The 67,991-nt window shown below is 67.6% G+C and overlaps 3 protein-coding genes across 3 annotated transcripts; 2 read left to right on the top strand and 1 right to left on the bottom strand.

Annotated features, from left to right (window-relative positions):
• Positions 1-8,015: 8,015 nt before the first annotated feature.
• Positions 8,016-11,974, top strand: Tekt4 (tektin 4). The gene is made up of 6 exons (XM_070019702.1): positions 8,016-8,662; positions 9,031-9,101; positions 9,341-9,484; positions 9,604-9,826; positions 10,951-11,105; positions 11,732-11,974. Exons 1-6 carry the CDS (start codon positions 8,129-8,131, stop codon positions 11,946-11,948), a joined length of 1,344 nt encoding a protein of 447 aa, XP_069875803.1. The 5' UTR covers positions 8,016-8,128; the 3' UTR covers positions 11,949-11,974.
• Positions 11,975-20,351: 8,377 nt separating this feature from the next.
• On the top strand, positions 20,352-21,322 carry C1qtnf8 (C1q and TNF related 8). The gene is given in 4 exon segments (XM_070019701.1): positions 20,352-20,566; positions 20,827-20,985; positions 20,987-21,105; positions 21,108-21,322. Coding segments are annotated over 4 exon segments (708 nt in total).
• A 5,499-nt stretch (positions 21,323-26,821) lies between these two features.
• On the bottom strand, positions 26,822-27,916 carry Sstr5 (somatostatin receptor 5). The gene has a single exon (XM_070019700.1). The coding sequence runs from the start codon at positions 27,914-27,916 to the stop codon at positions 26,822-26,824; it is 1,095 nt and encodes a 364-aa protein (XP_069875801.1).
• Between the last annotated feature and the right edge of the window lie 40,075 nt (positions 27,917-67,991).

Below are 67,991 nucleotides of genomic sequence, written 5' to 3'. Positions count from 1 at the left end.
GAGCCAGAGGAGCCCCGGGAGAGCGTTGGGGTTTGTCGGGATGTGGCGGGGGCTCCGGAGCCCTCCCCCCTCCTGTTAGAAACACCAGGGCGCAGGGGTGCAGCGCACTGGCTCCGGGGAGGGGTCTGAGGGCGGGGGTGGGCACAGGCCGGCCTGGGCTCACATCTATTTAGAGCTACCCCGGGGGCCACCCTGCTGCCTCCCCCTCTACTCCAGTCCTGCCCGCCCCCTCTCCTGCCAGCGGAGGCCGCGTCTATATTTAGCTCCTCTCTGCCGAGAGGGCTCTAATTCCCAGGAACTTTTCTGCCCTTCTGGGGTCCCGCAGGGTGGGCCTCGGTCAGGCCCGCGGCCTGCGTGCGGCGCACGGTGTGAAAGGCACCACGGAGCAGGCGGTGTGGTCTTCAGGAGCCTAGGGCTCAGGACGGGCAGCGGGGAACTCCGGGTGCTGGCTGGAAAGCCATGGTGTCACGGCGGGGGGCACCCCCTCCATCCCGGCCCGGAACCCCTGGGGCTCTGGGTCGGTGCCTGCCCTGCCTGGTCTCTGGGCCTGGCTCTCCTCGCAGCCTGGCAGTACCCTGCCTCCTTCCTGGCCTGGGCAGGACAGAGCAGAGACCACAGGGCTGTGGATGAGGCCAGGCCCCGGTCTGGGCATGGGCGGCGGCTGGGCCGCCATCATTCCCTTCCCGGCCTCCTCTCAGCTCGGGCCTCCCTGGCCTTGTGTGTCCCTGCTGCCCGGCCCACGCTGGGCCCCTCAGACCTCTGAGACTCTGGGCCCAGTCCTCGCAGAGGACGGTGGGAGGGGGCCTGGCCCGCCAGCCGGGGCTCACGGCCGCCCAGTGCTCCCCGGTCTCTGCGCGCCCCCACGGCGGTCTGGGTGCATGCCTGGTCCCGGCCCAGCCGCTGCTGCCCTGAGGTCTGTCTCCGGAAGGAGCAGCCTGGCGCGCCCCGGTCGGTTACGGGGGGTCATCTCTCCTCCCAGCCGGAAAGCTGCCCTTTCTACCTGGGGGGGGACAGCTGGGGGCTCTGTGCCATCGTGGGACAATCCTGGTGTGAGAACATTCTGACCCGTCCTATGAAGAAGAGGAACAACGTCGTGCACGTGGCTGTTTCTGGAAGGAGGACCGTGTGCTTGGCCCTCTGGTAGACACCAGCTCTCCCGCAGGCTTCGCTCAGTCCAGACCCCGGGGTGCACGTTGGCCCCGGGCGCCCTGTGCTAGCTGCAGCGGGGCTGGGAAGCTGGCTGCAGGGCAGAGCTGGCCAAGAGCGAGATGCTGGGGGGACACCAGGGCCCCCTGTGGCCCCCAACTCCCCACTCTGTCCCCTTCAGCTCTGGCCAGTGGTGAGGGGGCCCTGGGCTGGCTCTGCGGCCCCCAGCTGCAACTCCACAGGGCTGAGGGAGCAGCTGGGGGGGGCAGGAGGAGGCCGTGGCTGGAGGCCGGGGCAGGGTCCGGGAGGAGGCCGTGGCTGAGGAGGCCGTGGCTGGAGGCTGGGGCTGGGTGTGTGGGCTGCGTGCCGTGTGGGAGGGCGCAGGGTGGTGGGGGGAGGGCAGGCCGGGGCGCCGGGGCGGCGGGCACGGTGCCCGCGCTGGAGCTGGCGTGGAGAGGCAGTGACCCGTGGCTCTTCCCGCAGGGCCAGCGGGCCGCGCTCCCGCCCGGCGGAGTCTGAGTGCCCCTGGCTCCATCCGCTAAGTGGTCCGGACCTCCTGGGGCCTGGCGCCTGCGTCCGGATGACTTTCTCCACGTCTATTTTCAGGGGCTCTTTAGGCTGAGTGCCGGGCGGAGCCAGGACCTCGCAGCGATTTCCGTGCTCGGGCTGGGGGGCGCCCGGCTTGCCCGCGGGCCTCATACCCCCAGATGCACTTGGGACGGCCTTGGTGGCACGCGACTCCTCCCCACGAGGCCGACTCCAGCGGCCCGTGTCCTTCGCAGGCCGCTGCCCTGGGGGCGGGGGGGTGCGCGTGGACGGCTCTAACAGCCCCGTGGCTCTTATCTCACTCCAGCACACCCCTAATCGGCTCTGCGGAGGATGCGCCCGATTCTCAACCCTCCCCCTCCCTGCCTCCGGGCGGCCCAAGGTCACGGGCGACTGCACGGTGGCCACCCCGGGGCGGCCAGAAGGGGGAAGACTGGGTGGGAGAGGCCGGTGCTGTAGGCTGAGTGGTCAGTGTGGTCTGGGGGGGATGTCAGCCCTGAGCCCCCCCCCGGCCCCCATCCCACATCCCCATCTTGGCTGAGGGCTGAGCCCTGGCTTCTGTCTGTGCGTGGAGGGCAGGCAGCACATGCCCACCCCTCCTGGAAGTGTCTGGAATTCCAGGGTGCTTGCCAGACCCCAGCCTCGGTTAAGATGATGTCTTGGCCTCTCTGGGCCTCAGTGTCCCTGTGTGGGCACTTGAGGTGGAGGGGGGAGGGAGGCACCGGCCCAGGGCTGGTGACCTTGGTGGCTGGCCGGCCTGGATGGAGGTGGGTCAGTGTGGGACTCCTGGCTGCTGGCCATCAAGTGTCCAGGCCTGGGCAGGGTCAGGCCAGGCCCTCGGATCCGCTGCTGCCATCCAGTCAGCCTGCCCTGGGCCTGCACAAAATGGTTGCTAAATCCTCTATTTAATTTTCTCCTCTGGGAAATTGTAGGAGGTTTTGGAGATAAAGCTGAGCTGATAAAGCGGGGATTTAGCTGTCCTTGCAGGCAGGAGGCGGGGGGAGGCAGGGAGGGGAGAGGCAGGGAGGGCCGGGGGAGAGGCAGGGAGGGGAGAGGCAGGGAGGGCGGGGGGAGGCAGGGAGGGGAGAGGCAGGGAGGGCCGGGGGAGAGGCAGGGAGGGCGGGGGGAGGCAGGGAGGGGTAGAGAGGGGGCCTGGCAGTCAGCTGTGTCAGCAGGGACTCGGGCTCCCCGGGGGACGGGGGTGTCTGGCGCGGGGGACGGGGGCAGGTGGGGGGAGAGTCCAGCCCTCTTGGGAAGTGGGGCATTCCCACCTCCCCTGAGGGGCCACAGGCGTCCAGGGCCAGCCTGGGACGGGCTCTGTCCCCAGGAGTGAGTCCCCACCAGCTCCAGAGGCCCCGAAGACCCTCTGACAGAGACCGGGCAGGGCCTCGGGCGCAGCCTCCACCCGTGGACGGGCCCAGGGCCTTTTCCTGTTTCCCAGCCATTGGTTGAGATGGAGTCTTTTTGCCCAGGCTGGTCTTGAACTGGGCGCCTCCCAATCTACATCTCCCGCGTAGTTTAGCGTCACAGGTGTGAGCCGCTTTGCCCGGCTTCCTGGTGACGTCTTACACCTTCCTGCAGCTCTTGTTTCTGGGCTTCTGGGCTCAGAGGCCCTGCGTTTGTGTCATCTACGTGGCAGGGGGGCCGGGCGGGGCAGCACTGGCATGGGGGGGCTGCTGAGCGCGGGCGGTGGGAGGCTGGCCCGGACTCGCCCACCCCGTCCTGCCCGCCGCGCTCCCTGCGCAGACGCGCCTTTGCACCCCGTCCTGCCCGCTGCCCTCCCTGCCCCGCCGGCCTTTGCACCCAGTCCTGCCCGCCGCGCTCCCTGCGCAGACGCGCCTTTGCACCCCGTCCTGCCCGCTGCCCTCCCTGCCCCGCCGGCCTTTGCACCCAGTCCTGCCCGCCGCGCTCCCTGCGCAGACGCGCCTTTGCACCCCGTCCTGCCCGCTGCCCTCCCTGCCCCGCCGGCCTTTGCACGCCATCTCTGCCCCGCCGGCACACGCCTGCCTCTCCTCCCCGCTCCTCCCTTTGCTTCAAGCCTCAGAGATCTCCTGCCTGCTGCGGGGATCTCTGAACGATCCCCTTCCTTTGACTCTGGGGCTCCGTGGCTTCTCTGAAAAACCGTTTCACCCGGGTGTGTGGTGAGCGGGCGGGGGCAGCGTCTGGTCGCCTCTGACGCCTGGAGCTTCTTTGGGTGGAGGGGGTCTGGAGGGAGCCCAGCAGGGCCCCCCCAGGCTCCGCACAGCCAGGCTTCCACCCGGCTGGCCAGGACTCTGCCAGGCTTGCCGGGTGCGCTGTCCGCCTCATCCTTGGTGACCCGCAGAAGAGGGGGGCCTCTCACCATCTCACAGATAAGGACACTGAGGCACGGGCTCCAGGCCAGGCCACGTTGGGAGCAGAGGTTGAGGTGATGCCCATACAGGCAAACCAGGCCCCTGGGTGGGGGTGGGGGGACAAACCCGGGCGCTGGGTCACGTGCTGAGGGCTGCCAAGGGTCCTGGCGGTAGACAGGGCTGCCTGGACAGCCAGCGCCCCCCCAGGCAGGGACCCAGGACCCTCCAGTCCTCACCAGCCCCCCCCCAGGCAGGGACCCAGGACCCTCCAGTCCTCACCAGCCCCCCCCCGCCCCCAGGCAGGGACCCAGGACCCTCCAGTCCTCACCAGCCCCCCCCCGCCCCCAGGCAGGGACCCAGGACCCTCCAGTCCTCACCAGCCCCCCCCCGCCCCCAGGCAGGGACCCAGGACCCTCCAGTCCTCACCAGCCCCCCCCCCAGGCAGGGACCCAGGACCCTCCAGTCCTCACCAGCCCCCCCCCCCAGGCAGGGACCCAGAACCCTCCAGTCCTCACCAGCCCCCCCCCCCAGGCAGGGACCCAGGACCCTCCAGTCCTCACCAGCCCCCCCCCCCAGGCAGGGACCCAGAACCCTCCAGTCCTCACCAGCCCCCCTCCCCCCGTAGCACCGACTCTGTACTGCAGGGCCGGCTCTGGGCGTTTCCAGCCGATGCGCCCTCCCCACCAGAGCCGTGGGGTGTGACATGGACGCTCGTGGGGTCTACTCCACTCCAGTCAAGTGATTCCAGGAGGGCCGGGGGCGGGGCAGGGCAGGCCCAGGGGTCCTGGCGGCCAGATGGCCTTGTCCTCCACCAGCTCCATCACCTCTGTGTGACCTTGTCCCGTCTCAGCCTCCCAGGGCTCCCAGGATGCACTTGTCACCAGAGGAGGCTGTGAGGCTGAGCAGAGGTGACATGCTCCCGTCCCCGGCTGGAACCTCCCGGGCTGAGGACAGAGTGGGAGGAGGATCCGCGGCCTTGGAGCCAGCTGGCCGCGCTCAGCAGCCAGGGTCCCCCACACCCAGGCCCGTCCCCGGGGCCGCGTCGGGGGACAGCCCCAGGGGATGGGCAGTGGCTGTGGTCCCAGAGTGACCCACACAGACGAAGGTCAAGGATGGTCACGCTCATTCCGTCGGCATATGCTAACAAATGCTTCTTTGTAAAAAAGAGAAAGAAAAAAAGATGTTCACAGGAAGGTTTGCAGGCCGGGCTGAGGTCGCCGGCCTCGTGCGTTCAGTTCCAGGGCTGGGGACCTCCCTGCCCTGGCACCAAGGTCAGCCTGCTGCCCCCTCCAGGCTGGCCTGAGGCCAGGGGCCAGCAGGCCACTGGGCAAGGAGGGCATCAGGGCCAGGGTCCCTGGAGGCTCCTGGGTGTCCCTGTTGAGGGACCCTGTCACAGGGCATGCGTGGCAGCCACCACCCCAGGGCCAGCAGTGACCCCCCAGGCTGACCCTCACCACCCCAGGGCCAGCAGTGACCCCCAGGCTGACCCTCACCACCCCAGGGCCAGCAGTGACCCCCAGGCTGACCCTCACCACCCCAGGGCCAGCAGTGACCCCCAGGCTGACCCTCACCACCCCAGGGCCAGCAGTGACCCCCAGGCTGACCCTCACCACCCCAGAGCCAGCAGTGACCCCCTGGACTGACCCTCACCACCCCAGGGCCAGCAGTGACCCCCTGGACTGACCCTCACCACCCCAGGGCCAGCAGTGACCCCCTGGACTGACCCTCACCACCCCAGGGCCAGCAGTGACCCCCTGGACTGACCCTCACCACTCCAGGGCCAGCAGTGACCCCCGGGCTGACCCTGTGGCCCCCATCTCTGGAGCGGGGGCTGGTGGGGTGTGCAGGCCCCATGGGCCTCGGGTGGGCAGGGGAGGCCTGGTCTGTGTCCTCTGGGGGTGCCCTGGGAGGGGGATGCCTGTTCCCTGGGACACAGGTCCCCAGGCAGCTAGGGAGGGCGCTCTGCGTTCCTTTCTTCTAGAACCTCGGCACGTCCTGGGACTCCGTTTTTCCATCTCAGAAACAAGTTGAAAACAAATCCAGAAAACCTGAGTGCCACCTGACTCGCTCAGCCCAGCTCTGCCCCTCCCCGGCCCAGCCCGGCTGGGCCCTCTGCCTTCCGTAGCTGTCCAGCATCCAGTGGCCGCAGCCCCTTCCTCCGGGCGGGAATCAGCCTGGCAGGTCTGGCAGGTCAGGAGCTCCCCGCACCCAGCTCACCCAGTGAGCGCATCTCATCTGCTTCGGGGAAGTCCTGTCACCGGGGAGTCTCGGGGAGACTCGACTTTCCTGGCTAGCCTAGGAGTCCCTGGTCACAGAGGCAGAGGGCCGGAGCAAACTCCGCCAGCCATCCGCAGCCCTGGCGTAAGGAAAGACGGCATTAGAAATGCAGGCTCCAGACAGAACACAAGACAGACGTGCTGGCCAATGCCCCCTGAGGAAACCGAGTCACGGCGGATCTGGAGCGTGCCTCGGGCCCCGCCGTGGCCAGCCTCCCGTGCCTGAAGGCCCCGGCCCAGTCTCTGGACTGCTGGCCTCCAAGCCCACATTCATTATTCATTTTTGGTTTGTTAGCGCTGGGAACGGAACTCTGGGCCTTGTGCTCGCCAGTCGGGGGCTCTGCCACTGGGGCAACAGCTCCAGCCCCTTTTGGTACTGGTTATTTTCGAGGGAGGGTCTCACTTTGTGCCTGGGCTGCACTCCCACTGCGTTGCCTGTGTTGCTGGGGGTGAGGGGCGTGCAGTGCCAGACTCAGCCATGGTTGAGATGGAGCCTCTCACACTGCCTGATGCTCGGGCTGGCTTTGAACCTTCATCCCCAATCTCTGCCTCACAAGTGTCTATGTTATGGTGTGAACCGCTGAGCCCTGCTCCAAGGCCATGTTGACTAGGCCCTGTGTTATCTATGAGGTCTCCTGCTGGGAGTTCACATCAGCCAGGCCTGAGGGGCTGGCCACTGGGAGTCCTGATGGGGGAGGGACATGAGGAGGACAAGCCCCCAGGGCTACAAGGAGGCCAGGGCCTGGGGTCGGTGGCTGAGCTGGAAGAGCAATGCTTGGGCCCGGGCAGAGGGACTTGTGTTGGGGTCCCGGGTGTATTTTCTCTTGGGAGGACTGGGTTTGGGGCTGGGTGGAGAGACGTGTTGAGGTAGGGGGCTGTATTTTCTGTTAGGAGGACTGGGTTTGGGGGCATCTCTGGAAAAGTGGAGACCAGAGGAGTTGTGGGGCTCAGGTCAGAGCATCCTGAAGAACAAGTGTCTGGAACATTCTGCGGCCATTGGCGCCCTCTGTTGGGCATGTTGGGTATTGCCCCAGGAAGTGGTCCCTGTCCAGTTGATCTCAGCCAGGCTGCCCAGAACAGGACCTGCCTCTTTCTGGTGAGCTAGGGCTGGTGTCTGACTCCAGACCCCCCTCAGAGGCTGGGGGAGGGGGGCATCTGGCCCCAGGGGCAGATGTAGCCAGGTCCCAGCAGGCACTGCCCGGGGCTGAGGCGGGAGCTGGGCCCTGTCCTCCAGGACTGAGGGAAGGCCTCCGTGCCCGTGGATGGGGTGATGGGGACCTGGGGCTGGGGTGGTGGGGGCGGGATTGAGACCTCTCCACCTGGGCTGTAGGTTCCAAGGCCACAGTCCCAGCTGCTCCACCCCAGCAGGGCCAGACGGCCCAGGTGGACAGCCCTGCGCTCAGGGAAGACCGGGAATAGAAGGACAGGGGGACACACAGGAGGGACGGAGCACCAAGGGCCGCAGGACCCCTTCCTGCCCAGACCCCAAGGACAGGGCCACGGAGGCCTGGGACTGGCTCCCGGGACCCCCCCCCCCCACACACACCATGGGACATGGCCCCCGGGCAGCCACTTGGACCACAGCTGGGGTGGGGATGGAACGCCAGGGCCCCGCCTGGCCCTTTAAGATAACAGTTCTGTCCCTGAATGTCCCTTGTTGTCGCCCAGCAACCACAGGCCCTTAGTGTGTACACTGTCACTGGGGCGACCAGGAGGCCCATAGCCCCCGGACAGTGGCTGGCACTGCCCCCGCTGACCGAGCCTGGCTGACTGCCCGGAGACTTTCCCCCTTGGTCCCCACCCCTGCCCCACCAGGCGGCTGGCACCATGGCCCAGACCGATGTGCTCCTGACGAAGCAGCCGGCCCCGCAGACCATCAGCCCGTGTGAGCTGCCGCCCAAGCTCTACCATGTGGCCTGCAACACGGGCGAGCACTCGTCCTCGGGCCTGGCCACCGCCGGCTTCCGCACGGCCAAGTACCTGATGGACGAGTGGTACCAGAACTCCTATGCCCGCTACCACCAGGCCTTCTTGGACCGCGAGCACTCGGAGCGGCAGCGGCAGGAGAGCCAGCAGCTGGCCGTGGAGACCAGCACGCTGGCCCAGCGCACGCAGCAGGACTCCACCATCAAGGTGGGCGAGCGCCTGGAGGAGATGCACTGCTGGAAGTCCAACCTGCAGCAGGAGGTGGAGGACCTGACCTCCGAGACCAGCCTGCTCCTGGCCCAGAAGCTGCGGCTGGAGCGCGCCCTGGATGCCACCGCCCTGCCCTTCTCCATCGCCATGGACAACCTGCAGTGCCGCGATCGCCGCCAGCACCCGGACCTGGTGCGCGACTACGTGGAAGAGGAGCTGCTCAAGGTGCCCCTGCCCGGCGCCGGGGAGGGCCGTCCCGGGGCGCGGGGAGCGCGGTGGGAGCCTGGGCGGCTCTGCCGGCAACGTGCGCGCCACCTAGGGCCGCAGGGGCTCCAAGGCCTGTGCATCCCAGTGTGGCTGCAGACAGACCCACGGACAGAGGCCGGGAGAGAGCTCATACGTAGAAAACGCAGCTGTCTGGCCGTAGAAAGGAGCCGGGGGGGGGGGGTCAGTGGCCAGGTCGGGCCCCAACCTCAGGTCCTCCTGGTGTGTGCCTGCTGACTGTGGCCCTCGGGCCCCGCTGGGAGGAGGGGCTGGGGCTCTGCTGTTCACGTGGCGCCACCTCCTCATCCCCCCCCCCCCCGCCCTCCCAGGAAGCAGAGCTCATCCGGCATATTCAGGAGCTCCTGAAGAGGACCATCCAGCAAGCGGTGACCCAGATACGGTGGGTCACCGGGACCCCAGGCGGCCTGCGGGGCGACCCGGGCACCCCCCAGCGCCGCCCCGGGGCAGGGGGCCTGGGGTCTGGCCGAGGGGGCAGGGGCGGCGTCCAGGTCACCGCTCGGCGGGCGGGGCCGAGCACCTCCACCTGGGGGGCGGCACTGGACCCAGCAGGCCCAGGCGGGCTGGGGCTCCCTGCCCGGCCACTCCGTCCCGGCCCATGCCGGCCCTGGTCCTCTGCAGGCTGAACCGAGAGCAGAAGGAGGTGTGTGAAATGGGCTTCTCGGACAAGGTGGAGTCCTACAACATCGACCAGGCCTGCTCGCGCTACCACAACGACTGCACGGAAGTGCGGTTCCACCTGCACTCCACCAAGTTCGAGGAGAGGTGAGGCCCCGGGCGGGACGGCCAGGCCCGGCGCCCCCCGGGCCGGGCAGGGCCGCCCTGGACGAGCCGGGGCGCCGCGGGGTCCTCTGCCTGGCCCACGTGACCCCCCCCCCCCGCAGCGCCTCCACACCCGAGTCCTGGGCCAAGTTCAGCCAGGACATGCTGTTCCGCGCCGAGCACGAGCGCCTGGGCTCGGTCCACCTGCGGTCGATCATCGACTCCATCCTGCGGGACACCTCGGAGGACCTGCGGGTGCAGGCGGACGTGGTCAACCAGGCCTTCGAGCGCCGCTGCGAGGAGCTGGAGGACACGCAGAACAAGCTGAAGTTCCACCTGCAGAAGGTGAGGGCGGTGGCGGCGGCGGCGGCGGGGCGCGCCGGACACGCCCACCCGGAGACACGCCCACCGCACGGGGACACGCCCACCCGGAGACACGCCCACCGCACGGGGACACGCCCACCCGGAGACACACCCACCCCTGAGTCCCACCATGCTGGGACATGCCCATCCACTGAGACACGCCCACTGCTCGGGGACACGCCCACCTGGAGACACGCCCACCAAGAGACACACCCACCGCGCGGGGACATGCCCACCATGCGAGGGACACGCCCATCTGAGACATGCCCACCCCTGAGATACGCCCACTGTGCTAGGGACACGCCCATCCACGGGGACACGCCCACCACACGGGGACACGCCCACCTGGAGACGCGCCCATCCACGGAGACACGCCCACTGCACTGGGGACACGCCCACCATGCTGGGGACACGCCCACCGTGCTGGGGACACGCCCATCCACGGAGACACGCCCACTGCACTGGGGACACGCCCACCATGCTGGGGACACGCCCATCTGAGACATGCCCACCCCTGAGATACGCCCACCGTGCTAGGGACACGCCCATCCACGGAGACACGCCCACTGCACTGGGGACACGCCCACCGCGTGGGGACATGCCCATCCACGGAGACACGCCCGCCGCGCTGGGGACACGCCCACCATGCGAGGGACTCGCCCATCCGAGACATGCCCACCCCACATGGGACACACCTTCCAGAGTTCAGGACCCGCCCCAAAGCTCTGGACACGCCCACCATGGACAGATTGAGGGCACAGCCACCCCACCTTGCCCCTCCCTTAGCACTCTCCACTCAGGGCACACCGTCCTCGTTGGCACACCCACTTGCCCCTAGGTGGGCCTAGCTCAGGGCTCTGACCTTGGGTTCCCAGTGGGACCTCTGCTGCCCCTGACCTGGGGCTTCCTGGCTGGGGCTGGGGCCCCTCAGGCCAGAGCTGCAGCTCCGCAGGCTTCCTTCCCGGCCTGACCTGAGTCGGCCGGTGCCCGTGGACAGCGTGACCCCTGAGCGCAGCCAGGACGGGAGGAGCCGGGGCGACCCCCCCCACGCCCTCCCCACTGGCCTGCCCCGGCCCCATCTGGCTCACACTAACGCCCTGATACAGCTGCTTCGGGAGATCACCGACCAGGAGCGCCAGATTTCGAACCTGAAGCAGGCCATCAAAGACAAGGAGGCGCCGCTGCGCGTGGCCCAGACCCGCCTGTACCAGCGCGCCCGCAGGCCCAACGTGGAGCTGTGCCGAGACACGGCCCAGTTCAGGTGCGCGGCCCATCGGCAGCCTCGCCGCCCGAGGCTGGGCGCCCTGAGTCCTAGGGGCTCCCCTGGGTGCAGGCCTGATGCTGGAGGGCAGCTTGTCTGGCCTTTGTGGAGGGGGCCTTGGGTCGGCCCGGCTGGCTCCCGGGGTCCCAGGGCAGAGGGGGCGGCAGGGGCGTCCACCCGCCCTGCGTACCAGGTCCTGTCTTCTGTTTCTCTAACTCGAGTGTCCTGGTGCACTACTGAGCGTGTCTTCTTCCTCTTCCTCTCTGCCCCTCCGTGTCTCCCTCCTTCCCTGCCCCTCCATTTGTTCAAGAAACTGAGGGCCCGAGGGCCGGCCAGCACGGCTCCCTCCTGCAGTCAGCCTGCCGTTGCTGGTCCCGGCCACTGGGTGCTGCTGCAGTGCAGCTCCCGGGCCTGTGGGGGTGCAGGGCGGGGCGAGAGCTTGGAGGCCCCCTCCTGCGCACCCGCTGTGCCGCGCCCCTGGACTCCACACTTGGGATGACGCTTTGTGGTGTCCTGAAATGTCCCAGCCTTGAACTCCTGCCCCCGTTCCACTCAGCTCCAAAGGCCAGGCCGACTAGGACCCTGCCCCCTGCCCCCTGCCCCCTGCCACGGCTCCCCTCCTGCAGGCTGGTGAGTGAGGTGGGGGAGCTGAACATGTCCCTCACGCTGCTGAGGGAGAAGCTGCAGGACGCGGAGCAGGCGCTGCGCAACCTGGAGGACTCCCGCATGGCCCTGGAGAAGGACCTGGCCGTCAAGGCCAACAGCCTCTTCATCGACCGCCAGAAGTGCATGGCCCACCGCCACCACTACCCCACCGTCCTCCAGCTGGCTGGCTACCAGTAACCGCAATAAAGAGCTCCTTAGCTTTCCGCGCGTGTGGGGCCCGGTGGAGTCTCCTGGCCGTCCGCGCGGGCAGGCTCTGCCTGTGGCCTCGGAGCTGAGGACCAGGGCGCGGGGGCCCCAGCCTCCCCCCTCAGCCGGCCCCCCGCGGCCCTGAGTGTGGCCGGCTGCCCCCTGCCCCTGTACTCCCAAGCCCCAGCCTCACCTCCCGTGCCTCGAGCCTGGCTGACCACGCTCAGGCCCAGTCCCACCCAGAGTCCCACCTCGTGTCCACCCACTGCCTAGCCAGGTGTAGAGAGGAAGACTGAGGTCCGGGCCAGCCCCAGGCAAACCAGGAAGCTAAAAAGGTCTGGAGACATGGCTCGAGTAGTAGAGCACCTGGTTAGCAAGCACAGGGCCCTGAGTTCAGACCCCAGGAGACCAGGGGTTGGGGAGGCCGTTAGGCGGGGCCGGGGGCCCACAGGGCTGGCTTGCTCTCTGCAGCGCCCGCTCAGCTCCGGTGCACACTGAGGCCGTGGCTGCACGGGCCACAGGGGCTGCTCTTCCAGAAACCTTGGGTGCGGGGGGGGGGGGCGGTCAGAGCCTGCAAGGCCCCACTGCCCGGAGGAGGGGCGAGAGCGAGAACACCGTCCCGCACAGCCACCACCCATGCTGCTCTACCGCAGTGGTCAGCGCTTTCCTGGAGGGGGAGCCCAGCAGGGATGCGCTGTGCCCAGCACCCACTGCAGAAGCCCCCCTCCTCCCTCCTCCTACTCCCCCTCCTCCCCGCTCCTTCCCCTCCCCCCTCCTCCTCCCTCCTTACCTCCCCCCTCCTCCCCCTCGCTCCTCCTCCCCCTCCTCCCGCCCTCCTCCCCCTCCTCCTCCCTCCCCCTCCCCCTCCTCCTCCCTCCTCCCCCTCCCTCCTCCTCCCCCCTCCCCTCCCCCTCTTCCCTCCTCCTCCCCTCGCTCTCCCCCCTCCTCCCTCCCTCCTCTCCTCTCCTCCCCCCTCCTCCCCCCTCCCCCTCCCCTCCCCCTCCCAGCCCTAGAGGCCACCCTTCCTAGGCCCCTCTCGGGCAGGCAGCCCTGAGGAGACTGGAAAAAGCTGCTCTCTGCGGCTGCCCATAAAACGGGAGGACTTCTCTGGCTGGCGTGGGGGGAGGGCTGGGGGCGGGGGGGAGTGTGGGGGTGTGAGTTCACACTCTGGGGGAGTGTGGGGGTGTGAGTTCACACTGGGGGGAGTGTGGGGGTTGTGAGTTCACACTCTGGGGGGGAGTGTGGGGGTGTGAGTTCACACTCTGGGGGGGAGTGTGGGGGTGTGAGCTCACACTCTGGGGGGAGTGTGGGGGTGTGAGCTCACACTCTGGGGGGGAGTGTGGGGGTGTGAGTTCACACTCTGGGGGAGTGTGGGGGTGTGAGCTCACACTCTGGGGGGAGTGTGGGGGTGTGAGTTCACACTCTCAGGGGGGGGAGTGTGGGGGTGTGAGTTCACACTCTGGGGGAGTGTGGGGGTGTGAGTTCACACTCTCAGGGGGGGGAGTGTGGGGGGGTGTGAGTTCACACTCCCTGGGGGGAGTGTGGGGGTGTGAGTTCACACTCTGGGGGGGAGTGTGGGGGTGTGAGTTCACACTGGGGGGGAGTGTGGGGGTGTGAGCTCACACTCTCTGGGGGAGTGTGGGGGTGTGAGTTCACACTCTCTGGGGGGGAGTGTGGGTGTGAGTTCTCACACTCTGGGGGGAGTGTGGGGGGTGTGAGTTCACACTCCCTGGGGGGGAGTGTGGGTGTGAGTTCACACTCTGGGGGGAGTGTGGGGGTGTGAGTTCACACTCTGGGGGGGAGTGTGGGGGTGTGAGCTCACACTCTCTGGGGGGAGTGTGGGGGTGTGAGTTCACACTCTGGGGGGAGTGTGGGGGTGTGAGTTCACACTCTGGGGGGGGAGTGTGGGGGTGTGAGCTCACACTCTCTGGGGGGAGTGTGGGGGTGTGAGTTCACACTCTGGGGGGGGAGTGTGGGGGTGTGAGTTCACACTCTGGGGGGGGAGTGTGGGGGTGTGAGTTCACACTCTCAGAGGGGGAGTGTGGGGGTGTGAGCTCACACTCTCTGGGGGGGGAGTGTGGGGGTGTGAGTTCACACTCTCAGGGGGGAGTGTGGGGGTGTGAGCTCACACTCCCTGGGGGGAGTGTGGGGGTGTGAGTTCACACTCTCAGGGGGGGAGTGTGGGGGGTGTGAGTTCACACTCTGGGGGGAGTGTGGGGGTGTGAGTTCACACTCTGGGGGGGAGAGTGGGGGTGTGAGCTCACACTCTGGGGGGGAGTGTGGGGGTGTGAGCTCACACTCTGGGGGGGAGTGTGGGGGTGTGAGTTCACACTCTCAGGGGGGGAGTGTGGGGGTGTGAGTTCACACTCTGGGGGGGGAGTGGTGGGGGTGTGAGCTCACACTCTCTGGGGGGGAGTGTGGGGGGTGTGAGTTCCACACTCTCAGGGGGGAGTGGGGGGGGGTGTGAGGCTCACACTCCCTGGGGGAGTGTGGGGGGTGTGAGTTCACACTCTGGGGGAGTGTGGGGGGTGTGAGCTCACACTCTGGGGGGGAGTGTGGGGGTGTGAGTTCGGGAGTGTGGGGGTGTGAGTTCACACTCTGGGGGAGTGTGGGGGTGTGAGTTCACACTCTCAGGGGGGGAGTGTGGGGGTGTGAGTTCACACTCTGGGGGAGTGTGGGGGTGTGAGTTCACACTCTGGGGGGGAGTGTGGGGGTGTGAGTTCACACTCTGGGGGAGTGTGGGGGTGTGAGTTCACACTCTGGGGGGGAGTGTGGGGGTGTGAGTTCACACTCTGGGGGGGAGTGTGGGGGTGTGAGCTCACACTCTCTGGGGGAGTGTGGGGGTGTGAGTTCACACTCTCTGGGGGGGAGTGTGGGTGTGAGTTCACACTCTGGGGGGAGTGTGGGGGGTGTGAGTTCACACTCCCTGGGGGGGAGTGTGGGTGTGAGTTCACACTCTGGGGGGAGTGTGGGGGTGTGAGTTCACACTCTGGGGGGGAGTGTGGGGGTGTGAGCTCACACTCTGGGGGGGAGTGTGGGGGTGTGAGTTCACACTCTGGGGGGGAGTGTGGGGGTGTGAGTTTACACTCTCAGGGGGGAGTGTGGGGGTGTGAGTTCACACTCTGGGGGGGAGTGTGGGGGTGTGAGCTCACACTCTCTGGGGGGGAGTGTGGGGGTGTGAGTTCACACTCTCAGGGGGGAGTGTGGGGGTGTGAGCTCACACTCCCTGGGGGAGTGTGGGGGTGTGAGTTCACACTCTCAGGGGGGGGAGTGTGGGGGTGTGAGTTCACACTCTGGGGGGAGTGTGGGGGTGTGAGTTCACACTCTGGGGGGGAGTGTGGGGGTGTGAGCTCACACTCTGGGGGGGAGTGTGGGGGTGTGAGTTCACACTCTGGGGGGGAGTGTGGGGGTGTGAGTTCACACTCTCAGGGGGGGAGTGTGGGGGTGTGAGTTCACACTCTGGGGGGGAGTGTGGGGGTGTGAGCTCACACTCTCTGGGGGGGAGTGTGGGGGTGTGAGTTCACACTCTCAGGGGGGAGTGTGGGGGTGTGAGCTCACACTCCCTGGGGGAGTGTGGGGGTGTGAGTTCACACTCTCTGGGGGGGAGTGTGGGGGGTGTGAGTTCACACTCTGGGGGGAGTGTGGGGGTGTGAGTTCACACTCCCTGGGGGAGTGTGGGGGTGTGAGTTCACACTCGGGGGGAGTGTGGGGGGTGTGAGCTCACACTCTCTGGGGGAGTGGGGGTGTGAGTTCACACTCTCAGGGGGGGAGTGTGGGGGGTGTGAGTTCACACTCTCAGGGGGGAGTGTGGGGGGTGTGAGCTCACACTCAGGGGGGAGTGTGGGGGTGTGAGCTCACACTCTCAGGGGGGAGTGTGGGGGTGTGAGTTCACACTCTCTGGGGGGAGTGTGGGGGTGTGAGTTCACACTCTCTGGGGGGAGTGTGGAGGGTGTGAGTTCACACTCCCTGGGGGGGAGTGTGGGGGTGTGAGTTCACACTCTGGGGGGAGTGTGTGGGGTGTGAGTTCACACTGGGGGGGAGTGTGGGGGTGTGAGTTCACACTCTGGGGGGAGTGTGGGGGTGTGAGTTCACACTCTGGGGGAGTGTGGGGGTGTGAGTTCACACTCTGGGGGGGAGTGTGGGGGTGTGAGTTCACACTCTGGGGGGAGTGTGGGGGTGTGAGTTCACACTCCCTGGGGGGGAGTGTGGGGGTGTGAGCTCACACTCTCAGGGGGGGAGTGTGGGGGTGTGAGTTCACACTCTGGGGGGAGTGTGGGGGTGTGAGTTCACACTGGGGGGGAGTGTGGGGGTGTGAGTTCACACTCTGGGGGGGAGTGTGGGGGTGTGAGTTCACACTCTGGGGGGGAGTGTGTGGGTGTGAGCTCACACTCTCAGGGGGGGGAGTGTGGGGGTGTGAGCTCACACTCTCAGGGGGGGAGTGTGGGGGGTGTGAGCTCACACTCTCAGGGGGGGAGTGTGGGGGTGTGAGTTCACACTCTGGGGGGGAGTGTGGGGGTGTGAGCTCACACTCTCTGGGGGGAGTGTGGGGGTGTGAGTTCACACTCTGGGGGGGGAGTGTGGGGGTGTGAGCTCACACTCTCTGGGGGGAGTGTGGGGGTGTGAGTTCACACTCTGGGGGGGAGTGTGGGGGTGTGAGTTCACACTCTCTGGGGGGGAGTGTGGGGGTGTGAGTTCACACTCTCTGGGGGGGAGTGTGGAGGTGTGAGTTCACACTCTGGGGGGGAGTGTGGGGGGTGTGAGTTCACACTCTCTGGGGGGGAGTGTGGGGGTGTGAGTTCACACTCTGGGGGGAGTGTGGGGGTGTGAGTTCACACTCTCTGGGGGGGGAGTGTGGGGGTGTGAGTTCACACTCTGGGGGGGGAGTGTGGGGGGTGGTGAGTTCACACTCTCTGGGGGGAGTGTGGGGGGTGTGAGTTCACACTCTGGGGGGGGGAGTGTGGGGGTGTGAGTTCACACTCTCTGGGGGGAGTGTGGGGGTGTGAGTTCACACTCTGGGGGGGAGTGTGGGGGGGTGGTGAGTTCACACTCTCTGGGGGGGAGTGTGGGGGTGTGAGTTCACACTCTGGGGGGGAGTGTGGGGGTGTGAGTTCACACTGGGGGGGAGTGTGGGGGGTGTGAGTTCACACTCTGGGGGGGGAGTGTGGGGGTGTGAGTTCACACTCTGGGGGGGAGTGTGGGGGTGTGAGTTCACACTGGGGGGGAGTGTGGGGGGTGTGAGTTCACACTCTGGGGGGGGAGTGTGGGGGTGTGAGTTCACACTCTGGGGGGAGTGTGGGGGTGTGAGTTCACACTGGGGGGGAGTGTGGGGTGTGAGTTCACACTCTGGGGGGGAGTGTGGGGGTGTGAGTTCACACTCTCTGGGGGGAGTGTGGGGGTGTGAGTTCACACTGGGGGGGAGTGTGGGGTGTGAGTTCACACTCTGGGGGGGGAGTGTGGGGGTGTGAGTTCACACTCTGGGGGGGGAGTGTGGGGGTGTGAGTTCACACTCTGGGGGGGAGTGTGGGGGTGTGAGTTCACACTGGGGGGGAGTGTGGGGTGTGAGTTCACACTCTGGGGGGGAGTGTGGGGGTGTGAGTTCACACTCTCTGGGGGGAGTGTGGGGGTGTGAGTTCACACTCGGGGGGGAGTGTGGGGGGTGGTGAGTTCACACTCTCTGGGGGGAGTGTGGGGGTGTGAGTTCACACTCTGGGGGGGAGTGTGGGGGTGTGAGTTCACACTCTCTGGGGGGAGTGTGGGGGGTGTGAGTTCACACTCTGATGCCCCCAGCTGGATCTGCAGGCACAGTTGAGATGGAGCCGCACATTTTAACGGCTTCAGGCCTCCGGCTGGCCCGTATGGCCGGCGGGCACACTTTACAACGGGGAAAGGGTGTGCGCGGCGGGGAGGCGCCGCTTGGCTGGCCACCGATCCTACCAAGATGTCCACAGGCAGGCCTCTTCGGAGAGCCCCCCCCTCCGGCAGAGACCGGGCCCTGAGCTTTGCTGAGGACCCGAGCGGCCTCTCTCCAGCAGAGGAAGATCTGGAGCTCCGGGAGCGGCCAGGGTGCAGCGGCCGTGCCTGGGCCTGCCCCCAGCTCCCTAGGGAGGAGAGCGTGGCCTGGGGACTGGGGCTGGCGCGGGCGGCCACCGCCGGGCGCCCGGGGCCGGGCGCCTCCGCCTCCACTCCCGTCGCCACGGCGATGCGGGTGGCCTCTTTGAGCCCGGGCTATTTCTGTCCGGAGACTCGCTGTCCTGCCGGCTGAGTCACCCTGTGTACACCCGGCCGCGCGGGGAGCAGGCCCACCCGCCTGCCCCGGCAGGACCCAGGGAGCCCCCACCCCGTGGACTGGAGCCTTCCCCTGTCTCTGGGGGCAGCTTCGCGGGTGTCGGGGTGCCGGGTTGGCGCGGGGGGGGGGGAGGGGAGGCCCCTCCAGTCCCTTCTGAGCTGCAGCGCAGCCTGCTTGACAAGGGGAAACTGAGGCTCGGAGCAGGTGTGCATCTTCCTCTGGGAGCCACCCACCGGAGAAGCCCCCCAGCCCCCAGGCGGCAGGGGCAGGGCCCGCGCCGCGAGGCCGCCCCGCTGCTCGGCTTTCTGGGCTGTCCCCAGGGCCGCTGCCCGCCCTGCCGGGCCTCCCAGGGTGTCCGGGAGTGTGCCGGCGTGCGTGCCTGCGCGTGCGTGCACGTGTGTGTGCAGATACCTGTAGCAGACCATGCACACGCTCCAGACACCACGTCACCAGACGGGTTGGTGGCCAAGCTAGCCTGGTGCCTGGGTCCCCCTCCCCTAGACTTCTCCCCGCCCCAAGCGGGCAGCGGGCTCCAGCCCCTGCGGTGGAGGAGACGCCAGTCCCAGGCACCACTCCAACTGTAGCCAGCCGGGGCCTGGCAAACCCAGAGCCACCCACGGGCAGGGGGCAGGTGGTGCGGGTGGGGGGCAGGGGCGGGGGTGGGGGTGGGGCTGGGGGGCAGGGGGGGGCGGCTGGCAGGAGGACCCTGGAGGCCCAGGCCGGCCGCACCGCCCCAGAGCAGGTGGTGGATGGAGGGAGGGCGCGGAGCACGCTTCCCACTGCTCCACCGCTCCACGCGCTGGCCCTCAGCCTGGCCTGTGGGCCTTGGACAGAGCACAGGAAGCCACCGGCGCCCAGGCCCATGAAAGGCCCCTTTGGCGGGCAGCTGAGCACGGAGCTGGGACAGCAGGACAGCGGCCGCGCTCTAAGGGAGACGGTAACAGGGAGGGAGCCGGGGGTGCGGGTCTTCACGGCACGCGGGGACCCCCTCCTCCACGGGGGACCCCGAGCTGCAGGGGTGAGCGGGGACCCCCTCCTCCACGGGGGACCCCGAGCTGCAGGGGTGAGCGGGGACCCCCCTCCTCCATGGGGGACCCCGAGCTGCAGGGGTGAGCGGGGACCCCCTCCTCCACGGGGGACCCCGAGCTGCAGGGGTGAGCGGGGACCCCCCTCCTCCACAGGGGACCCCCAAGCTGCAGGGGTGAGGGGGACCCCCTCCTCCATGGGGGACCCCGAGCTGCAGGGGTGAGAGGGTCAGGGTGCAGTGTGTCTCCCGTGGGGCTGCTGCCTGGCTCACCTGGAAGGACACGGGCCTGGCTCTCTGGCCCGGCCAGCTGGGTCAGGTCTGGGAGTTCTGGGGGGGCTTGGACATAGCCTCAAGTTTGCAGGCTTCCTGGGGGCGGGGTGGGTCTGCACCCAGCAGAGGCCACAGGGAAGCCCCGGGGGGTTGACCTGGCCTGCTGCCCAGAAAGAGATCCTGCAGCCCCCGATGCTGCTTGTGAAACCAGGCAGGGCCCCTGGCCAGGAAGGAAACGGAGGCCCAGACCGAGGGCCGTGTGGAGCGGGGTCTTGTTCTGGTGGCCTCACTGATCTGTGACCCCGTTCCTGGGGCTCCTCTGGAGGGGAGGCCCAGAGCGGGAGCTACAGACTATTCCCACACACACTCCAGCGTCCTGAGCCTCTTCTGTGTCTGCTAGGATGGGGGCGGCCTGTCCCCTAGGCTGGGCCTCAGAAAAGGTCTCCCCCAGGGCCAGCTCTGAGGGCCTGCCCTTCCTGGAAGAGCCTGAAGAACTTCCTGAGAGAGCCTGTCCCATGGTGGCCACGCCCATCCCATGGTGACCACGCCCACCCCATGGTGGCCACGCCCACCCCATGGTGGCCACGCCCACCCCATGGTGGCCACGCCCACCCCATGGTGGCCACGCCCACCGTGGCTCTGCCTAGCCCATAGGAGCCTGGGAGGTGGGCGGACAGAGCTGCCCTGGCTTCCTGACCGTCCAGCTAAGGGGCCTCTAGTCATCTCCTGATCCAGGGAAGGGCACAGTGGGCACGTGACCCCCCCAGGGCCTCTCCTCCTCCCCTGCCCCTCCCCTGCAGGTCTGACTGTGATGGCAGGCCCGGGCCTCATGGTCCTGGCCCTGGTGCTGCCCGTGGGAGCCTGGACGGGCCTGGGGCTTCTGGGTCAGCCCTGTGTGCCCTGCTGCCACCAGGCCAGGTCCCCGGCTGTGGCCTCCAGGCCGGATGCCCGGGCGAGCGCCGGAGACCCGTGGGCAGGACCTCCCCGCGTGCGCCCCACCATCGACATCACCATCCTCAAAGGTGAGTGGTCATCCGGGGTGCAGATCCCCCTAGGCGGGGCCCAGGGGCTGGTCCACACATGCTCCCTGCTCCCACCGGCCCCATGACCACCACCTAGGCCATAGCGTGTGCAGTGGCATCTCATGGTCTGCCTGAGGGGCAGGGCTAGACCCCCTTACAGAGGAAACCGAGGCCAGGAAGCACTAAGGTGAAGGTCAGCCGTTGACCCGGCCTGGCCCCTGACCTGCAGCTTCCGCCCGCTCCCCTGCAGGAGAGAAGGGCCAGGAAGGCGTCCGCGGCTGCTCAGGACGGAGCGGGTAGGGGGGGTCTTCAGGGACCCTGTGGGCAGTCGGGCCACAAAGGCCAGAAGGGGCAGGCGAGGCCCCCGGGTACCCCCTGCCGGTGCCCCCACACGGCCTTCGCGGTGGGCCGGCGCGAGGGGCTGCAGCGCGGACGGCTTCCGGGCGGTGCCCTTCGACACAGCGCTGGTGAACGTGGACGCTGCCTTCGACCTGGCCGCGGGCCGCTTCCGCTGCACCGTGCCCGGCGTCTACTTCCTGAGCCTGCACTGCACACCTGGAGCTACAAGGAGGCCTACCTGCACATCATGCTGGACCAGCGGCCCGCGGCCATGCTGTACGCGCAGCCCAGCAAGCGCAGCCGCATGCAGGCCCAGAGCCTGCTGCTGCCGCTGGCCGCCGGCAGCGCCGTCTACGGGGAGGCTGGAGACCTGTACGTCACCTTCAGCGGCCACCTGGTGGCCCCCGCCACCCTGCTCTAGAGGCCATACCCCCCAACCCCCCCCCAGACCCAGAGCAGAATAAATGCCCAACTTCCAGCTGTGTGTGGTGGTTGGCTGCCACAGGAGCCGGGTGGATCCATGGCTTACCTCTGTGGGTCGGCCACGCGCCGCCGCGCAGGGCTGGGGGGGGGGCTGGTCCTGGGAGAGCACGGGGTGAGTGACGCTTGCAGGGTCCTCTGTCTGTCAGGAAGTAGGGCCTCCAAGGGCGCCGGCCTGGGGTCGGGCCCATGGGGTCCGCCCCACGCCTGGGCCGCACTGGGCCTGTGTGGCAGCAGGGCCCACGGCGGTGCGGTGACTGGGCCGTGACCCCCTGCAAGGACACCCGTGGCCCTGCTGGGCTCACGTCCTCCGTCCATCACCTTCACACGGAAGCCGTTGAGATGGCCACGCCCCCGGCTGCCCTGATTGCACTCTCACCGACCCTCCTTGGCCCTGCCGGGGGCAGCCCAGCCCCCGAGGCGGCCGTGGGAGCCGCTCACGCTGCACTTTGGCCCTGGGCCCTGGGCTTGGGCCTGGCTGCAATGGCTGGAGCTGCCCCGGCGCCAGGCAACCTGCGGGCATCCACACCCATTGCCTGCACGAATGGGAAGCCCGGGGCAGAGGACCCCGTAGAGACCAAGGCGCCCAAATAGGAAGGGGCGGGGACTCCTGGGCTCCTGTGCCGGCCCTGCCCCCTCCGCCAGGTCTTCATCTCCCTGCTGATTGAGCACCTCCAGCTTTCTCCATGAGAGGGAGCCTCGCTGGCTTTTCTGCTTGGGATGTGCAGGACCTGCCATGCTCCTGATTCCAGCCTCCCGCTCGGCTGGGATGACCGTCATGGTCTGTGCATGCCCAGGTTGGCCTCAGACCTCGAGCCTCTCAATCTGAGCCCCCCAAGGAGGTGTGAGCCATCCCACTCCTGCAAGGATATGATAAGCAAGACGCACACACCGAGAGAGGACGTGTGCTAAAATGACTCCGCGATCACCAAAGCGTTTGCAAAGGAGCGTGCTTTTCCCGAGGGTGGACCCCTGTTTTGGAAGGGGTGTTCCCGAAGGCCCATCCTTCGGGGCGGAAGGTGGCTGGGTGGCAGAGCCCTGGGCCCAGGTTTGATCGAAGAAGAGACTGAAGAAAAGCCACTGGGGCACACCTGCGCCCCAGCTGCTCAGGAGGCGGAGACCGGAGAGAGCGCGGAACAGCCACGGCAGACAAATGCTTAACCCTCACTTCCAAATAAACCAGCAACAGACGGCCGTGGAGACGTGGCTCGAGTGTGGAATGCCCGCCACGGTGACGCTGCCGCCCGCACGCCCGCGCCTGGGCCGCGTCTGCTCCGTCCCGCGTCCTCCCTTTGTGCCTCAGTCTCTCCCAGGTGACTGCGAGGTGGGTGGAGGCCCCCTTCCTCTCCCAGCGGCCCGGGAGCCGCTCCGGCTGCAGCCACAAGAGCAAATGTCACAGGTCCAGCGGGTCCACGGCACCGGCGTGGGCAGACATGGACGGACGGGGAGGGAGGGAGGCTCTTCTTTCTGGAGGCCGCAAGGGACTCAAAATGCAAAAAAAAAAAAAAAAGATCTGGAAGAGGCCAAGCTAGAGTCAGGATGGGGGTTGCTCTGCAGAGACAGACGCCGGAGGGAGGCCGAGCGATAAGGCCGCTGTCCTTGCGAAGAGGAGACAATCAATGCCAACCTTGCCCTGGGCTCCACCAGGCCCCAGCAACCGGGAGATGGGGGGAGCCCCCCCACCGCCCAGCTGTGCATGCTGATTTAATCAGCACCGCGCTCCTGGCCAGGAGAGCACTGGGACCCACACGTGTGCCCGTGCACGGGCCCGCCAGCGTCCAGAGGCCCGAGTGGGCCGGGGGACAGGCCCCCACACTGGAATTCCAATACAAAAATACAACTACATCACCACGCGGAACTCGCACCGCGTGGAGCGCTCCACTGGGGGTGGTCGGTGGGAGCTGTTCAATGCATCCCCAGGCTGCACCCCGCGCTCCAGCCCTGGGGAAGCGGGGGGCTGCGGCAGTCCCGGGGCCCTGCTGCCCCTGAGCTGTCCCGGAGTCCCGGGAGCTAGGGGTCAGCGCCCGACCCCTCCTCGCGCCTCGGGCAGCCGGCATTCGTCCGGGCTGCCCCTTGGCTATCACGGGTAACGCTTGTAGGAGGACGGAGGCAACGTGTTGGGCGCCAGGTGGCGTCTCTACCACGGAGAAGCCTCCCAGCCCCCACCTCCAGCGCGGCCGGGACGCGGGCAGACCCCCCTGCCACCTGTCCCCAACCTTCACGGAGCACAAGCGGCCAGGGGAGGGTCGCTGCCACCGCGGGGTGGGAGTCGGGAAACTGCCAAGCCCACTACACCGGAGGCCACGATGCCCGGTGAAATGCTGTGACCCGCTACCCACCGGGGCCCAAGACCACCCGGCACGCGCTGCGCCCAGCAGGCCCGGCCCCCAGCCCGCCCTCCCCACACCCTCAGCACTGGAGCTCGGGGCACAGGCCCCAGGAAACGGGGTGGGGGTCCCCGGGCTCCCCTGTGATGGGGGTGTTGGTGCCCTCAGCCGGAGCCGGTGGCGGCTACGGCAGCCCCCCCCGCCTGCACCCCACCCCACCCAGCAAACAGACACCTCCATCCCCCATCCTCGGCCCTGCCCTGCAGGCCGGATTTCCTGAGCAAGGTCACTTGAGCGCTGGAGCCTGGCGGCCCATAAAACCCATCGAGGCGGACAGAGACCATAAAGCTGGCCACCCAGGATGTTTGCTCTGTGGCCCTGCACGCCGCAGCCGCAGCCCGGTGCTCCGCGCCACCCTGTGCCCCCGGGCTGGCGTGGAGGCCCGTGTCCCTGCGCAGATCCGCCCGTGGCCTCCCGCCGGACGCCTTAGGGGGTGTCTGGGCCCTGGTTGCTGACTCTGTCCCCTTGGGGCCCTGGGTGCATGTGTCTACACATACCAGGCAGTGTTCCCAGGACATACATTCACCATAGAACCTTCCAGAACACCCCGCAGGCTCCTCGGAACACTCTGGGGTCTCTCTCTCTTCGCGGTGGCCCTGCCAGGGGACCGATTTCACCAAGGACTGTGCTCTTGGGGCCCCATCCCATCCGCCACAGGGCCAGGCGGCCTGTCCACCCCGGTGGCCCAGGTTCAGCACGCTGGCCACCCCGCGGAGGCCGACCCGCACGGAGCCTCCACCGGCAGGCCCGCCCCAGAGGAGCGTGGCGCCCCCGAGGCCGGGGTCCCGACGGGGCTGCGGGCACATGGGCTCGGGCCGGAGACGTGGCAGGATGGGGGAGACCCCAGGCCCCATGAAGAGCGGGTCCAGACACCTCTCCCTCCCTCCACACAGCTGGGTTCCTCCTGTAGGCTGGGGTCCCCCGGGGGGGGTGAGGGGACGCGGGCTCACGTCTAGACTCCCCACAGAGTCTTGAGTCAAAGCTGACCTGGGCTCTGGGCTGGAGGCGGACAGCTAGGGGGCGTGAAGATGGAAAATGGCCACCAGGAGTCCAGACTCAAGCGTAAGGCCATCTACCCACAAAGCCATCGTGGGGGAAACGAAGCCCGATCGACTCGGGAAAGTGTGGGACTGTGAGCTTACAGCAACTACAGGACGTGTTCCTTCACAGGCTTCCCTGAGAGGAAGGGACCAGAGTCATTCAGGGGAACGTGAGGCGGTAACTCGGAACTGAGACCTGGTGGAGGCAGCTCAGAAAGGTGGTTTTTAGAAACACAGGAGAGCCGTCCTTGCTTCGAAAAGAGACAACAGGATGCGTCCCTTCCTGAGGGCGCATTCCTCGCCCCAAGAATGAGCACTGTCTGTCAGGACGTATGCCTTCCTGGGAGAAATGTGGCCCAACGTAAGCCACACGCCCCAAAAGGCAGACAGCAGGGCACCTCCTCACCCCACGGAGAAGGAGCTGTTTGATGGGAAACTCAGAAAGCAACACCCGGTGTGGTGAGAGCAAAGACAAAGCGCATATCTTTCCATCACGTCGAAGCCTTGCCCTAGAAATTCCCGCAGCCCAGGGACTGTGTCAGTGTGCGTCTCTCCGCGGGAGAGAGGCTGCCCCTGCCCTTCTGCTGGTCTGCTTTTTGCTGCTTGCCTGTGGGCCTACTGTTACTCAACAAAACTCCGCAGTTCTCTTCACCCTTGTTCTCACCCCAAGTGAGGAGTTCTACATTGAAAGGGAAGCCTGGCTGAGCCCCACCTGCATCTGGAGCCCAGGTGTCCTGGGGCCGGCTGGGCTGGGGAAGGCCTGGTGTCCCGGGGCAGGCAGGGGCTGGGCTGGGGAAGGCCTGGTGTCCCGGGGCAGGCAGGGGCTGGGCTGGGGAAGGCCTGGTGTCCCGGGGCGGGCGGGCAGGGGCTGGGGAAGGCCTGGTGTCCCGGGACAGGCAGGGGCTGGGCTGGGGAAGGCCTGGTGTCCCGGGGCGGGCGGGCGGGCTGGGCTGGGCTGGTCAGGGCCACTCAGGGTCGCCTCATTCTCCCAGAACGCTTCAGTGTGCCTTGTCTCCTCAGTGTTTGCTCTGGGAAAGAATCAAACATTTATTCTCTCGTGTATCGGGGAGCGGCCTCCTCACAAGAGCGTGCACCGGGGCCGGGCTCTGCTGGGTCCCAGCCCTGCCCAGTCCGTGTGGTCAGGCTCCGGGGCTGGGGGGCAGCGGTGGGGGTGCGGCTGGCCTCATCCGGCGGGGTGGGGGATCCCCAACTCATACTCCTGCGTCTTCTCCTGGCAGCTTCAGCAGCCTGAGGTGCTGGGGACCCCAGCGGGGTGTGACTGGGGTTCTTGGGGGGCTGTGGCCGGGATGGGAGGGGGCAGGCTCCCCAGGATCGGCGCTGGCTGGTGTTTGCTGCGTGCACAGCTCGCTCCGGGGTCTGCCCCTCACCTCCACCGTGGAGGCCCGGGGTCAGAGGGGCCACCCTGGCTGGACCAGGAGTGGTGTGTCGGGTGGGGGTGCAGGCAGGCTCCGGGGGCTCTAGCAGGTACCTTGGGGGTTCCTGGGCACTGGCTGCCCCAGGGCGGGCCCTCGGGGGTTCCAGTGGGCACTGGCTGCCCCAGGGCCGGCCGCGGTCCTGTGCCCGTCCCCCACGTAGCCGCAGGGGCCGTGGGGCTGCTTCTCTTCAGAGGGCAGCACCCGGGACTGACCGTGTGGCCCCGCGATGAGGGGCGCGGGCGACACGCGGGGGCCGGGCAGGTCCAGCCCGGCCTGGGGTGCAGTCACCAGTTCACAGCGTTGGTCAGAGCCCTCGCGGGGGCGCTTCCCCCATCCCGGGAGGCTGGCGGGGTCAGGCCGGGGTGGGAGCGGAGGCGCTGGGCACTTCGGGCAGGCCGGTGTCCCTTCTCCGAGCCCCCAGCCTAGCACAGCAGGCTGAGGGGCAGCTGACCAGCCCCCACACCTTGACCTGTGTCCACCCACAGCCTGGGCCCGTCTTCATGGCCCCTCTGAGGACCCCGAAGCGCACCCCACGATCTGGAGGCCGCCGGCTCCCCAGGCTGGATGGCGGAAGGCCTCACAGTGTGCTGGTCTGCATGCGTCCGTCAGCCTCGCGGCCCCGGGGCGCCTGCGTGCTGGCCGGCGGCCGCCCGCTCTTGTCCGGCCGTGGCTCGGTGGCAGCGTCTGCGTCCTCGGCACCGTAGCCTCTGCGGAGGCACAGAACCTTCCGGAAGCTCTGGCGGAAGTTGTCAGAGAGGAAGCCGTAGAGCAGAGGGTTGGCGCAGCTGTTGGCGTAGGACAGGACCACCACGAAGAAGTAGAGGCCGGCGGAGGCGGGCTCCTCGGGCAGCGCGAAGGCCAGGTTGACGATGTTGACGATGAAGAAGGGCAGCCAGCAGCCCACGAACACCGCCACCACCACCAGCACCATGCGCGTCACCCGGCGCTCGGAGCGCCGGCGCCGGGCACAGCCCGCACGCGAGCCCGCCGCCTTCACCTTGGCCACGATGAGCAGGTAGCAGAGGCAGATGACCAGCAGCGGCCCGAAGAAGCCCAGCACGGAGGTGTAGGTGATGAAGGCCGCGCCCCACAGCCCCACGGGCTCCGGCCAGCTGAGGTTGCAGGTGCCCCAGCCCTCCTGGACGTCCGCGAAGACCAGCAGCGGCAGAGCCATGAGCAGGGAGAAGGCCCAGATGGCGGCGCTGGCCAGCTTGGCCACCCGGGGCCGGCGCCAGCGGGCGGAGCGCAGCGGGTGGACCACCGCCAGGTAGCGGTCCACGCTCATGACGGTCAGGCAGAAGATGCTGGTGAACTGGTTGACGCCGTCCAGCGTCATGACCAGGCGGCACAGGACGTGGCCAAAGGGCCAGTAGGAGACGGCGTTCTGCGTGGCCAGGAAGGGCAGGCCGGCCATGAGCAGCACGTCGGCCACAGCCAGGTTGAGGATGTACACGTTGGTGACCGTCTTCATCTTGGCGTGGCGCAGCACCACGTAGATGACCAGCGTGTTGCCGCCCAGCCCCACCGCGCACACCAGCAGGTACAGCACCGGCACCAGCACCGCCCGCGCCCCGGCCGAGGGCGCCGGCCCGGCCACCGTCTGGTTGTGGCCACCTCCAAGGGCCGAGGAGGCATTCCAGCCCAGGGCTCCAGCCGGAAACAAGGGCTCCATGGTGCTGCCCAAGGCCGAGTCCCAACCTGCGTCTGTCCTGTAAGAGAAGGGGACGGTCAGCACACTCGGGGATGGTCAGCTCACTCGGGGGATGGTCAGCTCACTTGGGGGATGGTCAGCTCACTCGGGGAATGGTCAACACACTCCTCGGGGGATGGTCAGCACACTCGGGGGATGGTCAGCTCACTCGGGGGATGGTCAGCAGACTCGGGGGATGGTCAGCTCACTCGGGGGATGGTCAGCACACTTGCAGGATGGTCAGCACACTCCTCAGGGGATGGTCAGCACACTCGGGGGATGGTCAGCTCACTCGGGGGATGGTCAGCACACTCGGGGGATGGTCAGCACACTCGGGGGATGGTCAGCTCACTCAGGGGATGGTCAGCACACTCCTCGGGGGATGGTCAGCACACTCGGGGATGGTCAGCTCACTCGGGGGATGGTCAGTGCACTCGGGGGATGGTCAGCACACTCGGGGGATGGTCAGTGCACTCGGGGGATGGTCAGCACACTCGGGGGATGGTCAGTGCACTCGGGGGATGGTCAGCACACTCGGGGGATGGTCAGAACACGGGGGACGGTCAGCAAACTCCTCAGGGGATGGTCAGCACACTCCTCAGGGGATGGTCAGTGCACTCGGGGGATAGTCAGTGCACTCGGGGGATGGTCAGCACACTCGGGGGATGGCCAGCACACTCCTCGGGGGATGGTCAGCACACTCGGGGGATGGCCAGCACACTCCTCGGGGGATGGTCAGCACACTCCTCAGGGGATGGTCAGCACACTCGGGGGATGGTCAGCACACTCCTCAGGGGATGGTCAGCACACTCGGGGGATGGTCAGCACACTCCTCAGGGGATGGTCAGCACATTCGGGGAATGGTCAGCACACTCCTCGGGGGATGGTCAGCACACTCGGGGGACGGTCAGACACTCGGGGGATGGTCAGCACACTCGGGGGATGGTCAGCACACTCCTCGGGGGATGGTCAGCACATTCGGGGGACGGTCAGCACACTCCTCAGGGGATGGTCAGCACACTTGCAGGATGGTCAGCACACTCCTCAGGGGATGGTCAGCACACTCGGGGGATGGTCAGCACACTCGGGGGACGGTCAGCACACTCAGGCATTCCTTCTTCCTGTCCTGCTGGCCCAGACACCGCCCGCCCGCCCGGTGGCGGCAGGTAAACACCATTAGTCACGTTCAACTGGGCCAGGAATCACATCAAGCAAATTGTTTGGAAAACGAGGTGGGAGAGGAAGGAGCTGCCGGGGCGGTGGAGCCGCGGCGGGCGGGCGGTGGACGGCGGGGACTCAGGAGGCAGGCCGGCTGTGGGTAACTCCGTGGCGGCCCTGATCTGCACACACACACACACACACACACACACACACACACACACACACACACACACACACACACACACACCCCAGTGGCCTTGGATCCTCTGAGAGGCTCCGCAGCCCCCAGCACAGTGCTGCAGGAGAGTGACGGTGGCCCACAGGCCTCCCCGTCCCAGCGGCCGCGGGCCCCAGGGCTCTGGAGGCAGCAGGGCAGGGCAGGGGGGCCACGACCTGGCTGAATGCCCCCCACACCCAGCAGCACGCACAGTGCCGTCCCGCTCTGCCCCGCGCTAGCTCCGCCGGCCTCCCTCTGCCAGCGGTGCTCTGTGAGCCGGACACGCACTGGGCAGCCCCGCCAGGACGCAGCGCCGCCCTCCACACCAAGGACAGGCCTTCCTTCCGCCGGGCAGAGGACCTGCGCAGGACGAGCAGGACACGGTGGAGGCGCGGGGGCTGCGGGTGTGGGGCTGCGCCGTCGTCGGCCTGCTGACCTGGAGCCCTGGGTTCAGCCGCTCAGCAAATCTTCGGTGGCTCAGGTCATCTCACCCAAGGATGCTCCGACAGCTCCCGGGGAGGGCCCAGGCCTGGGGATGCCAGGGACGGGCCAGAAGCCACTGCACTTCAACCACAGGAGGAAGAGGTCCACGGGAAGGGAGCGCGCAGGACAATACCCCCAATCCCAGCGACAAACCCCTCCTCCACGACCCCACGGCCACTTCCTCATGTGAAGGCGTGGATCACCTGCGGCGCTCACCTGCGGCCCCCACCCCACCCCCACCCTGTGGCTTTAGCTGCCATCCGGGAGCTGCCTCTCCTGGGGGGAGGGGGCAAAGTGCCCTGGGAAGCTGCCCCGAGCAGCGGGCAGGGCCGGGGTGCGCTCTCCAGGCCAGGCCCTCAGCGCACGCTTGATCTGAAGTCTCGTTGCAGTAGATCTTACCTCCCAGGCTCATCTGGGACCCTGCCCAGGTGCCCAGTGCCCAAAGCTGCAGAGGGGCTTCCCAGGTTGACCCCCCCCCGCTTGGTCCCCGGTCTCTGCCATGCCTGTAAATGCTCATTCCCCAGTACAGTTCAGAGCCGCAAAGAACAAAATAGGCCATGGAGCCATGACTGCCTCTTGGAAAATAATTCAGCAAGAGCCATTATTTCTAAGAGCAATCTTCTTAGTCACAAAAAATGACACGCTCATGGGAAAATCGCCCGGAGCCCTTTCCGGTTGAGGGGGATTCGGTGAGGGAGGCGCTGGTCCCTGGGCCTTGGGCTGGGACAGGGGCTGCCTGGCCAGCACAGGAACAGGCCCCACGCGTCCACGTCACCCCGGCACTGTCTGGGGATCCTGGGTGAGCTGTGGCAGCCTTGCCAGTGGGTGCCAGGGCCTGGGGGCTGCAGGCCAGGCCGGCCTGGCAGGAGCTGGGCAGTGGGTGACGCTGCCCGGCCCAGGCTGCCTGCAGGGGGAGCCCGTCCCGGCATGCATTTGCCTCTGCCTCCTCTGCGTCAGCCCCTTCCTGTGGCCCTGGGGACCCATTCCTGCCTCCCCCAAAGTACTGCAGGCCAGGGACTCGTCTGCCCCAGCCTCCTGGGGAACCTGAGGCTTGTGTGGGCAGTTGGGTGTTCACGGTGGGGAGCCCAGGCCTGGCCGGTCAGAGCCCCGGGATCTGCGTGCCCCAGGAGGCATCTGAAGACCACTGAATGAATGAGAAGGCCTGGGCATGGCCTCTGCTGGCGCTGCCCGGGTCGGGTCAGGGCGTGCCCTTCCTCCCACCCACACCACCAAGCGGCCCTGGCCTCAGAGGACCCGCAGGCAGCCTTCTGTCTGGGGGCGCCTGGCACCTGGCGTCACCTCCCCTCCCCTGGGGTGGACACGGGGGCAGGTGTGTCCCTGGGAGAGGAAGGGCGGGCAGCCACAGAATGTTCCAGCACGTTCTGGGCTCTCCACGGAGGGGCACTGGCGACCTGGGCTGGCTGGGGCCGGGTCCCCGCGGGCAGGGCGCGCCCGGCCTCCCCGGCCCGGCTCCCGGCTCCCTCCCTAGTCTTCGCCCGGGCTGGAGGCGAACCCGCGGGCCGGACCCTCCGCTCCCCGGCGGGGTCCGCACAGCCCCCCCCCCCCCGACACCGCGGCCTCCGGGTCCCAGGGGCCGGCGAGGGGGCGCGCGGCGGCTGCGGGAGATCCGGGTGCTCTGCGCGCCGCCCGGGGTCGGGGCGCAGGCAGGAGCGCGGGGTCGGGGCGCAGGCAGGAGCGCGGGGTCGGGGCGCAGGCAGGAGCGCGGGGTCGGGGCGCGGTGCCGGGATCGGGGCGCAGGCAGGAGCGCGGGGTCGGGGCGCAGGCAGGAGCGCGGGGTCGGGGCGCAGGCAGGAGCGCGGGGTCGGGGCGCGGTGCCGGGATCGGGGCGCAGGCAGGAGCGCGGGATCGGGGCGCGGTGACGGGATCGGGGCGCGGTGACGGGATCGGGGCGCGGTGACGGGATCGGGGCGCGGTGACGGGATCGGGGCGCAGGCAGGAGCGCGGGTCGGGGCGCGGTGCCGGGGTCGGGGCGCGGTGCCGGGTGCGGGAGGCGGCGGGCGGGGCAATAGACTCACCTGCCCGAGGCGACCGGTGGCCCAGCCGGGTGCTCGGCTGCTCTGGGCGCCGGCGGGCTGGGGTGGGGCGGAGCCGGCACCGAGCGCGGGCAGGGGAGGGGCTGGGGGCGTGGCCTGTCGACAGGGGGCGCGGCCTGTGTGTAGGGGCGTGGCCTGCCTGCAGGGGCAGGGGCGGTCCGCGGGGGCGGGGCTGGCTCGGAGGGGGCGGGGCCTGCCAGCGGGGCGGGGCGGTTTGGGGGCGGGGCTGCCCTGGGGGCAGGGCGGGCTGGGGGGCGTGGCCTGCCCGCGGGGCGGGGCGCGGGGGCGTGGCCTGCCCGCGGGGCGTGGCCTGCCCGCGGGGCGGGGGCGGGGGCGTGGCCTGCCCGCGGGGCAGGGCGCGGGGCGGGGCCTGCCCGCGGGGCGGGGCGGGGGCGGGGCCTGCCCGCGGGGCGGGGCGGGGGCGGGGCCTGCCCCGGGGGCGGGCGGGGGCGGGGCCTGCCCCGGCGGCGTCTCCCGCGGGCTTCTCCCTCCCCAGATCTGGTCCCCACGCCGCCCCCTTTCCCACGTGGGGGCCGGGCCTGGAGTCCCGGTCAGGGGACAAGCGTGGGCCCTGGAGGTGTCTCCGGGGTCACTGCGATGGGGGCAGCGGCCCGGCCCCCACCCAGGGCTCACCCCGCCCCAGGGCGGCGGGCAGCGAGTCCCGGGTGCGGAGCTGCTGCGGTGGAGACTGGAGGAGAACGGAGGGTCTCCTCCGAGGCACTGGACTGAGAGATGGGGTCCGGACCCCGCCCAGCACAGGGGGGAGCCACCGTCACCCTGCCCCGCCTCTGGGGATCGGGCCCCAGAGAATGGCAGACCCCCAACACCAGACCCCAGACCCCAGACACCAGACACCAGACCCCCAACACCAGACACCAGACCCCAGACCCCAGACACCAGACCCCAGACCCCAGACACCAGACCCCCAACACCAGGCCCCAGACACCAGACCCCCCAACACCAGACCCCAGACACCAGACCCCAGACACCAGACCCCCCCAACACCAGATCCCAGACACCAGACCCCAGACACCAGACCCCCAACACCAGACCCCAGACACCAGGCCCCAGACACCAGACCCCAGACCCCAGACCCCCCCAACACCAGATCCCAGACACCAGACCCCAGACACCAGACCCCAGACACCAGACACCAGACACCAGGCCCCAGACACCAGACCCCAGACCCCAGACACCAGACCCCCAACACCAGGCCCCAGACACCAGACCCCCAACACCAGACCCCAGACACCAGACCCCCAACACCAGACCCCAGACACCAGACCCCAGACACCAGACCCCCCAACAGCAGACCCCAGACCCCAGACTCCAGATACCAGGCCCATTCAGAACCTTCGGGAACTCATGCAGGGTGGGGCTGTCCCCGGGGGAGGCTGCTCTGACTCCGGGTGCCCGTGCCCTGGGCAGGAGAGTGGCGGCCCGAGGCTCAGGTGAGGCGAGGCTGCGGGGACCCTGCCGGGGTCCACCCTGGCACGGGGAGGATTGGCGGCTGCCGGGCGTCATGGCAACGGGGCGGTGGCCCTGCCACGCCTGTCCTGGCACCCCACACCACAGTACATGCCACCCCAGCTCCAGAGACTACCAGACACACGGACCCTGCAGTTATTCAGGCCCCATCACGCAGAAAAGATCAGCAGCTTCCTATTAGAAAGATGCCATTTATGGAAGGAACCGGAGCCTTGTCCCCTCCCCTGGGCCCCAAGAAGACAGAGCTGGGGCTCCGGGGTGGCCTCCTCCAGTGCCAGGGCCCCGGCCGCACCCGTGGGCCTGTCCCCGTGGGTCTGGTGCCGGGCCCGGGCGCATGGCTTCCCAGGGCCTCCGGGCTCCTCAGGGAGCTCACAGGACGAGGCCCCCTTCCCAGGGGTCCCCGTGGAAGGTGCTGGGCGCCCTGTGACTGGGATGTGGAGGAGGAGGCCCTTGCTGCCCCCCCCCCCAGCTTCGCCTTTGCCTTTCCTTGCGTTTTGGCGTTGACCCGTGCCAAGCTTGTTCAAGTCGCTAATATCCGGGTCGCAGGCCAGCTGGAGGAGCACGTTTTCCTCGACGTATTCAATCAATCCACGATTCCATCGATATCCATCCATTTCACTCGCTGGATGCAGATGGAACGCTATCTTTTCCTAACATGCAAGAACCTAGGGATTCATCCACGAGTTTCACTTGCCATTTGAAAGTCTGATGGCGTTCGGAGACGGGAGTTCTCATCAGAGAGCAGGTCATTAAACACTCCGCAGGGGAGCACGGAGCTGGGCTCTGGCTCCTCAGCTGGTGATGGACAGACACTGCAGGCCGGTGGGCGGGGGGGGGGACGTCCTGTCCACCGGGTGCCTCCCAGGGGCCCCAGGCCCACACCTGCCAGGCTGTCCTCGGCCACTCCGCAGCCACACCGTGAGATAGACAGCCCTGGAGAGACGCAGCCAAGCGCCAGAGCCAAACCTGCGGCTTCCCGGAGACCACAGCTTCTGGCCAGCGCGCCTCTTCCTTAAAACCGTGCAGCCCCGTGCGATGGCTGACACCTATCTTCCCAGCCTACTCGGGAGGCAGAGTTTAGGAGGAGGGAAGTTTGAGGCCATCAGCTTTCTCCAGGGCTGGGCCTTCCCTCCTCACAAGCAGGGAGGAGGCTGGCGGCCGGCAGAACCGCGGGCCCCTGCCTGTCCCTTGACTCGTGGATTCTCCGCGGCCATCACTGGGAAGCAAGGGGCTGCTCAGGCCGAGGACAGACTCCAGAGACACGGCCGCCCGCCGGGAAGGGGCTCCCCCCATCAGGCCCCCACCTCCTCCTCTTCCCAGGCCCCATGTTGCTCCGCCATGCACCCCAACTTTCCCTGTGCCCCAGCTCTCCCCCCTCCCAGCTCCGGACTCCCTTCGGGAATCCAAGGGCAGCGGCTGCTGCCGCCCAAGGGTGCCGGGCCGGCGGCCTCTGGCACCACCTGGTGGCCGCCGTGATGACCGCATGGGCCCAGCGGGGAGGGGGGTCTCCAAGGGAAGGCAGCTCAGCCAGGAGAGCTTGCGCTAGCCCGAGGGCAGAGGCCTCCCCCGCGGGGTGTCTCCCGCGCTTTCCTTCCCAGCAGGCCCTGCGTGTGGCCGGGAGTCCGGTCTTTCTGTGTCCTCTTGGCTCCGCTCCACCCCTCCAGAGGTGTCTGCCCCCCTCCTCCCTGCCCCCCCCAGCCCCAGCCTGTGCGGGGCCTGCGCAGGGGTCGGTGTCATTACCGCCCTCCAGCGCCCTCTGGTGTGGTGGCGTGGACAAGCAGGAGAGGGCAGGGCTTGTGTGGGCCTCCAGTGGAGGGGGGCCCCCGCAGCCCCAGGGCAGCCCGTGGTCCTCTCTGACCTGCGTGCTCACCGACGCCACCGCGCTGCCCCGGACTCCGGACGTGGTGGTCTGTGCCCGGCCGCAGTCTCTTGTCAAAGCCGGGAGTGGCCCCCACCCCGTGTCCAGGGGACCGCCGGGCGGCTCTGCCCCTCCCCCGTGCCTGTCTCCGTGTGGGCCTGGTTCCGGGGGCCGAGCCGCCCCCTCCCGGCCTCCCTGCGCCTCCCCAGGGGGCAGGGGCTCAGACGCACCTCTGACGCTGTGTTCCGGGTGGGCTTGTGGCCGGGGGCCTCCACCCCAGGCCCCAGAGCCCCCAGAGCCCCACAGCCTCTTGGCCACCTTCAGAATTTGCGGGCTCTGACACTGGGGGGCGCCCAAGCCATTCCCAACGCACCCCCTGCACCCAGCCTGGCCCAGGCTCAGACCGTGGGGGCAGGATGGGAGCCCAGGACGGGCTTGGAGCCCTGGGGACCTTCATGATCAGGATCCCATATCCAGAGGGAAATCCTGAGTTTTCAGGACAAGACTCAGGGCCCAGAGGTGGGCTGGCAGGGAAGGGGCGGGGCGGGGCAGGGAGGCGGGGGTGGGGGCCGGGCCCCGCCGACCACCCCCACTCTCCGCTGGCCTCACCGCCCCAGGGCGGGCGGCCCGGCCCCAGGCCCAGCCCCCAGCAGCTGTCTGGCGCCCCTCCAGCGCCCGCGGGCGCCCCTCTGCCAGGCTGGCCGCACCTGCCACAGCAGCTGGTTCAAAATCCCCAAATCCCGGCACACCGGCCGCCCAGCTCGGCCGCGGCCAGGCCCGCACGTCCCCCGCCCGGACGGCAGGCCCGTCCCTGGCTGGAGCGGCTGTCAGGGCCCGGGCCAGGTGAGCAGGGGGAGGCGCCTGGCCCTGAGGTGCAGGGGTGGCCTGGAGCCCGCGCGGGCGTCCACTCCCTGTGGCCAGCCCTGCGGTGTGGCAGCGGACGTGGACGGCCGTGCTGGGGAGAAGACGGAGGGGGTCTGCCTCTGCAAGGGAGGCCTGGCTGCTCCCCAGCTCACCCACCCAGGCTCATCAGCTCAGGCCATGGGCACCACGGCCCGCTCCGTGTCAGCTGGAGGTGCCAGAGGGAGGGAGGGAGGAGGGGCCGGCCGGCTGAGGATGAGGAGGTGACTGCTGCCTGCCAGGCGGTGAGCACGCGCTGCCTTCCCACTTCCCAGGCCTCAGGGGTGAGACTGTGCAGTAAGCACTTTATCACCCTCGCTCTGGGGCACTCAGTGACAGCACCTTCGCTCTGGGAGTACTCAGTGACAGCACCTTTGCTCTGGGGGCACTCAGTGACAGCACCCTCACTCTGGGCACTCAGTGACAGCACCCTCGCTCTGGGGGTACTCAGTGACAGCACCCTTGCTCCGGGGGTACTCAGTGACAGCACCCTCGCTTTGGGGGCACTCAGCAACAGCACCCTCGCTCTGGGCACTCAGTGACAGCACCCTCGCTCTGGGGGTACTCAGCAACAGCACCCTCGCTCTGGGGGTACTCAGCAACAGCACCCTCGCTCTGGGCACTCAGTGACAGCACCCTCGCTCTGGGTACTCAGTGACAGCACTCTCGCTCTGGGGGCACTCAGTGACAGCACCCTCACTCTGGGCACTCAGTGACAGCACTCTCGCTCTGGGGGCACTCAGTGACAGCACCCTCGCTCTGGGAGTACTCAGTGACAGCACCCTTGCTCCGGGGGTACTCAGTGACAGCACCCTCGCTCTGGGCACTCAGTGACAGCACCCTCGCTCTGGGGGTACTCAGTGACAGCACCCTCGCTCTGGGGGTACTCAGTGACAGCACCCTCGCTCTGGGCACTCAGTGACAGCACCCTCGCTCCAGGGCCTGCAGTGCTGTGCCCCCCTTTGCTCCCCCCCGCATCTGCAGCCGCTGTCACTGGCTCCCACGGGGCCGGCCACCAGGGCCGGCCTCCCCTGGCTCCAGAGTCTCCGGCCCAGCTGCTGCAGAGGGCCCCCCGTCTGTCCTGGGGGTCAACAGCTGCAGCCCCGGAAGCCCCCCGGACCCCTGCCAAGCAGGGCACCCCCGCCCGGCCCGGCTCCCTGAGGGTGGTGCTTCTCGCCCAGTCCCAGGCCGGGCCGGGCCCGCGTCGGGGTCTCCAGGCTCCGTGGGGCGGGGGCGCCCCATCCCCTCCACCAGGACACGCAGCGGCAGGCAGAGCCCAGGACCTCCTCACCCCTCGGCGCCCTCCGCCGCCCCGCGTCCGGACGCCAGCGCACCCTGTCGGGGGCCAGGCCCTCTGCCGCCCCGCGTCCGGACGCCGGCGCACCCTGTCGGGGGCCAGGCCCTCTGCCGCCCCGCGTCCGGACGCCAGCGCACCCTGTCGGGGGCCAGGCCCTCTCTGGAGGTCTCTGCCCCCCTCACAGCCCCGCTCCCCCGTGGCCGCTGCCTACGCTGCGTGCCCTGCTGTGCCAGGGGAGGAGCCCCTCAGCCACTGGTGAACCTTGTCACCCTCCTGCCCTGTGCTGACCCCGTGACCTCCCCCCCCCCCCGCCAGGATCGCCTCACACCCGAGTCCAGCCTTGGTCAGCCCAGCCCCACATAGCGCGGCCTTGCCCTGGCCGAGGCTTCAACGTGGCAGCACCCTAGATGTGGGTCCTTCCCCCGACCTCTTCCCGTCCTTTGGTCCCCCCCCCCCCGTCCCCCCTGCCCGGCCTCCAGCCCCTCCTCACACCTCCTTTGCTCCTGTCCCCACCGCCGGCTCAGCTCGTCAGCTGGACCCTGGGCAACCCTCCTCCCTGCCATTTTATTGGATCCTCAGGGTCCTGCTGGTCAGCCATGAACAGTGCCTGGAGACCAGGGAAACACACCTCTAACTGATGCTGGGCCAGGGAGAGAGACAGACAATGACAGAGCAGACAGACAGAGACAGAGACAGAGAGACAGGGCAGAGACAGAGAGAGACAGAGACAGAGACAGACATCAGAGACAGAGAGACAGAAGCAGAGACAGAGATAGACAGAGACAGATAGAGATAGAGAAACAGAGACAGAGACAGAGATGGAAATAGACAGATTGAGACTGGGGGGGGGCCTCCACCAAGGACACCTGGAGTTGTGCAGCCGTGAATGGCAGCCGGGCCGGGCACCTTGGGACTCCTAGGGTGCTGGTGTCGGGAAGGGGCTGGCGTGACGGCGTGACGGCGCACACCTGCCGTCCCGGCACTCAGGACAGCCAGCCCGGGTGGTGTCAGGGATCCTCCTCCTCAACAGAAAGAAGAGGGGACAGTGGCTCCCCGGCCCCCCAGCCTGGTCCTCTCCTGACCCCCGGGACGGAGGCCGGGCCAGACACTGGCCCCTGGGAGGCTCCTGAGCCCCTGCTCGCCCACACCGGAGCCCCCACCCTGTGCCCCCTCCTGCCGGCCACCCCAGAGCCTCGGGTCCGGCTCCTGGTGGTGCCGGGCCGGGCTGCGCGGGCCAGCGGCACACAGGTGACCGCTCCTCCCGTGTGGCTTCACGGGACAGCTCCCGCAGGCCCCGGCTTCCCCCCGAGGGGACCAGGGCTCCGAGAGGCGGCTGCCCGTGCCTGGGCTGGGGTTCACTCATTCAACCGCTTTGCCGGGGCCATTGCTGCCCCCGGCCTCTCCCTCCCAGCCCCCCTCACCCCCCCGGCCTCTCCCTCCCAGCCCCCCTCGCCCCCTCACCCCCCCAGCCTCTCCCTCCCAGCCCCCCTCACCCCGTCACCCCCCGGCCTCTCCCTCCCAGCCCCCCTCGCCCCCCCGGCCTCTCCCTCCCAGCCCCCCTCACCCCCTCACCCCCCGGCCTCTCCCTCTCAGCCCCCTGCACCCCGTCACCCCCCGGCCTCTCCCTCCCAGCCCCCGTCACCCCGTCACCCCCCAGCCTCTCCCTCCCAGCCCCCCTCACCCCCTTACCCCCCGGCCTCTCCCTCCCAGCCCCCCTCACCCCCCCGGCCTCTCCCTCCCAGCCCCTGTCACCCCCCCGGCCTCTCCCTCCCAGCCCCCTGCACCCCCTCACCCCCCCGGCCTCTCCCTCCCAGCCCCCTCACCCCCTCACCCCCCCGGCCTCTCCCTCCCAGCCCCCCTCACCCCCAGCCTCTCCCTCCCAGCCCCCCTCACCCCCCCCGGCCTCTCCCTCCCAGCCCCCCTCACCCCGTCACCCCCCGGCCTCTCCCTCCCAGCCCCCTGCACCCCCCAGCCTCTCCCTCCCAGCCCCCCTCACCCCCCCCGGCCTCTCCCTCCCAGCCCCCCTCACCCCCTCACCCCCCCAGCCTCTCCCTCCCAGCCCCCCTCACCCCCTCACCCCCCGGCCTCTCCCTCCCAGCCCCCCTCACCCCCCCGGCCTCTCCCTCCCAGCCCCCTGCACTCCGTCACCCCCCTGGCCTTGCTTTCCTGTGGAGCGAGTGGTTTAGCTGTTAAGACCTTCGTGTCAGCACATGGCTCTTCGTCCGCCCCGCTGAGCCGGCGCCCGAGGGGAGCTGCTCCGAAGCTCTGGGCTGCCCTGTGGCTCTGGCTGCTCCGTCCTGATCCACCTCTACCCAGGTGAGGAGACCGGCCCAGGGGGTGGAGCCCCCGCCCAGCTGTCCCCAGTGGTTTTCAAGAGAGTGCTGCTCACTTCTAGCACCATCCATGGGACCTGCCACTTGGGTGAACCTCCAGGGACCAGAATTGAAGATCTCACACACACAGTATGCAAGCTCATGCACACACACACACACAAACACACATGTGCACAGTCATGCACGCACACACATGCATACATGTGCAAGTCATGTGTGCATGTGTACATATATGCACACAGGCACACAGTCGTAATACAATGCATGTACACATGTACACAGTCACATATGTACATATGCATGCACATACACACATGTGTACACACATGTGCAACACATGCACAGCCATGCATGCACCCACACGCATGGCACACCGTCACACATGCATGCACACGGCACACAGTCACACTTGTGCACGCAGTCACACATACACACATGTATGCATACACACCTGCACATATACACTCATGTGCACATAGTCACACAATACATGCATGCATGCACACAGCACACATTCACACACAGGCACGTACATGTACACACAGTCACACACCTACATGTACACACAATCACATACATATACATGCATGTGCACGACACACATTCGCACATGCACATATGTGCACATAGACACACATACATGCACATGCACGCACGTGTGTGCGCACTCACACATGTGCACACAGTCATACATACATGCGTGTCTGCACACACATGTGCACACCGTTGCACATACACACACAGCCCTGCACAAAGCTCAGGCAGCCAGTTTCCTCTGAGCTGGTCAGGACAGGGCCATCGCTCAGCACAGCAGGGCCAGGGCATACCAGTTGAGGGATGAGGGAGCCCCCCAGTCCCAGAGTTCCCGGGCAGCCCCCTGTCTGCCCGTCCAGCTGTCACCGGCTCAGCAAGGCCCAGCCCCTGCAGAGTGTGGAAGGCTGGGTCACCTGCCGCGGGGGTCCACGGCCACCCAGCAGCCCGGCTCCAGCCCCACTTTGCTGACCACATTGAAGTCAGACCCGAAGGTGGGGACCGATGGGACACACCTGTAGCCCCTGCTCCTCGGGTGGCAGAGGAAGGAAGATGTGAGTTCAAAGCCAGCCTGGACTACAAAGTGAGACCTTGCGGCAGAGATGGTATGGCTTAAGTATAAAGCAGTTACCGATGGGGCCCAGGCCAGCACTGGACTACAACGTGAGACCTTGCGGCAGAGATGACGTGGCTTAAGTATAAAGCAGTTACCGATGGGGCCCAGGCCAGTACTAAAACAACCACACACACACACACACACACACACACACACAATCACACACACAATCACACACACAATCACACAACCACACACACAACCACACACAATCACACACACACCAAATCACACACACACAATCACACAACCACACACATAACCACACACACAATCACACACACACCAAATCACACACACAATCACATACACACCATCACACACACAATCACATACATAATCATACATACAATCACACAATCACACACACCAAATCACACACACAATCACACAATCAATCACACAATCAATCACAATCACACACACCAAATCACACACACAATCACACACACAATCACACAATCACACACACAATCACAATCACACACACAATCACAATCACACACAATCATACAACCACACACACAACCACACACAATCACACACACACACACCAAATCACACACACACCAAATCACACACACAATCACACATACAATCACACAATCACACAACACAATCACACACATAATCACACAATCACACACATAATCACACACAATCACACACATAATCATACATACAATCACACAATCACACAACACAATCACACACATAATCACACAATCACACACATAATCACACATACAATCACACACACAACCACACAACACAATCACACACACCAAATCACACACACACACAATCACACACAATCACACATACAATCACACAACCACAATCACACAACCACACACACACAATCACACACACACCAAATCACACACACACAATCACACACACAATCACACATACAATCACACAACCACAATCACACACACACACACACACACCCCAAATCACGGACCTGTGTCAGCAGTACCACCAAGGCTTCCCTGCATCCCAGGTCTGTGGACGGACCAGGGACGACCGGACACACAGGACCCCAGCAGCGGGCTTTGGGGTTAGTGACCGCACGCACTCCAAGAGCGGCCATGAGCTTGGGCGACCCCAGAAGGCCGTGTCTGCCGGGCCAGGAAGGGCGAGTGCAGGCGCCGAGGCTCGCCGAACGCTGCTGGCCCTGCGGGAGCTGGACGCCAGCCTTCCTGACGGGCTGTCAGTGGGCAGTGGCTTCGGGAATGGCTGGGTCTGGGTGGCGGTGGGCCGCAGTCCTGCCTGCCCCGTGGCCCTGCTCAGCTTCTCTGGGGCTTGCTTCCCGGACCCCCAGCGCCCCTGCTCCGCCCTGGCCCATCCGGAGGCGTCTCAGGTCGGGGTCACGTCCCACCGCCAGGGGAGGGCTGGGAGGCATGTCGAGCCGTCCCAAGTGGCCTCTGGGCTGCGGGGGAGCTTCAGCCTCCAAGAGCCCAGGACAGGCCGTACCTGGGCTGGCAGCCACCAACCAAGACCCTGGTCCTGGGCGTGTGTGTGTGTGTGTGCATGTGTGCGCATGTGTGTGTGTGCGTGTGTGCGTGCATGTGTGCGCGTTGTGCGTGCGCGCGCGCACGTGTGTGCATGTGTGCGCATGCGTGTGTGCGTGCATGTGTGCATGTGTGCGCGTTGTGTGCATGCGTGCGTGTGTGTGCGTGTGTGTGCATGTGTGTGTGCACGTGCATGTGTGTGCATGCGTGTGTGTGCGTGCATGTGTGTGTGTGTGCGTGCATGCGTGTGTGTGTGTGGTCCCTGGAGAGTTACCTGGGGCTGCTTCCCTCCCTGCCCCCGGCCAGTGGCTCTCAGGCTCCGGTGGCCGTGTGAGGGGACACGGCCAGCTCTCCTCTGCCCAGGGGGCCTGGGTCAGCTGCCACACACTCCCTGCCAGACCGGAGGAGGTAGAGGCCGGGGCTGGGGTGAAGCCAGGCCTGGGAGGAGGCCCCTAGCCTGGGCTGCTGGAGGCCCGAGGCTGCTGGCAGGACGCTTGGCCGCGGCAGGGAGGCTGGGGCAGGAGCTGGGGAGCTGGGGGGCGGGGGCCGGCCTGGCTCCGTGCTGCCCAGCCGAAGCGGCTGCCCCACACAACGGGGCTCTGAGCCCGGGGCGGGCCGGGAGATGCTGCCCGCCGCCTGCCGCTCCCCCCCACCCCCCCCCCCCCCCGCTCACAACGGCCCTTTGTGTGGCTGCGGCTGCGGGCAGCAGGTGGCCGCCCGCACCCGCACGGGGAGGCCCTGCGGCCAGCCGCGCGGGCGGAGGAGGGCACGGCGGGCACTGGCCGGGTGGGGGTGGGGGGCCGCGCAGGGGCCGGGGCACGGCGGGCACTGGCCGGGTGGGGGTGGGGGGCCGCGCAGGGGCCGGGGCACGGCGGGCACTGGCCGGGTGGGGGTGGGGGGCACGGCGGGCACTGGCCGGGTGGGGGTGGGGGGCACGGCGGGCACTGGCCGGGTGGCGGTGGGGGGCCGCGCAGGGGCCGGGGCACGGCGGGCACTGGCCGGGTGGGGGTGGGGGGCCGCACAGGGGCTGGGGCATGGCGGGCACTGGCCGGGTGGGGGTGGGGGGCCGCGCAGGGGCCGGGGCACGGCGGGCACTGGCCGGGTGGGGGTGGGGGGCCGCACAGGGGCCGGGCACGGAGGTGCGGGGTCTCCCGCAGGCGCCGTCTGCTGGGCGTGGCCGGGTTGTGAGAGGCAGCGCCCGCCAGGCCTGGGGACACGCGCTCTGGGCGCGGGCCGGGGCCAGGCACGGGGTCCACACGCCCCCCCCCCCAGAAGTGGCCTGTCAGGCCTGGGGAGGCCAGGGCAGCCCCGAACACGGATGGAGGGTGTGAGGGGCGGCCGTGGGCAGAGACTGGGCTCTCTGTGCCTCAGTCTCCCCATCTGCAGATGCGGGAGGGGGCGGATGGTCCAGGCGTGAGGAGTTGAGGGCACGGCCCAGCTGTCCTTTCGTTCTTCCCCTTCTCCCGGCCAAGCCACAACTTGGCTGCATGGAAGGTCCCTGCCCCCACGGCTGCCGCTCCGAGACCCTCTCCCAGCCGGCCAGGCCTCCATGTCTTCCGGCAGCTGCCGGGGAGGGGGTGCGAGGGGGGCTGGGCTCCTCTGGGCTCGGCTCCCACCCTGTCGGCTGTGGGCAGCCTCCCAGCCGCCGCTCGCCTGTGGCTGCCCCGGCCCTGGAGCAGCTAAGAACAGCTGGACGCAGACACCGGGCGGCGGACAGATCGGCAGGCCGGGTCTGGACACAGACACTGGACCCACTTTACAGCAGGCCCCGGACGGCCTCGGGGGGGGGCCGCATCCGCAGGAGAAGGGGCGTCTGTGGGGGGGCTGTGGGCTGGCCCCGCTCCGCCCTGTTCATGGCTTCTGGAGCAGATATCCACCAGAAACAGAGTTCTAGTTACAAGTGTGAAAATGCAAGAGAGAGAGAAAGAGAAAGAGGCGGCAGCGGGAAGCCCCACAGCAGGGCTTGGCACAAAATGTCATTTGTTCCTGGGCCTAGTGCTCCTCGGGACCCAGGGGATGTGTGCATGGGGGGGATCCAGTGAGAGACGGGTGATCCAGTGAGACACGGGGGGATCCAGTGAGACATGGGGTGATCCAGTGAGAGACACGGGGTGATCCAGTGAGAGACATGGGGTGATCCAGTGAGACATGGGGTGATCCAGTGAGAGACACGGGGTGATCCAGTGAGAGACATGGGGTGATCCAGTGAGACACAGGGTGATCCAGTGAGACACGGGGTGATCCAGTGAGACACAGGGTGATCCAGTGAGACATGGGGTGATCCAGCGAGACACGGGGTGATCCAGTGAGAGACATGGGGTGATCCAGTGAGACATGGGGTGATCCAGTGAGAGACATGGGGTGATCCAGTGAGACATGGGGTGATCCAGTGAGAGACATGGGGTGATCCAGTGAGACATGGGGTGAGCCAGTGAGACATGGGGTGATCCAGTGAGACACAGGGTGATCCAGTGAGACATGGGGTGATCCAGTGAGACACGGGGTGATCCAGTGAGAGACATGGGGTGATCCAGTGAGAGACATGGGGTGATCCAGTGAGACATGGGGTGATCCAGTGAGAGACACGGGGTGATCCAGTGAGAGACATGGGGTGATCCAGTGAGACACAGGGTGATCCAGTGAGACACGGGGTGATCCAGTGAGACACAGGGTGATCCAGTGAGACATGGGGTGATCCAGCGAGACACGGGGTGATCCAGTGAGAGACATGGGGTGATCCAGTGAGACATGGGGTGATCCAGTGAGAGACATGGGGTGATCCAGTGAGACATGGGGTGATCCAGTGAGAGACATGGGGTGATCCAGTGAGACATGGGGTGAGCCAGTGAGACATGGGGTGATCCAGTGAGACACAGGGTGATCCAGTGAGACATGGGGTGATCCAGTGAGACACGGGGTGATCCAGTGAGAGACATGGGGTGATCCAGTGAGACATGGGGTGATCCAGTGAGACATGGGGTGATCCAGTGAGACACGGGGTGATCCAGTGAGACATGGGGTGATCCAGTGAGACACAGGGTGATCCAGTGAGACACGGGGTGATCCAGTGAGACACAGGGTGATCCAGTGAGACATGGGGTGATCCAGCGAGACACGGGGTGATCCAGTGAGAGACATGGGGTGATCCAGTGAGACACGGGGTGATCCAGTGAGAGACATGGGGTGATCCAGTGAGACACGGGGTGATCCAGTGAGAGACATGGGGTGATCCAGTGAGACATGGGGTGAGCCAGTGAGACATGGGGTGATCCAGTGAGACACGGGGTGATCCAGTGAGACACGGGGTGATCCAGTGAGACATGGGGGTACCGGCCTTCGCTGGCTTCTCCAGGGAGCCTGTCTGGGTCTCCACCTCTCCCGACTCCACAGACTCCACAGGAGCATTAACTATGAGGCCAAGAAAAATGACCTGTGCCCAGGCTGCTCCCCCACCCACCCCTGCTCCCTCACCCACCCCTGCTCCCCCACCCACCCCTGCTCCCCCACCCACCCCTGCTCCCCCACCCACCCCTGCTCCCCCACCCACCCCTGCTCCTCCCACCCACCCCTGCTCCTCCACCCACCCCTGCTCCCCCACCCACCCCTGCTCCTCCCACCCACCCCTGCTCCTCCCACCCACCCCTGCTCCCCCACCCACCCCTGCTCCTCCCACCCACCCCTGCTCCCCCACCCACCCCTGCTCCTCCCACCCACCCCTGCTCCCCAGGCTGCTCCTCCTGCCCAGCCCTGCTTTCCTGGGGTCTGTGATTCTACCCAGTGTAACAGTCCTCACCGCCCAGCGCCTGCCCGGGGACTCCAGGTCCTGCCTCTGGCAATGTGTGGCACGTGATGGGGGGCCCTGCAGGCCGCCCTGGCTCCCCTCCTGGCTGGGGGCTCCTGAGGAGGGGGCGGGGGTGAGGGGGGCTCCTGAGGAGGGGGCGGGGGTGAGGGGGGCTCCTGAGGAGGGGGCGGGGGTGAGGGGGGCTCCTGAGGAGGGGCAGGAGGGGGCGGGGGTGAGGGGGGCTCCTGAGGAGGGGCAGGAGGGGGCGGGGGTGAGGGGGGCTCCTGAGGAGGGGCAGGGGTGAGGGGGGCGCCTGAGGAGGGGGCGGGGGTGAGGGGGGCTCCTGAGGAGGGGGCGGGGGTGAGGGGGGCTCCTGAGGAGGGGGCAGGGGTGAGGGGGGCTCCTGAGGAGGGGCAGGGGTGAGGGGGGCTCCTGAGGAGGGGCAGGGGTGAGGGGGGCTCCTGAGGAGGGGCAGGGGTGAGGGGGGCTCCTGAGGAGGGGCAGGGGTGAGGGGGGCTCCTGAGGAGGGGCAGGAGGGGGCAGGGGTGAGGGGGGCGCCTGAGGAGGGGCAGGAGGGGGCAGGGGTGAGGGGGGCTCCTGAGGAGGGGCAGGAGGGGGCAGGGGTGAGGGGGGCTCCTGAGAGGGGCAGGAGGGGGCAGGGGTGAGGGGGGCTCCTGAGGAGGGGCAGGAGGGGGCGGGGGTGAGGGGGGCTCCTGAGAGGGGCAGGAGGGGGCAGGGGTGAGGGGGGCTCCTGAGGAGGGGCAGGAGGGGGCAGGGGTGAGGGGGGCTCCTGAGGAGGGGCAGGAGGGGGCGGGGGTGAGGGGGGCGCCTGAGGAGGGGCAGGAGGGGGCAGGGGTGAGGGGGGCTCCTGAGGAGGGGCAGGAGGGGGCAGGGGTGAGGGGGGCTCCTGAGAGGGGCAGGAGGGGGCAGGGGTGAGGGGGGCTCCTGAGGAGGGGCAGGAGGGGGCGGGGGTGAGGGGGGCTCCTGAGGAGGGGCAGGAGGGGGCAGGGGTGAGGGGGGCTCCTGAGGAGGGGCAGGAGGGGGCGGGGGTGAGGGGGGCTCCTGAGGAGGGGGCAGGGGTGAGGGGGGCTCCTGAGGAGGGGCAGGAGGGGGCGGGGGTGAGGGGGGCTCCTGAGGAGGGGCAGGAGGGGGCGGGGGTGAGGGGGGCTCCTGAGGAGGGGCAGGAGGGGGCGGGGGTGAGGGGGGCTCCTGAGGAGGGGCAGGAGGGGGCGGGGGTGAGGGGGGCTCCTGAGGAGGGGCAGGAGGGGGCAGGGGTGAGGGGGGCGCCTGAGGAGGGGCAGGAGGGGGCAGGGGTGAGGGGGGCTCCTGAGGAGGGGCAGGAGGGGGCAGGGGTGAGGGGGGCGCCTGAGGAGGGGCAGGAGGGGGCAGGGGTGAGGGGGGCTCCTGAGGAGGGGCAGGAGGGGGCAGGGGTGAGGGGGGCTCCTGAGGAGGGGCAGGAGGGGGCGGGGGTGAGGGGGGCTCCTGAGGAGGGGCAGGAGGGGGCGGGGGTGAGGGGGGCTCCTGAGGAGGGGCAGGAGGGGGCAGGGGTGAGGGGGGCTCCTGAGGAGGGGCAGGAGGGGGCGGGGGTGAGGGGGGCTCCTGAGGAGGGGCAGGAGGGGGCGGGGGTGAGGGGGGCTCCTGAGGAGGGGCAGGAGGGGGCAGGGGTGAGGGGGGCTCCTGAGGAGGGGCAGGAGGGGGCGGGGGTGAGGGGGGCTCCTGAGGAGGGGCAGGAGGGGGCAGGGGTGAGGGGGGCTCCTGAGGAGGGGCAGGAGGGGGCGGGGGTGAGGGGGGCTCCTGAGGAGGGGGCAGGGGTGAGGGGGGCTCCTGAGGAGGGGCAGGAGGGGGCGGGGGTGAGGGGGGCTCCTGAGGAGGGGCAGGAGGGGGCGGGGGTGAGGGGGGCTCCTGAGGAGGGGCAGGAGGGGGCGGGGGTGAGGGGGGCTCCTGAGGAGGGGCAGGAGGGGGCGGGGGTGAGGGGGGCTCCTGAGGAGGGGCAGGAGGGGGCAGGGGTGAGGGGGGCGCCTGAGGAGGGGCAGGAGGGGGCAGGGGTGAGGGGGGCTCCTGAGGAGGGGCAGGAGGGGGCAGGGGTGAGGGGGGCGCCTGAGGAGGGGCAGGAGGGGGCAGGGGTGAGGGGGGCTCCTGAGGAGGGGCAGGAGGGGGCAGGGGTGAGGGGGGCTCCTGAGGAGGGGCAGGAGGGGGCGGGGGTGAGGGGGGCTCCTGAGGAGGGGCAGGAGGGGGCGGGGGTGAGGGGGGCTCCTGAGGAGGGGCAGGAGGGGGCGGGGGTGAGGGGGGCTCCTGAGGAGGGGCAGGAGGGGGCGGGGGTGAGGGGGGCTCCTGAGGAGGGTCAGGAGGGGGCAGGGGTGAGGGGGGCTCCTGAGGAGGGGCAGGAGGGGGCGGGGGTGAGGGGGGCTCCTGAGGAGGGGCAGGAGGGGGCAGGGGTGAGGGGGGCTCCTGAGGAGGGGCAGGAGGGGGCGGGGGTGAGGGGGGCTCCTGAGGAGGGGCAGGGGTGAGGGGGGCTCCTGAGGAGGGGCAGGGGTGAGGGGGGCTCCTGAGGAGGGGCAGGAGGGGGCGGGGGTGAGGGGGGCTCCTGAGGAGGGGCAGGAGGGGGCGGGGGTGAGGCGGGGCTCCTGCCACAGTCGCCTGGTGTCTGTCATGGGGGCGGGGGGTGGCAGGGGGGGGCAGCGGGGGGGTCCTCTATAACGGCACCAGTCAGTTCCCTCCAACTTCTTCCTGGGCCAATCTGGAGGCGGATCAGACAAGGAATTCCACAGCCGACGGCGCGGAGCCAGGCTCGGTGCCAACCACGCCACCCCCCACCCAGCACCCACACCCCAGCCCCTGAGGCTGGCCCGAGTCACAGCCAGAGCCAACCACCGCCTTCCAAGACCCACGGCTCCTCCCGGGGCCGCCCGGCGCCCGGCTGGCCATGCCACCCACCAGGATGGGGCAAGGGGCCTGCGGCCCTCAGGGGACCCGCTGCCCCGAGGGGTGGACAGGCCCCGCCCTGGACATCTGCGGCAGCTGTCCATTGTCCTGCCCAACACCACCTGCTGCTTGGCCCCTGGGCTGTGCGTGACGACTGTGGGCCTTCGTGTGTGTGTGCGTGTGTGTGTGTGTGTGCGCGTGTGCCCGTGTGCCCGTGTGTGTGTGCGTGTGTGTGCACACATGCTCTATCTTAGAGCTTGAACCCAGGGCCTGGACTCTGTACCTGAGCTTTGGTGCTCATGGCTAGTGTGCTACCACTTGAGCCACAGCGCCACTTCCGGCTTTGTTTTTGTTTTGGCAGTTGACTGGAGATGAGAGTGCAGTGGACTTCCCTGCGTGGGCCTGAGCGCTGGCGCCCGGCCCCGTGGCTTTCTTCCTGTGACTTTGGGAACCCAGGCCGAGCACCTCCTGCCCCGGGACCTGTTAGCCACATCCCACTGACGACCACCCCGTGAGTCTCCTGGGAGTCTGGGTCACCGCTGAGCCCCAGATCCTCCTCCAGCTCGCAGCAGGCTGTGCTGGGGCTGGCTTCCAGGGACGGGCCACCTCAGGACTGTGGGGTGTAAACCCAGTGGGGGACCAGAGGGCTGATCAACAAAGTGCAACCACATGGTTGTCATGACAGTCCCCCCCACCCCAGAAACAGCCTGGTGTGTGTGACCAACCGACTTCTAGAATGTGCTTAGGGCAAGAGCTTCCTCCACCCCTGCTGGTCCCACAGCCCAGACCAGCGCCCGGCACCGCGGGCATCCGGGTAGACGGGTGAGCCCCGGGTGCCTGGCTGGCACGGGACTGGCTCTCGGGCTACGCGAGCCCCCACATCTGGCCCTCGGCTCTCATCACTGATTAACCAGCTGTTCTAGAATCACGCAAAACCAGGCCCATGGCCTTCGCCTTTGTAGGTTGACTGGAGCTGATGGGAGAGGAGGGGTTTTCAGTTCCAGACCACGCAGGCACACAGGGGCGTGGCGCTTGCTGGGAATCGGGGAGAAGAGGACGCGATGTGCGGACAGCGCCCATCCTACCTCACAGCATAAACCCCGGCGAATTGCAGGCGGAGAGCGTCCACAGAGCACGGAGAACGGAACATGTGGTCATCAAGTCGTGCCGGGGACACCGCGGCAGGCGTGCGGTCAGCACCAGAACCCGTAAAGGGAGAGAGGAGAAGAGTTAGTAAACGTGTTCACTCGCTCAGCCCGCGGCCCCAGCCTGCCTGGACCCACCGAGGCCGGGGATGGCGGGCGCCCGGCCCCCCGGAGCTCCGGGCCAGGCCGCAGGAGGCCCCTCCTGGGAGGACCGTGTCTCCAAGGCGGGCCTTGTGCTGTGGGAGCCCGGGGTCTAACCCCACTCGCAGCAGCGAGGGGACCGCCAGCTCCGGGGGGCGCGGCGGTGTCGGGAGGAGGCTCACGTCCAGGGGAAGGGGCGAGGCTGCGGGCCGGGGAGGCGGGTCTCTTTCCACAGCACTGTCTGGCTCGGTTTGCGCCCGGGTGACCGCGAGCAAGGTCACCTCTCTGGGACGATCTCCCGGGTCCTCGAGAGGAAGCAGGGCAGAGGCCGGGCCGGGGTGCAGCGCCGCACCCCCCCAGCGAGGCCCCTGCTTTCGGTGCTGCTTCGTGGCCAGCTCTGTGCTTGACTGTGAGCTTGAGCTCCCTGTGGGCTTGTGGGGGCCCAGGTGCGCACGGGGGCGCTGCCCAGCAGGGCAGTGGCGGGAAGGAGGGAGCGGGTGCCCGCATGCCAGCCGTGGGGGCAGCAGAGCCCTCCCCTTTGTCTGGCCCTCCGGCAGGACGCCCCAGGAAGACCCGGGCTGGGAGCCTCGGGCGGGTCTGAGCAAGGCAGACGTGAAGCCCAGAGCGGCCGAGCAGCATCAGTGATGCCCGCCCCCCCCACCCCGGGGTGATGCCCAGAGCCTCCCCGTCTGGGTCCGGAGCCCAGGCCGGCAGCTGGGTGCTGTGGCCGACGCGGTCTCTCGGCACGTGACGTCAGAGCTGGAGCTCCAGCAACTGTACCTCCAGCCCGCGGTCCCCGCGCCAAGGCCACACATCCCTAATGACACATTGGGACTGTGGTGGGGACAGCCTGGCGGCCTCTCAGGCCCCGCCGTCATCCCAGAGTGAAGCTTCCGGCCTCTGGCCCCCCAGGAGACCCAAGTTCCCCCCGTCTCCCGGGGGAGCCGCGGCCTGTGCGTGTGTGCGCCCCGGGCAGTCACGCTGTGTGCATAGGTGATCTGGGACGTGGTGGCCTGTGCACTCACGTGGCCCGTCTCCCGAGTAGCGGTGGAGTGGGACCCATTTACGCCTTTGGAGGACCCAAAGACCAAGTCTCCACCAGACTTGTTTCCTTAACACCCCAAGGTGGAGCCCAGTCTGTTCCAGTTAACGAAAGGTCGTCTTCGCAGGGTGGGTCAGTGCTGGCTGAGCAGAGGGGCCTCAGCCCCGGGCTGGCCTCATGATGCGGGACTCTCACTGGTGCGGCCGGAGGCCGCACAGAGGTGGGGCACTGAGACGGGCCGGGCCAGCTACCTGTGTGGGGTCGCGGGGCCGGATACCTGTGTGGGGTCGCGGGGCCGGATACCTGTGTGGGGTCGCGGGGCCGGATACCTGTGTGGGGTCGCGGGGCCGGATACCTGTGTGGGTCGCGGGGCCGGATACCTGTGTGGGGTCGCGGGGCCGGATACCTGTGTGGGTCGCGGGGCCGGATACCTGTGTGGGGTCGCGGGGCCGGATACCTGTGTGGGTCGCGGGGCCGGATACCTGTGTGGGGTCGCGGGGCCGGATACCTGTGTAGGTCGCAGGGCCGGCAGGGTTGCTGCCCCCTGCGTGGGTCACTCCCTCAGGAGACAGCCCGCGTGGGCCACTCAGCACGATCCAGTCCTTGCTGTGTGCACCTTTTAGTAGTGGCCCGGGCGCCCACAGGAAAGCCATCTCCGCCCCGGGCAGACGCCAGGCTAGGGCTGGAGGTCGGCAGTGGGTCCCTGCGGCTCTCTGTGTGTTGGGCACGCTCTGAAGGGCGTGGGGACCAGCATGGCTCATGAGTCTATCCGTCTATTAAATTCTATGCAGGGGAACGAACAAGACTATGGTTGTTGTTTTTTTTTTTCTCTTTCTTCTTTTTGGCGCTACAGGGTTTGAACTCAGCTCAGCACCTTGTGCTAGCTAGACAAGCACTGCACCACCGGCCGTATTTGCTTCCAGCGATTTCTCAGCTAGGGTCTTGAGTGTTTGCTTGCGCTGGGATGGCAGGCGTGTGTCCCGGCACCCAGAGGTTGTGAAGCCCCACCTTGAAGTCTACAGTGCTCAGAGATGAGCACTGCTTAAGGTCACCAGGCACCATGGGATTCACCCCCAGGCAGAGAGTCCTCCCTGGGGTAGGGGGGCAGCAGGGGGGACGGGGAGGGGGAGGATGGGCAAGTTCCCCAGCTTGGGCCAGGCTCCAGGCCCCTGCTCGCACAGTGGCTCAGGTACCATCCCTGCTTCTGGCTTTGGTCCTGGGCCTTCAGAGGCGGGGAACTGGCAATTACCAAAGCAAAACCACAAACCACTGTACATAATTGTCCCAGATCCCCAAGGCGGTGAACACACAAACCACAGGGGCGGGGGAGGCGGCGGCTCGGGGCTGGCTCCAGGCAGACCATGCGGCAGCCCTCACCCCGCCCCCCAGGATGCCGGGCAGGGTCCTGGGGGGGGGTACCCCCGGGCGGGAGGGGCGGGGCTTCCCTCCGAAGCTCCTTCCTTGGCTGGAGCCTGAGGTTGGCGTGGGCAAGGGAGGAGGGAGCACCCCCTCCCCCGTCCCCCCCTAATTACAAGTGTGCAGAAGAGGCTGGGCCTTGGAAATGGGGAGATTACACGCTCGCTGGCAGAACTGGCAGGCGCTGGCAGCAGGCGGGCCGAAGCGAATTGTGGTCGCCGTCCCGCCGTGAGGCCCCTCCTCTCCGCGGCGGCCCGGGCCCTGGCTGGCCGGCGGGCAGCTGCCGGACCCCCCGCCCGGTCCTTCACTCTCGGCAGAGACCTGGCCTGGGTCTCTGCAGGCCACGACCTCAGCTGGGGTCGCTGGAGGGAGACTTTCGCTCCCATGTCCCCCCAGAAGCCGCAGGGCAGAGACCGCAGGCGCTGGCCGCCCCAGGCGTCTGCACAGCTGCTCCCCCCGCAGACCCCTCCAGGGGCCCACGGGCTGGGCAGGGGGAGAGACAGAGTCTCCGGAGCTCCTCTCCACCCGAGACGCAGGACGGGAAGGGCACGCATCCCAGCTGGCCCCTGACTTCAGGGGTTGGTGGAGGGTGGGTGGGCGAGGCGGCTCTGGACCCCCAGGCTCTTCCAGCTCCAGACAGGGCTCCATTGTCCGTGGCAGCCCGTGCTGGGGCGGAGGCCGTGGAGACGCCCGTGGCTGCTTGGCGGGCAGGGCCGCGGCCCCATGCGCGTGTCCAGCACCCGTGGCCGGGCTCCGCCTGGGACCCGCGGGCCCCTGAGCAGGGCCCCTCCCGCCGCCCACATGGCCTCGGGCTGGGGCTCTGCCGCCCGGACACCCGGGGAAGTCAGGAAGGAGAAAGCAGCCCGTGTGACCCGGGCCCAGGCCCACCGGGGCTCCCCTCCTCCCCGCAAGTCCCCTCAGAGTCCAGAAGTGCCAGACTGGCCTCTCCGGGTACCCGGGGGGCACTCCTGGGGCTGGCGGGATGCCACTCTCTGGCCTGGCTGGCCTCAGGCCTCCGGTGGGGGGAGGACTGTGGGGATGGGTCAGCCCGCCCCCCGTGCGGTGTTCCCCCAGGACTCTGTGCACCCCGCCCAGAAGGCCCCGTCCCCCCTCTGGCACCGGAGTGAATCCAGGAGCCCCTCCCTCGGCCCGGCACCCCCCAGGATTCCCGGGACCCTGGCATCCTGGCTCCAGGGCGGGCGCCTGCCCTCCCAGCCCTGCCTCTGAACAAGCTGGCACCGCGCCCCGGGCCCGGCCAAGCCCTGCCCCGGGGGAATCGGGGAGCCCTCACACCCCCCCACCCCACACCCTGTCCAAATCCCCCGTGTCTGGGGCCTTCACACCACCTCCTCTCTGAAGCGGCGTGGGCCCGCGGCACATCTTCCCTCCCCAAGCTCCCCTGGCCCCAAGGAGGGTGAGTAATTATGTGGCTGTAAACTGGAAATGCTTTTCAGCTGCAATGTCGGGAGCCAGAAGGTCCAGACTCCCACCCCAAGCTCACAGCTGCAGGCTGGGCCGCCTGCCTGGCTGGGGGGGGGGGGGCGTGGGGGCCAGAGACCTAGCCGGGATCCTCTCCCATCCAGCCTCTCACCCAGGGGCGGAGGGTCAGACAAATGGACAGACGGATGGTTGGATTTCAAATGGGAGGAAGAATGGTGGGAGGGAGGGTGGATGGATGGATGGATGGATAGATGGATGGATGGATGGATGGATGGGTGGATGGGTGGATGGATGGATGGGTTGGTGGTGGGTATATGGATGTGTGTGTGTGAAAGAGTAGATGAACAGAGTTATCAGGGCCTGGGGGGTCATGGTCTTGAGGGCTCAATGGCCTTCCACTCCTTTCCCTTGGACCAGGGCCTTTGGGGACAGAAGCCTTAGCCTGGTAATGAGCCTCATCCTCGGTCCTTACCTGAGAAGCTTCCGGAAGCCGTGACTCACCCGCCCTTTGGATAGGGATAGGCACACTACGCATAACTCCAAACCCCAAACCTAAGACTCGGCCCTGCTCCCTTCCCCGCAGGATGTGAAGGTTGGCGCAGGGCCTCTGTCCCGTGAGGCTGTGGGCGGGGGGGGGGGGGGGAGGGGCAGGGTGAGCCTCCAGGGAGTGCCGGGGATGGGTTCCGGCCTCCCAGGCCCGTCTGAGAAGCCCCTGCAGCCCCCAGGCCGTGGTCCCACGTGTCGTGACCAGATGCAATGCGGCTGAGGCTCTGCGGCGAGATCGTGTTGGATCGTGGGTAACCTGACACACAAAGGTGAGGGACGCCGGGCCCTGGGCCGGGAGCCTCCTCCTGAGCCCGGGGGACGGGGGCTCCACCCAGGGGTCTCCACAGCCTCAGAGCTGAGACTCCATGCTGCCCCGAAGCTGGGGCCGCGGGCGCTGGGCCTGCCGAGGGCCTCTCTCTGACCGCTGGAGTCCACTCCTCTCCTCGAGCCGTCGGACAGTGATCCTCCAGGAGGTCCAGGCCGAGCACCAGCGGGTACGGGACCGGCCGCTCCCCAGCCTGCCCTGCCGTCTGCAGGCCCAGTCCGGACCCCGGCAGAGGGGGTGTGGGGAGAGGGACTCTTGCCCAGCGCCGGCCCAACAGCCCTGGCTCTCTCTGTGGTACCGCTGTGGCCTCTGCCCGGGCTGGGCGTCTCAGCCCCGCAGGGACAGGCCTCGGCCCGCGGCCGCTGCCGCTCCGGCCCTCCGGCCTCATTCCTTTCCTGAACCCATCCGGGGGTCAAGACCTTCCCAAGGCCGGGCGCTGGTGGCTCACGCCTGTAATCCTAGCTACTCAGGAGGCTGAGATCTGAGGATCGCGGTTCAAAGCCAGCCGGGGCAGGAGAGACCATGAGACTCCTATCTCCAATAAACCACCAGAAAACCAGAAATGGCGCTGTAGCTCAAGTGGTAGAGAGCTCGCCTTGAGCTGAAGAGCTGAAGGACAGAGCCCAGGCCCAGAGTTCAAGCCCCATGGCCGACCAAAAAAAAAAAAAAGACCTTCCCAAAGTCGTCACTCCTCACCCCGGGCCAGAGCTGCGGCTTCCGGCACCACTGCCCACACCCCTTGCTAGGCCTTGGCAGCAGGAAGACCCCAGGCCTGGCCCAGGCCGTGTCCTCTCGTTCCCCGGCTGCAAGGCCTCCTGCAGCCCCAACACCGGGCCTGCCCGCCTGGCCTCCCACCGCGTCCCCCCACCTCCGCCCCGAGCCGCAGGTCTGCCGGGCTTCTGAGGGCAGAGAACGCGGGCTCCCCTTCCTCACGGACTCCAGAGGTCCGGGCACAGCACTGGGCTTCCCGCGCGGCCTGGGAACCTGCGGGCCTGGCTCCCGAGGCCTGGCTGGCCACCCTGCCCTCTGAGGTCATTGTCCACCCAGCCCACGCCTGCTGGAAGAGCATCGGTGCACCTCGCAGGCCAAGCCTGCTCGCAGGCCAAGCCGGAGGGGAGCGACGGGGGGGGGGGGGGGGGAACCCAACCAGGCTGTGATTTAGAACAGGAGACGCCGGCAGCTGCCAGGAGCGGCAGCTGGGGGCCCCGGCCCCGAGAAGCAGCCCGTCGGGGTCACTCTGCACAGGGGGGAGGTCCGGGGGACAGGCGTGCTGGGGGCCGGCTCGGGTGGGGGCAGGGCTGGGACCCCGCCTGTCCTGTCCCTCCCCACCCCGCCCCCACCCCATGGGCCTGCCAGCCTCGTCCTCCCCGAAACTCGCCCCGAGAGGCTGTGGTCATCGTGGGGAGACACCGGGGTAGGGCTGCTGTGACCCGGGGCTGGGCTTGGAATGGAGGATTCTGCTCCCTCCCAATAGCAGGCCAGAAGCCTGGAAGGGGTGGGGTGGGCGGGCTGTGGCCGCAGGTGAGCCTCTGCTCTCCTCCTGCATCCAGGGTGGCAGGCAGTCCTGGGCCTGCCGCCCCATCCCTCCATGCCAGCCTCTGGCCCACGGCCCTCCCCTGTAGGTGTCGGTGTGCGTCTGTTTCCTTAGGAAGATGCCTGTCGTTCATTGTGTTCGGGGCCCACCCCTCGGCCGTGGAGAACTCCTCCATACTAGGTCATGTTCTGAAGCTGAGGTGAGCATGAATGGGCAGCTCGCCAGACCTCGTGGTCATGGCCAGACCCACCCCTGCCTCACAGCTCCCCCGCCGCCCAGCGGCCCCGCCCCAGGCCCCACTGGAGGTGAGCCAGACCCTCGGGCCTTCGGGAGGCTCTGCGGCCTGCTTATTTGTAGAAAATACGATAACAGCTAGAGTGATTACATTATACCTAAGTGCCAACATATTAGCCGCTGAGAGGAAGAAGTTACTTGGTATCCCAAGCCCGGCAGGCCTTGTTCAGTGAGGGAGGCCACCGTCCCCTCTGCCGCCGTTGTCATCCTCTTCATCTTCATCACCACTATCATCATCGTTACGACCCCCGGACCCGCGCCCCACCCGCCCAGCAAAGTGTTCCTGGGAAATGCCCAGCTCCCAGACAAATGTGTTCACCACCAAGCAGCTCAAAAATGTACACCTAAAGGGAAGCTTCCGGAAGCACACCACCTGCATGCTACATCCAGCCCCGCAGTCCTCCCGACACTCATCTCTGTGGCGGTGTCCACGGTCCCCGCAGTGCTGAGGGAGGACCGCTGGGAGCGGGGTTGGGCCGTCCCTCAGGAGGCCGGCGGCGTGGGCCGGCCCTGCTCCCTGCCGCCTGTCTCTCTGGAGAAGCTGCCTGAGCAGCAGGAAGGCCCCGCGCGGCTGGCCTGCCGTGCACGTGCGTGCGTGGTCCTGCCGGCCTATCAGGGGAGGGCTGGCTTCTGGGGACGCATGAGTCACCTGGGAATTCCACCGGTGTGTCTGGGCAGGGCTGGCCATGTTTGCTCTCCCCGGTCTTGGGAAAGAGCCTCGGTGGCCGACCAAGCAGGCTGGCAGGGAGTTTTCCGGGCAAATGGGGAAGTAGAGTCCACTCCGGGGTCCTGCCCCGGGACACACCTGGTGGGGGAGACCGGGGCTGTGCAGCAGCAGGTCCCCCGCAACCGAGGATCTGGTGACATTTCCCAGCCCTCCCCCTCAATCGTCTTCCAGACCTCAGACCAGGGAGGGGTGCGCTGCCCGGCCGGGGGGACTCCCGAGCTCCTCGGCCACGCTGGGGGCCCAAGGCAGAGCCGTCTCCATCGCATTCCAGCCAGGAAAGCCCCGCTCCCCTCCTTGGCAAGAGCCAGCCCTAAAGCAGAAGTTACTCAGATACCTTGAAACCCCCAGCCAGGGTCAAAGCGGGGTGACGTCCCTAAGGGCCTCTGGGCAGGAGCTGCCGGAGGAAATGCGGGAACCCCCCAAACACCTGAGGGCGGAGCTCTGATGTTCTTTCTGGGTGTGGGGGGCACCGGGTCATCGGTCAGTGAGGTCGCCCGTGGGCGCAAGGCCCAGCCCAGGCTGCTGGGTGGCCCGGCCAGCCACTCCCCTCCGGGGCAGTGCCCACCCTCACCTGGCCGACTGCGTCTCCCTCCTCCCGGCCCCCATGGCCTGCCCGCTGGGGACTCGGGCCTGTGGGTCTGCGGGCTCCTGCGTGGACGCGACGCGCCCTCGGCCTTCCTCCAGGCAGGAGGGCACACAGAGCTAGCGCTGACCCCGACCCCGGGTCAAGTGGAGCCTGGGGTCCGACTTCAAGCTTATTCTCCGTTCACAGGCATTTGCTGGCCTGCCTCCTCCAAAGGCCTGCCGCCAGCCTGTCCCCGCCCTCTTGCCCCTGGGGGTCCCGGGGGCCCGGCCCCACTGGCAGCTGGGGGTTGGCAGGAGGGAGGCAGGATGCGGCGCTCTCCCTAGACGCCCAGCGTGCACATCTGTAACTCTCCTGGGCTGGCAGTCCCTGGACGCCCGGGCCCGTGGTTGCTTATAGGGACCCCTGCTTGTGCCTGCAGCCGTGGACCCCGGAAGTCACAAGGGGAAGCCCGGAACCGTGTTCCTTACACACCCGGATCCCTGGCCGCACCCCCAGGAGCTCCATCAGTGCCTTGGTTACACGGCCTCCCCTGCCTCGGTACCCGGGACACCCCAAAGGGCCCTTGACAGAACGTGACCATCAGGGCTACCTCAGCACTGCAAACACAAGACTCTGGTGGCCCGAGTGACCTTGGTCTCCGGGCGGCCTCCCGCTGAGGATCATGGGAAGCGTAGATTCCGACCCGGGCTCCCGGGCTGCGGCTGGTGGGGACGGGGGTCGGTGGGGCCACAGGATGCCCGGAGGAGGCTGACGGGGGAGGCGGTGTGTCTGCAGCCACTCCGGCACGGTGGGGTCTGCCCTCGATGTTCCTCCGTCTCTTGGAGAGAGCCGCTGCTCTGCGTCTGTCTGGGTCCGCCGTACTTAGATCTCCGTGTTGGTGGTGGAAGGGCTCCTTGCCTACCAGCCGGCCTCTGCCTCTCTGCTTGTTTTGCACAGAATTTTAATTGTTTCCGAATTAATCCTCAGACTCGAGCGCGCGCTGTGCAGAGGGGCGGGTGGCAGGGACAACAGCGTGCCCTTCCCGTCCCCCCCCCCCCCCCGCCGGACGCGGGCCAGCGCCGGGCTTCCCTCCCACATGACGCCATCGCCCAGCAATGCCCAGCGCCTTCTCCCGCTCGGCCGCCCCCGCGTGTCCAGCGGGCCGCTGCTTCTTGGGGAGTTTTCCTTCTGTCTGCTGAGCCAAGGCGCAGCTCCCCCTTAATCCTGGAAGTCACGATTACTGACCCTCCCTGCCCCTGCCCCGTGTCTCTGCCTGCCACCGTTGGGCCTGGGGCTGGACTCGGGAAGGGGGAGCGTGGAGGACCCGTGGGAGGAAAGGAAGCACCCCGCCACACGGAGAGGCTTTGGGGTTCCACGTCGGTGTCAGAGAGCTTGCCACCGGGCAGGTGGGCAAGGCAGTGCTCTGCTTTCCCAAGGCAGCGGCTGCCACGGCCCCAGGGCCACTGGGAACCGGGGCCCTGCGGGGGCCGGGCGGGTGTGGTGGGCCTGGAGGCCTCTCAGACGGCATCAGAACAAACCTGCCCACTTCACAGAGGGGGAAACTGAGACTCAGAGGGGTTGGGACCCCCTAGCAATGGCCCGGGAAGGGAAAAACACCCACCCGGGCCCAGGCCTCCCTGGTGCGGGACGTGTGCGGGGCTTGCGGCTCTGGGTGGAGAGCAGGCTGCAGTTGCCAGGACCGTAAACGAGGGCTTAGATCGACCGCCGTTCGGTCTGGACAGTCCCGAGGTCCTCCACCACCGCTTCAGCTCACAGGACACCTCACCCGGTCTCCCTGGCCCACCCAGCCTGGCCGGCGGTGAGCTGAGCCTCTGCGGCTGGGCCCCCCAGCCACGGCCCCAGAACCTTCCTGGCCCACACATAAGGAAACTGAGGCCAGTGAGGGGAGCCACAAGCCAGGGCTGAGCAGGGCTCTGGAGGCGGCTCTAGCCCCTGGCACAGAGGTGCGTGGCTCAGCACAGACACCGCGCAGCCCCCAGGGTTCGGGACGATCTGGGCAGACTGTGCACCCCGTGCAGGGTGACTGGGACCACGCTAAGCCCAGGGTCTGCCGCTCCGCACGGCTCCTCCCCAGCCCATGTTCAGAGCAGCTGTTCAGATACCAGATCTCAGAAAGACCAATGGCCAGCAGCACTGCTCAGCGGAGCCTTCCTGGGCCCGGACATTGGGGACCCTGAACCCCGACTCTTGTTACTCCCAGTGCAAGTCCCAGGGCAACACATCCCACCCCAAAGCGCGGGACAGAGCCAGGGGCAACGCGGCCCCTGGTTCCCAGGCCATGAGTCCCTCATGGAGGTCCTAACAGTGTCCTCCTGGGGGCTGGGCCAGCCCTGCCCAATGGCTGCCCCTGGTGTCCGCGTTGGCCAGGCCAGTGTCCTTGACCCTCCAGGTGGTGACTGACCGCCCAGCAGCTCCGTGCGCCAGATTTTCTCTATGATCTCCTATGTCCGCCTCTGCCCGGCCTCCTGGCCAGCCTCAAGTTGAGACTCAGAGATGACCGGCCCCTGCCCACCCCCGCCCCTTCCGGCAGGGCCGTGGGGGGATGTGGGGATCTGGAGTGACCAGAGAGGGCCCGGGTGGAGGGTCTGGGGTGTTTGAGGTCTGAGGGTCTCAGCCTTTCTCACTCAGGGCTAGGGGAGGAGGCTGGGGGTTGGGGGGGACAGCGTCCTGCGGCTTTATGGGGAGACGGTGTCCCCAGCAGTTTACAGCGGGGCCGCATCTCTGGGCTGGGCTGCAGTTACCTGGCCCGGCCGTCTGTCAGTGCCGGCGGCCTCCTCCCTGTGCTGGACACCGAGGGAGCTATTTTAGGCTCCTGGTGGAGATGTGAGGCGCGTCTGGCCGGACCGGGGCCTGGCCACTGCCCGCAGACCTCCTGCCAGGGTGATTCACGGCGGCTTGGAGCGGAGACCGGCCCTGAGGACCTCCCCTGCCCGGTGCCGCCTGGCCCGGCCCTGTGGAGGCCGCCAGGCACGCTCCGCCCCTCAGGCCCCGACACGCGTCCCGACGTACCTGCTCACCCAGGGGAGCCTGGTGCGAGAGTTTGGCACCATGGGCCCCAGAACCCATCTTTCCTGGACTCCACACCCTGGCATGGCCCCACAGGAAGGAGGGAGGCAGGCAAACCTGGCCGTACGCCCTCCTGCGGTCCTCTCCTCCCAGCCCGTGGAACCCCACGCCCGTATCTCCCGGGATTGAGCACAGAGTCCCAGGAGTTTGGGGGGGAGGGGGCAGCACCCTGGTAACCAAGGAGACTGTGTTCATGTGGACAGAAGCAGGAATGCCCATCCGAGGTGACCGGGAGGAAGGGCTGGACGCTGAGGCTGGCCAGGGCGGCGGGCGCACCAGGGCGGTGACAAGGCCTAAGACAGATCCTGAGCCGGGAGGGTCCTCCCGGGACCCCAGGTCTCCACCAGTGCCAGGCTCTGCTCTTCTACTCCAGGTGCTCTTGTGCCCAGCCCCAAGCCAGCCGGGGCCTGGCAGCGTTCCGGGGACAAGGCTGCCAGCAGCCCAGGCTCCTGGTGGAGGAGGGACGCAGAGCCCAGCAGACTCGAGGGAGGCCGCCTGACACCTTCTCCCCCAGAGACAGACCGGGAAACACGACTGCCCCCCACCCCCTCGCCCCCTGGGGCTCAGGTGACTGCCGAAGAGCGGGTTTTGCCGACGGCGTTCTGTGGGCTTGCTGGCCGCTCCACACAGCTGCTGTCCGTGTGGAAGTCTAGAAGACGCAATCCCACGAGCTCCCCCCCCCCCCCAACGTAGACTTCCCGCAGGAAACTCATCGCCCGGGCCGGACGGTGCTCCAGACCTGAAGGCCATAAATCCAGAGAAGCATTTGTTTGACCTGTCACCCCTAGGCAGCCCGCACGGGCCGGGCGTGACGGGTCTCGGATGTGTTTTTACGACACTTGGCAAGCGCATCCGGGGAACCCTGCCAACCGGCGCTCGCGCCTCTCGGAAGTCCCCAGCCCGCAGTCCCGAGACAGCTCAAGGGGCAGAGCCTCTGCCTACCGGGCACGAGGCCCTGGGTTCAATCCCCGGGACAGCCAAAGCAAGGAAAAATTCAGAATGGAACCTTACAGGGCTCTCACAGCAGATGCCTCTCAATCCATCCATCCTCTCCTTCGTTTATCCCTCTCTCCCCCGTCCATTCCCTCTCTCACCGGCCCACGTTCCCATCCTGGCAGGCAGACTGGCTGACACCCACGGGGCAGGCTCCCCGAGGGAGCGAGCGCAGCGTGGCGGTGGCCCGGGCACGCGGCGCGTCGGCTGGCCTCTCTGGGAGGCCCGCCGTGGGTGTGGGGGGCTGGCGGGCACACCTCCCCTCCAGTAACTATGGCTGCGGCCTGGGGTGAGGTCCCGGGCTCACACGTGCCCGGCGGAGGGGTATTTGCGCAGGCCTGGCCCCGAGCCGCCATGGGAAGCATAACAGGTTCCCGCCACACACCCCCTTAGACCCACAGAATGTCCATTAACGGCTTCTGGCAAAGAAAGGAAACCTCAGCACTCAGCCCCACCGGGAAGACAAAGCTGCCTGTCGTCAGGGCCGCCGTGCACCAACGGCTGCTCCGGCAGCAGCCTGGCACCCCGACGTCAGCCTCGAGGTTTGCGTTCAGAAAGAACCAGCCGGGCCCCGGCGCGCAACCACACCTGTGGCCAGGCACGGTCCCGGGTGGGCAGGCAGAACTCAGGAGGGCTGGGCTCCCCGGGCGCAGGAGGCCGGAGGCCTCTGCACCGCTGCATGGCCGGGACGGCCTTCAGCCCTGGGCCGCCCACCTGCGAGGGTTTGGGGGGCTCTGAACGCCTCCTCCCACCAAGGCCCCTTCTAAGGCCTCTTAACAAAACAAAGTCACATTCTGAAATCGGATCTGTGACTCAAGTGTCACAGAGCAAATAAAACTTAGGGACAGTGCCCAGGCCCTGAGTTCAAGGCCCTGGATTGGCGTGTGCACACACACACACACACACACACACACACACGCGCGCGCGCGCACATGCACACATACACATACATGCACACACACGCACGCACGCACGCACACACACACACACACACACACACACACACAGTCACGATCTGAGTCCTGGGCGGCTCTGACTTCACCGTGAGGTGAGGAGACGGGTGAACTCTAGCTGCCGCTGTCTCCGGTGGTGGCACCCTGTCCTGGGCTCCGAGCCTCCACGCTCCTCCCCACGCCCAGAGGGGCTGCAGACAGCCCAAGCAGGGGACATGGAGGAGGGATTTCCCAAAACTGGACCCCCACCACCACTAAGTCCAGCTTCGGGGTGCTCAGAATGAAGCGGGTGTCCTTCGTGGCAGCTGGCAGAATCCTCGACGTTATGGACCTGGGACACCACGTCTGGGGGGGAAAGGACAGCTGACCCCGATTGAAGGCCTCGCCACAGGCAGCCTCCGCCGCAGGCCTGAGTGATGACCGGCAGCCTCGAGCTCGTTTCTCCTCCTCTCCAAAGGCCACCCTGGGGCAGGGGAGGTGGCATGGCCACTGCCCACAAAGCCTGCCCGAGACACTGAGCTCTCCAGACACTGTCCACCGTGGCCTCTCGGGCACCGGAGGCTCGCGGGGGGCTGGACGCAGGCGCCCTCAGGGTCCGCCTTGTGGAGATGGAGTGAGCAGCAGCCCCAGGGGGCGCATGCAGCATCGGATGTCCCGGGCTGGACTTGCCAGAGTGTCTGCCCCCTCCCACAGCATCTGGGAGCTGCTACCTTGGGGGACAGGGTGGGGCGGGAGTCCTGGCCTCCACAGGGCCGCCCAAGCCGCGGTGGGGGTCGAGCCTGGGCTCCCCCTCCAGCGGGGAACCCCTCCTATGGTCTGGGGGTGAGGAGTGGGTGAGTGGCCCCACGCAGCTCACTCCCCAGAGCCCCGGGGGAGGCGGAGGGCTCTGGCTCCGGCCTTTGGCTCCATATTCTCTTTGGCCCTGTGAGTCTCCAGGATGCTTCCCGGGCAGACGTCCACCCCCAGGAGGTTGGGCCGGGGCCTCTGCCAGCTCCTCCTGGCGCTCCAGCAGCTCAGGGAGGGTCCGGGCCGACGGCCGCTAGCCTCCTCGCCCACCCGGGCAGGGCCCCGGGCTCCACCCAGCTGACCCGGCCTGGACAGGAGACTTGTACCTCGCCAATCCAAATTTCACCCCTTGCCCGGAGAAGGTGGCGCCCGGCCCATAGCCCAGCTCACCGCTCGCTCCTTCCATGGAAACCTCCTCCCCTCCCGGCCCCATCTTGGAGTCTCGTTTTTGTCTCCTAGCTTCCTGGAGAGGACAGGCTGGTGTGTGACCATAATGCTGGTGTCCTGTGAGCAGCCATCTTGGCACTGCGAAGCTTGTGTTTTACTGAAGTGAGAGTCACATCACATAAACCGAATGACGCAGCGGCCCTTCACACATTCACCATGCTGCTGGGCGGCTTCCAGAGGTTTCTATCATCCCCAAGGCAAGCCCTGTGCCCCGTGGCTGCCTGGAGCCACGGAGGAAGGGGATCCCAGCAGCCGGGGCCCCCCGCCTGCCGCTCGGACCCCAGGCCCCTCGGCTGACTCCAGGCACCGCCTCCCCTGCGTGGAGCCAGGCTGGGGTCCCGCGGCTCTGGATCACCGTGTCCCCGGGGAGCTCGCCCCCCACCCCCACCCAGGGCTCGCCCCCCACCCCCACCCCCGCCCTCTCTACTCTGTCACCTCACGCCACTCCGTGGTCTTTCCTGGAGCACTGTGGCCAGAGATGGTTCGGATGTCACTGAACCAGCACAGGTGTGCCGTGTCAGGGCCCTGGGGATCCAGTGGGGACCCTGTGCTGCACCTGTGCAATGTCACCCGCCCCAGTGGCCCAGGGCCGGCTGAGGCCCCACAGCCTGGGACATGGGGAGGGGGAGGGAGCGGGGCTGCCCAGGGCCGGCTGCGCGTCATTCCTGCACCTCTGTGTTCCTCTCCACGTGCTGTCTCTAACTCAGTTCCAGATGACTTTCCTGCTGGCCTCTGGCCATCATCAAAGCCTGATAGAAACGGCATCTATGCCAATGAACCCACGGGTCGCCCGAAGCCCTCAGGGATTCCAGGCAAGAAAACGCTGCGCTGGTTCTCCGTACAGCTGAGGTCCCCCACGTCACCTGTGCGGCCTCAGGCAGGTCTGGGTCCTCACCCCGCTGGAGCAGGGCAGGAGGAGCAGGCAGGACAGCCCTCTGCGTGGCCTAGGGGCCCTGCGCCCACCCGGAGGCCCACGTCCGGGGGCCCTCCACGGAACCTGCTGAGTCTCGGGCTCCGGCCCCGGCTCTTCCGCTGCCCGCTCGGGCCTGGGGCTCAGGACGCGGCCTGCTCCGCCCCGACGGACCAGCTCCCACCGCATCTCCCCTCCACACACCCCAGGGCTCCCCGGGGGCACTGGACCGCTGCCCAGCAAAGCCTGCTCACTTCCTGTGGCCCACCAGCCTCCGTGTCCACTTCCCACACGGAGCCGGCCCTGGGCGCCGGCCTGCTGCTGTGGGTCTCTCCTGCCCACGGCATGTCTCTGGGTGTGCTCCGCACCCTTGGGCTCCACGGAACCAGAATAAAGGGGGGGGCTCGGGCTTCATGTAAATGAGCTGCCAGGCTGCTCTGCACCCAGCAGGCACGAGGCAGGGAGTGTCTGTACCCACACCGCGCGCTGCCGCGCCCGCAGCCACCCACGGGCCCCGCGGAAATTAGCTGGCAAACGGGAGGAACAGGTGACAGAGCACCCTGCCGGGGAGGGGTCACCCCCTCCAGAGCCCCCCCCCACGGCAGGGCGGGCGCTGCGGGGCCCCGGGGAAGGCGGAGTGGGATTTGTCTCCTGTTAGAGGAAACCGGGCTGGCTTGGGCTTTCTCGCCAGATGGGCGCAGGATGCCTTCCCCCCCCACGCTTCTGTCTTCCTCCAGCCTCAGCCGCGGGGCCCAGACACCGCCTGCATTCCCGGAGCAGGGAAAGTCCTCTTCTCCCCCTTTCCTCTTTCTCTCTCCCTCTCTGTCTCTCTCTCCCGCTCCCTTCCCCTCCTGGGGGACCGGGTGGGCTTGTGACTTCCATTTGCCCAAAGGGCTGGGGCCGGAGTGCTGGTGAATGACAGGAAATGCGCTAGCCAGCCGCTTCCGCAGCCTACCAGCCATGCCGGCTCTCGGCCTCGCAGCCAGGCTGGTGTCTAGAGACGCCTACTCGCCCCTAGCAACGCACAAGGGAGTGTCTGTCACTGAGTGAGTTTGGCAGGACCAGACCTGAGCCCCCAAACCTGCCCCATGCCTTCCGCCAGCGTGCAAGGCATCAAGCAGGGGGCTCTGCTCGCGCCCCGGGGAGAGCAGGGTCCGGGCCGTCCGAGTCCCAAGGCCTCCTCCTTCTGGAGGACAGTAGAAGCCTCACCCTGCTCCCCCAGTGTGGGGGGCACACACAGAATATGGAATGTGGGGCCCTCGGTGCAGCAGCGAGAACTCCTGCCCCGCGGGGGCCAGGGACGCACGGGGGCCAGGGACGCACGGCTGTCACCTAGCTGCTCAGGCTGAGATCTGAGGATCGTGGTTCAGAGCCTGCAGAAAAGTCCCCATGAGACTCTTACCTCCAATGAATCACTCAAAAACAGGAAGTGGCGCTGCGGCTCACAGTGGTAGAGTGCTAACCTTGAGTGAAAGAGCTCAGGGACAGCGCCCAGGCCCTGAGTTCAAGGCCCAACAACAAAACAAGAGCTCCTGCCCACCCCGGGAGTCCGGCCCCACCGCCCTTCCCAGCACCTGCGGTCCCCAGCCCGGCTCCCAGCTCTTCTTCCCTGTCTACCCACAGCTCACACACAGGGGACGGAATCTTCACGAGCTCCACGATCACAGGTATTAGTGGGGCTACCAGCTGCACCCCCAAATCTTCATGTCAGTTAACGGTCAGGAAGAGGTGCAGCCCCGAGCTGTGCCTGTCCACATCAGCTGTGGGCGCGGTGCGGCCTGGGGGTGGCATCTCATCCCCCTCACGTCCACCCCGGGAGGCTGCTGACCACGGCCAGTCCTCCACTGCTCTCCTCAGGCTGGCGAGGCCTGGGAGCTCCACCCCTCTCTCCTGCAAGACCCCACAGGGGAGCCCCGGGGCCCAGGCTGCAGGGCAGGGGGTCAGCGGGCTCCTGCTGGCCAGAGGCTAATGACCAGCTCATCACTCACTGGTGTCTCTGCTCCTGGCCTGCCTTCCTGCATTCTGGACACTCGGTGGCCACTGTGAAGGACATAGATCCACGGGAAGCCCGCTCTTCTGAGTGGGAGAGCCGATCTGGGTCCAGCTCTCGCTTTCCCGGATAGCGGGGCTGGGGACAGCACTTCCTCCTGTCCCTCCCAGCCCCATCAGCCCCCCTCCCCCTCAACATCCCCCCTCCGCCTCCCCCAGTCCTAGTTCTCAAACCTCCACCACACCCACTGCGCCTGTTCCCCAGCAAGCAAATAAAGTCCAAAGGGCAGAACGGGCCTCTGGCAGGTTCCCGGGGCCTGATTGCGGATGCTCACCCGCACACAGAAATCAAAACAGGGTTTTGTCCGGTCGGCTCACTCAGCTCCGCCTGGAGAGCAAGGGCCCCATGTCCACTCCCGCCCGGCCACAATGGCAGCGGCGGAGGGCTGCTGGTCATGCATACAAAGCACTCCGCTGGCCATTATCATTCCGGAGCCGAAACCCACCCGGCCCGCATCTCATCGGTCATTCAGTAGCCCTTAATGACTTGTCAGTTCCT

Source organism: Dipodomys merriami, unplaced genomic scaffold (assembly GCF_024711535.1).
Source record: "Dipodomys merriami isolate MVZ:Mamm:240054 unplaced genomic scaffold, mDipMer1.0.p SCAF_137, whole genome shotgun sequence".
Lineage (NCBI taxonomy): Eukaryota > Metazoa > Chordata > Mammalia > Rodentia > Heteromyidae > Dipodomys > Dipodomys merriami.
The sequence above is the reverse complement of the archived record's forward strand: the minus strand, read 5'-3'. Positions and strand labels throughout refer to the sequence as shown.

What these genes read in the sequence shown, in the direction of transcription:
- Tekt4 (XM_070019702.1), top strand. Translation starts at nt 8,129, where the DNA reads ATGGCCCAGACCGATGTGCTCCTGACGAAGCAGCCGGCCCCGCAGACC. An exon ending in CAAGCGGTGACCCAGATACG is followed by an intron (nt 9,102 to 9,340) that starts GTGGGTCACCGG and finishes GGTCCTCTGCAG; the next exon opens with GCTGAACCGAGAGCAGAAGG. An exon ending in TGAAGTTCCACCTGCAGAAG is followed by an intron (nt 9,827 to 10,950) that starts GTGAGGGCGGTG and finishes GCCCTGATACAG; the next exon opens with CTGCTTCGGGAGATCACCGA.
- Sstr5 (XM_070019700.1), bottom strand. Translation starts at nt 27,916, where the DNA reads ATGGAGCCCTTGTTTCCGGCTGGAGCCCTGGGCTGGAATGCCTCCTCG.